A 72,089-nucleotide genomic window follows, 5' to 3' on the forward strand; every position below is an offset into this window, starting at 1 on the left:
TCTTGTTCCTTTTAAGAAGGTCTGTGGTAAAATAGGAATGTCTTATACTATATATATATCTCTTCTTTTACAGTTACTGTGGAGTCAACTGGTATCTTGCTTCCTGATGTCTTGATCACAGAGGCCATCAAAATCCTCATGGCGAAGTGTCAGAGGTTTCTCAATGAGCTGGGTTCCTCTGACATGGAGTGAAATGATGACTGAGCATGCTCTAACCCACTACAGAGGATGTGGTGTTAAAGTGTGCCACTGCACATCAGGGCTTGGAGACTAGATGCCACGCTCTCAGTGGGGTATTCAGATGTGTCTGTTTTGATGAAAGCTGCACTGACTTATTAAAAATCATAATATGGTTAGAAATGCATACCTTTGTCAGTTTTATTATTTTCTGTGCCACAGTTTCCCTTAAACAAACATAAGATAACCTTTAATAATCTCACATTTAATAAGAACATATTCATGTCAAAATATACTTGTATTTCATAAAAACAACAGAAAAGCAAAGGTAGTTTTATAGGATAAGCAGTGTACATTTTTCAGTACATAATAAAGGCCCAGTTTATTCTCTTTATAACTGTTTATCATATATTTAATTAGGCCTGATTAATCTTTTACAGTGATTTAATGTATCTGGCTCCATCTTTGTTGGCTGCAGGGCTGTAGGTATCCTACCAGATGTTCATACATCTCTACTACAGATCATTCATTTTGTCTAATATTCCACAGAATGTTAATGCCATATGTTACACTGATCACCCATGACCACCTGCCTAATAGTATATATACACTCACCGGCCACTTTATTAGGTACACCTTGCTAGTACCGGGTTGGACCCCCTTTTGCCTTCAGAACTGCTTTAATCCTTCGTGGCATAGATTCAACAAGGTACTGGAAACATTCCTCAGAGAGTTTGGTCCATATTGACATGATAGCATCACGCAGTTGCTGCAGATTTGTCGGCTGCACATCCATGATGCGAATCTCCCGTTCCACCACATCCCAAAGGTGCTCTATTGGATTGAGATCTGGTGACTGTGGAGGCCATCTGAGTACAGTGAACTCATTGTCATGTTCAAGAAACCAGTCTGAGATGATTCGCGCTTTATGACATGGCGCGTTATCCTGCTGGAAGTAGCCATCAGAAGATGGGTACACTGTGGTCATAAAGGGATGGACATGGTAAGCAACAATACTCAGGCAGGCTGTGGCGTTGACACGATGCTCAATTGGTACTAATGGGCCCAAAGTGTGCCAAGAAAATATCCCCCACACCATTACACCACCACCACCAGCCTGAACCGTTGATACAAGGCAGGATGGATCCATGCTTTCATGTTGTTGACGCCAGATTCTGACCCTACCATCCGAATGTCGCAGCAGAAATCGAGACTCATCAGACCAGGCAACGTTTTTCCAATCTTCTATTGTCCAATTTTGGTGAGCCTGTGCGAATTGTAGCCTCAGTTTCCTGTTGTTAGCTGACAGGAGTGGCACCCGGTGTGGTCTTCTGCTGCTGTAGCCCATCCGCCTCAAGGTTCGACGTGTTGTGTGTTCAGAGATGCTCTTCTGCATACCTCGGTTGTAACGAGTGGTTATTTGAGTTACTGTTGCCTTTCTATCAGCTCGAACCAGTCTGGCCATTCTCCTCTGACCTCTGGCATCAACAAGGAATTTGCGCCCACAGAACTGCCGCTCACTGGATATTTTCTCTTTTTCGGACCATTCTCTGTAAACCCAAGAGATGGTTGTGCGTGAAAATCCCAGTAGATCAGCAGTTTCTGAAATACTCAGACCAGCCCGTCTGGCACCAACAACCATGCCACGTTCAAAGTCACTTAAATCACCTTTCTTCCCCATTCTGATGCTCGGTTTGAACTGCAGCAGATCGTCTTGACCATGTCTACATGCCTAAATGCATTGAGTTGCTGCCATGTGATTGGCTGATTAGAAATTTAAGTTAACGAGCAGTTGGACAGATGTACCTAATAAAGTGGCCGGTGAGTGTGTATATATATATATATATATATATATATATATATATATATATATAATGAACTATACAATCACAAAATGATGATAATGAACAACTGGACTTTTCTTAAGAAAAGTAAGTGCAGTTTCTGTTTAGGTCTCAGTACTGTGTTCACAACCCTTAGTAAACTGTGTGAACCCTAGGAATAGCTTTACTATTCATAAGGTTTGCTTTTATTGGAAAAATTACTGTTTCTGTCTTCAATATAATTTATGCACTTTGCAAAATTCGTCCCGCTTCCCAGAGTGGACCCTCTGGCGCCCCCCGGGCCGTATGTTTCACACCCCTGCCATAGACTATAAAGGACATTGCATGAAAACGAGTGCAGCACTATTTAGAACTTAAAGGGGTGGTATTGTCTGTCTGGGGCCGGCTTAGCGTTGGGTCCGAGTTGCGTGTGGGTGCTCGGATCCCTTTAAATTGTCTTTCAATTTTAGTTGCCCGTTGTTTCTGTTCAAAACCACTTTTGAGAAATGGCCTGCGCTTTCCACTAAAACGTCACATCCGCCCTGCTCCTTCGCAAAGAAAGATGGCCGCCGTCGTAGAGCGAGTTGATGGATGTGTCGGGTCCTTGGATTCAGACGCGGTGTCACTGAGACAGTCCACCCCCTCACCGGACCAGCCGCACCAGAACAACCCACTGTTAGGCCTGCCTATTGTGGCTATTGAGACTATTCTCAATTTTTTGTCCTATGATGAAATCAGCCTACTGCGCTCGGTAAGGAGAACAAAACAAGTCGGCTAGATGGTGAACAAAGCTAATTCTAGCCACATACACTGCTTACATTCGGATACAAGTACTGCAAAACCTTCGTAGAAATAATGTATTTAAGGATTGCTTGTGCATACGTCCATCTGCAGCCATGGCCTGCAGTGATATGTTCTAATTAGCAGGACAAACTACCTAAGCACAGGATGTGATACCCGACACAAAACCGAGCCGGACTGAAAATCAGATTGTGGTTATGTTCATTCCCGATCACATATCTTTCGCACATTGTCCATTTTTGTGAAGTTAGCGAGTTTAGCGTGAAATCGTTCCCTCGTCTGGTCTCACATACTCTGCGTTTCACTTAATATCCTCGCTAGCAGCAGCTCCGCTATTCTACATCATTCATTGTGCGTTACATAAACTGTTTTCTGCTATGCAAGAGGCTTTTCCTATGTCTATCATGTGATCCTTTTAGTGCTTAGGCAAAAGAGTCATAGTTCCCTCAGCAGAGACAATGGACCCCTAACTAGTGAAACACATTGTTCTTGTACTTTAATTATTGCCAAGCATTTGTGCAGGCTACCTTAAACACTCAATCCGGTCTGAAACAACTCTGTTTAGACGAGTACAGGCTTTAAATCCAGTCCTGCTACAACCGACCCAAACTGGCTCCCAGGTCCAGGTATAAAACATGCATGTGGTACAAAAAAGACTGGCAATGCAAGGAAAAAATATTGATCTCAAATCAGTCTCAGAAGCAAAACATTTTGGGAGTGGTTGTAATTTTTAAGGGGAAATTGTGAAAATCTGAAAAAATGCCATTGGAAAAACGAACTAAAAAACAGCGAGCACTGGGATTATTTGGCTTTCTGTGGTTCATTTATCAGTGTTTTGTATACAAACAACATACTCAGTTTGTTCAAGCATCGAGGTCACTGGTCCCCAGTTAGCGGCCCAAGGATCACATCTGGCCAAAGGAGTGGTCTGTGTATTGTCAAAATATGTAAAATAATATTGCACAACATGTATAATAAAATTGGCACTGCCGTGGTTTGGCCTTGACCTACACTGTGCACTTGACCATCGACCTACTGACATTATAATACATGACGTACTGCAGCTGTATATGCTTCTTAACTAGTTTAGCTGCCTTTCAACTAATAAATACGTCACATCATCATAAGTGATGTAGTCTGCCAGGAAAACTGTCAGGAAAACTGCTAGTTCAAATAAAAAGTAAATGCAGTACTAAAGTTTAAATAATAAACACTTTTTTTTTTATTTAATACGTTCTTTAATTCTGAGGGTGATTTTTGAATAATCCCTATTGATAATGGGAGGCATAGACAAGACATTGCCGTTGCTGTCATAGATTACTGGGTGCACAGTCTTGTCTTTAATAATGTGAAGAAAATCTCATGAGTCTGGGTGACAGTGTACAACAAACAAACCAAACCCAATTTTTTGACTCACCACAGTAACTTAGAAATGTGAGAAAAGCAAGGTATTTCACATGGCAACAAATCTTAGTGTTTTTAAAAACATGTACACATTCCCTGAAATGTCTTTGCTTTTGCCCTCTATCAACATCAAATATCTGAAATATCTCCACTAAAGTAGAAATGAAGAAATTTAATTTGAAATTCAGTGAGTAGTGCTGGAATAGGGTTAGAGGATAGTGAACTTTTTTTTTTTTAAAAACCATGGAAAGATTTGGTAAATGTAATCATAAACACTACAGATTCACTTCTTATTATATTATGATACAAGAGGCTATGGACATCCAAAAAATTGTTGTAAGAAGAGCTGGTTGAGATGACTTTCTTGGTAGTCTTAAAAAATGATAACTTGCCACAGGATGTTTTGTTTGCTGTAAGCAGAGGCTTTATATATTTACAAAGTACCTGTTCACCTATTTTTCCTGATTGCTCTTGTCCAGGTGTGTAAGCGCATGGACATGATCTGCCAGCGTGTGCTGAATCAGGGCTTCTTGAAGGTCGAGCGTTATCACAGCCTGTGCCAGAGACAAGTAAAAGCCCAGCTACCAAGGTCAGTATCACACTGGCACAAGCTCTGCCCGAAAAATTCTTATTGCTATGTATTTCCACGTTATGAAATAACAACATTATAACATCACACGCTTTTTTTTTTCCATAAACATTGTGGAGAGAACCTTGTGAGACGTCAGTTGAGGTTCCAGCCACTGGAGGTTGACAAAGTTCAGATTTTCCTTTTTGGTTGCTGATGAACCATCCAGTGAGAACAGGGTAGAGGAATTTGTGCAGTGCTGCTAAGAGGATTGGCCAAGAATCGTGTCCAGCTTTGTAACAGTGGCTTTATTTGCGATTGCATTGGGTTTGGGATTCCACGGGACTTGATACAGTTTTTGCAGAACTGGGTGCATTTAACTTTGCTCCGGATGGGAAGAGCTGCTGGTAAAAAACACACAAAAAAAAGATTTCGCGCTAACAAGAAGAAAGGAGTGAATAAATTAAGTTGAAAGTAGGGCTGGGTGATAAAACGATAACGATATCTATCGCGATAGACACAAGATCAATATCAATAGAAAATACGTTTGATAGAATGTTCGATAATTTCACTTGAACTCTGTTAGAGAAAAATAGGAAGAAAACCCCGAGCCAGAACTGCAAGTCATTCTGGGGATGTAGGATGTAGGATGATTCAGCGGTTATGAGTCGGTTAAGTTTTGTTTCTCTGCGTATTGTGTATAAGTAAGTGAGTGGCTGAGTGTCTTAGTTTGCTAGTAGTCAAGTCGGGTGGTATGCTTTGTTTCTCTGCTGAGTGAAATGTAAGATGTTTGAATGGTGCCGTTTATTGGTTATATATCAATCAAATGTGGTAGGACTCAACTGAGCCGGTTAAATAGACGTCAAGATTCATGATTCTTTTCCTCTTTGATGGCTGAATATGAGCCAAATCTTTTTTTCCACCTCTACTGAATATGAATTAAAAATGAATGAAAATTAAATGCTATTGAATATGTCATTGTTATCATTTTAAAAAAAAAATGAAAGCGATGGGTAAAAATGGGTTATGAATGGAGTTTTATGACCCTGCCAGTCAAAATAACAGACAACGAAAAAGTTTAGCGCAACCTCTGATCAAGAGGTACACGGCAGCAGTGCCATATGACAAAACATCAAAGCAATATAAAAAAAATAACGGATGCAGTGGCGTATCATTTAGCGAAGGGCATGCTCCCGCTCAGCACATGCTCCCGCTCAGCACAGTTGAGATGTTTGGGTAGAATAGGTTAAAAAAACGAATACGTTTTTAAACAACCAAAACAAATAATGCATAACAAAAATTATGTGGCTGTAAAATGATCAAGCATTTGCCTTTTATTTCTCAAAAAAACAGAGAACTCCAACTCCAACATTTGGCTCCAAAACTAAGCCCATTTATTGCAATTTAATACATAATTTCTGGGGTGAGCCTATTTGCTATGGTAACCTAGCAACCTGTGTGTTTGTTTGTGAACGCGTCCTGTGCGTGAGGAACAGCACAGCACAGCACGTGCCCCCCCCCCCCCCCCCCCCCTTAATATAATACTATATATACACTATAATAATAATAATATATATGGGAGTATTTGGCCGCTATTCGCGGAGAATTTAGTAACGTCAATGATTCTGATAAGCTCAGGCCGGTCGCGTTCGCCTCGCGGCCGCTCAATTTGTGATCCGCTGCGTAAATCCTTCGGCCGGCCGACCGGGAAAAGTCCCGGTCGTCCCGATTGCCACTCCGCCCCTGGGCTATACTGTCTTGCAATTGAACGTGAATAAGTTTACTTAAAAACATCAAAGCTAAACATCATATCTAGTCAAACCGCATCATCACATCGCTACAAATACAGTATGCAATTAAAATCAGCGAACATCATTTAGGTTACGTTACCATGTTTCAGCGACGCTTGGTGAAACAGCATGTGGATGTTTTCTGTTTAGATGCTGGATCACTGAGCTTGTACTGCTGTGGTACGCCAGGTCTACTTTGCAGTATACACAATGTATCACGCGCTAGTGGTGTGCTTCGCATAGGTGCTTCCAAAACAACGGTCCGTGTGGAACAATCAGATCCCTGCGCGTATAGTGCGCGTCATAGGAATTTAACGAGGCTTCGAGGCAGAGTTTTTGCCTCGAGCAATTTTTGTAATCGAGTTAATCGAGTAACTCGACGAATCGTTTCAGCCCTAGTTCTCAGTCATCCAGGTCATGGTATATCCAAAAAGGTTCAAAAAAGGCAACTGGACTTGTAGATTTTTAGAGAAGACGTTTCACCACTCATCCGAGTAGCTTCTTCAGTTCTAGGGGACTGGTGGGAAGTCTGAGGTGTAAATAGGAACTCCTCCTGAAACAACGTGCTTGCTAGCAAGTGTTAAATGTGTTAAATGCCTTCAGATACGTTTCTGTCGGTGCATTTACACAGCTGGATTTGGCAAGAATATTTCGTTCTTTTGGGCAAAATCCTCTTTTTTTGCTTTTTTGTTTGTTATTATTTTTAACATATCTGAAGAATTATAAAGCAACCAGGATACATTTGACTCTAATGTCAAAGCAAAGGTTATAAATATTTTTGTAAAGAAAACATTTTGATTATTACATTTTCCTAATTTTCTAAAAGCATTCTTTCATTAATTGTCATTTTAAATGTCTATGAACAAATTGCAAAAAGTGAAGGGCTTATACTTCATGATTGTATTCATTTTTGAAGTAAAATGGAATGTATAGTTTTAATAACAAATATCCCTATTAGATTATATAAGAAACCCATTGAGTAACATGCATTTCTCAAGACATATGCAGACAGTAGTTGTGAAGACAGGCCTGAAACACTCCTTGTAAAAGAAGCTTGTCTACTTTGTATTAACATGCAGTTTGTGTCTTGATATTGTACCTGGACATGGGTCAACACACATTAATGTAAGCCAGTGTTTTTCAACCACTGTGCCGCAGCACACTTGTTTGCCGTGAGAGATCGTCAGGTGTGATGTGGGAAATTATCCAATTTCACCTAACTGGTCTAAAAAACATTTTTTGAAAACGAATTAATTACCTGCAAATAATATGCCATTGTCAAGTGTCTGGGTATATCTATCTGGGTATCAGAGGTTGCGCTAGACTTTTTCGTTGTCTGTCATTTTGACTGACAGGGTCATAAAAATCCCGTCATAATCTATTTTTACCCGTCACTTTCAATTTTTAAAATGATAATAAAGACATATTCAATAGCATTTAATTTTCATTAAAGTTTAATTAACTTTCAATACTTTTTTCAGAACAGTATTAACTTTAAATGGTAACAAAAACAACAACAACAAAAGTTTCGGCTGCAGACAGTCAATGCTGCCGACACGTCTTGTCCGTACTCAGAACGGGACTGCTAGCATAAACAGCTCTTAGACGGTACTGTAGGGTTTCGGTGGTATGCAAATTCCATTTTGGTAGCCGTAGCTGCATAGACGTAGACCATAGACTGTATATACTAGACATATATGGGGTGCATCCAAATACCCATACTAACGTACTGTTCAGTAGGCGAGACGCCGTACGTCACAGTAGTAGTACGTCCAAATTCTTAGTAGACATCGACCAGTAGGCGAAAAATACCCGGATGGCCTACTACCTCCACAGTATACAACGGTAGCTCACTACGCTATCCCACAATTCAGCGGGAGCCCGCTAAGCGTAGAAGACGACGAGCCGCCGGGAAAATCAAATCAGACAAAATGGCTGAGACCGTTGTGACAGCTACGGCTACGACAACCGAAGTTTATAAATGTAAGTATATTAGGATAAATGTTGAGTTTAAAATGTTGGTTGTTTCGAAAATACTTCTCCGAGGTGGCTTTAAAATTTCACGGCGTCCGTTGGTGTGCGTCATATGTGTCGGCGTCACATGTAAACATCCGGGGTCAAAGGACAGGCAAGATGGCTGCCCAGTACGTCCGAATTGTATGCCTACTACTCGCTCGCATACATAAATAACGTACTAAATTGACGGTTGAGTAGTACGTTCTAACCGACGTTAGTATGTACTGACTATTCGGATGCACCCATGGTTAGCCGAGCTCTGACGTGTGCATCAGTATAATCGGTGTACCAGGAAATTGTGCACCGACAAAAGTTCCGCGATGTTTAGAACGCAAACTGCGATGAGAGACAAGAGACAAGAGCCAATTAATAAGGTCACTGGCCACCAAGTGGTCAAAATGACTGATGGCCTTCAGATTTTTCCATCACATTGGGGAAAAAAAATAAACGGTCAATGACGAAAGATATTCGGTTAATGCGACCCCTGCTATGTATATATATATGACTTATTTCTCTGTGTTTATTTGATTTCTTTTCAAGACAATTTGACAAGAATGACTTTATATTGTTAATATAGGCTACAGAGTTTCATTTTTTTTAACGTTTTCGGTTGGTGGTGTGCCTTGTGATTTTTTCAATGAAAAAAATGTACCTTGGCTCAAGGAAGGTTGAAAAACACTGATGTAAGCTATAAATGAACAGAGAGCACATTGAGATTGGAATGTGATTGGATCTACCTGACCACATCTGGAGGTGATCAAGCTTGTGTTGAAATTAGACCCTCTTTCCCTCTTTTTATTGGTGGAACACTGACATATCCCATTGTAGTGGAGATATGGGACTGCAGAACCAGAAGTCGAAGAAGAGAATGAAACCATCAGAGACTTTGCCTTCTCCGACACAGCTATCTGTAAATGCTGGAAACCTTCTCTCACAGAAGCTAGCATTGTTAAAATTATTCCAAAAACATCAAACCTTCCTTTGCTAGTCAGCTTAGAGGCTGAGCTGATACGGTTGAAGATTTAGTGAGTCTTGATCATCAGTTTGAAAAAGACCATGTTGGGCCTGGTACTAAGGCACTCAATATTGGGGTTTGGCTATCATGAATAATTAATAATTATCAAAAATAATTATTTATTATTAAATAATTGGATCTGAATTACTAGATCACCTCGGGGCACCACCCTTCTAGGAAGGGAAAAGATAGCTAATTAATCAAAACAGTCTCATAAATTATACTAAATTGTCAATTTGGAGTTCGGATTAATAATTAACTTAATAACTATAACCCAAAATTACCACGTTAACAACTAGTTAAAGTTGAAGGAATTTGGAGTTCTTGGCAGTGTAGAGGTTGGCAATATTCACTCTTGTGCAACATTAAACAGACAGGTACGTTTAAAAGACATTTATTAACAAGAATAAAATTAAACATACAAGCTAACTACAGTGTACTCAATACAGGTGTGTGTGTGTGTGTGTGTGTGTGTGTGTGTGTGTGTGTGTGTGTGTGTGAGCCAAAATGGCCGTTGGTTGTGGGTGTGCCAAGATGGCCGCCGGTTGTGGGCGTGCCAAGATGGCCGCCGGTTGTGGGTGTGTCAAGATGGCCGCTGGGGCCTTGAGGTCTTGAACCCAAAGGAAACAATGGCTGCTGAGTGGGGACACTCAGACCATGTGCTGGCCAGTAGATATGTGGAATGTGATAAGGGTTTTATGAGGTGCCAGGTTAGAGGAAGAGTGGTTAGTTAAGCATGCAAGACCCTGAGTCTATGTGTTGCATAATCTAAACTAACATCAAACCACTATACTATAAACAACTCAATAAACACAAATATCACATTCAATCAAAGTTTAAGTTCTATGCTTTGCTTAGCTTAACTAGGCCCAGGTCATACTACCAGTTGGTGGAAAGTCCATTTCTGGCAGTTCCTGATGGAAGACCAAACTGGGAAAAGTTGTATCCTTGCTGTGTGTTCCTGATGGCAGACGTTGGAGGGAAACTGGCCGCTCCTTGAAGTCCTTTGAAGTGGCTTGTTAGCAGCTCGGTGCTAACTAGCCGTGTGGCTCCTGTTGTTTGGGAGTTTAGCCTGCAAACCTTCTGTTTGTTGGCTAAAAGACCTGGTGTAGATTCCTCAGCAGGATCTCGCTTCGCTGCTGTAAGGAGAACAGGCCTGGCACCCAGCTGCAGCCGAGCGGCTGGGGGTCTCCACGTGGAGGTGTGGAGTTGTAGAGAGTAAGAGGATAAGAGAATAAGAGAGAGAACACTGGCAAAACAGCACATTTTATATGACCTGATGACCTCAGAGGTCACATGCCACTGTCAGCCAGTGAACTGCTTGGTCAGTTTCACACCTGGAGGATTGTGGGAGTTCTGGTGCTTCCCTTTGTTTCCAAGACATGTGGTTAACTTGGTTATGCATGGTGAGCTTCCATAGCTCACCCCCAGGTTCAGATCCCAACAACCATGACCAACAACTTGAATACAATCAGGGAATGGGTGTCGGACATGTTAATGTTCCAAGGAATCTCAACTCTGTGCAACCAGATAAAATCAAACCTTCCGTTTTGTGTTGGGGATACAAAGGAAATCATCCTCCCAGGTTCGAATCCATGGGCCGACTGGGCCTTTCTGTGTGGAGTTTGCATGTTCTCCCCGTGTCTGTGTGGTTTCTCTCCGGGTACTCCGGCTTCTTCCCACTGTCCAAAGACATGCTCATTAGGTTAATTGGTGATTCTAAATTGGCCGTAGGTGTGCATGTGAGTGTGAATGGTTGTCTGTCTCTCTGTGTTAGCCCTGCTATAGACTGGCAACCTGTCCAGGGTGTACCCCGCCTCTCGCCCAATGAATGGGATAGGCTCCAACAGGCCCAGCGACCCTTCACAGGAATAAGCGGTTACAGAAGATGAATGAATTGCTTCTGGAGTTGTTGAGTCTTCCCATTCTGCATGGGCATTTCCTGTAGTTCTTCCTCGAAAGAAAGATGGAGGCCATTGATTTTGTGTCGACTTCTGCAAAGTAGAGCCCGACCGATAAAGGATTTTGAAGGCCGATACCGATACAAATATTTGTTGGTTTTAAAAACCGATATATCGGCCGATATTTTTTTTTTTCAGAAACGCGCAACAAAACATTAACTGATTTCCCTAACATTAGTTATTTGTAGTTATTTATGAGTTAACTAAAATAATATGATAATGCATCCCTTTACCTGCACTTTTTAAATTCTTTCCATCAAGCTACATCAAACCATTTTCAATCATCAGTTGTTGCCTGCCTTCTAAAACCTACTATTTAGCGATCTAAATCCATTATGTGACTCGTTAACGCTGCGGCTGAACGGCAGTCTGCAACGCACACTTGGCGTCATTGGATTTCACACACGTGTAAAAGAAAAGCTAACTTTTATGCACAAGCTACGTTTGATACTTTTTCTCTATGTCTAAATGTTCACTCCTCGCAAGTCTAACTTACATTTTACAATGCAGGGACTGTAACTAGAGATATGCTAGTTATAAATACAGTAATCATTACAGTACTTTATTTAGACAGAATAAGTCCGTTGTGGTTTCCAAGCTCATTAATGTTAACGTTAGCGGTTTTCCACTGATAGTGGCATTAGCTAGCTTTGTGGTTAGCTAGTCTATGATGAGCCATAATTTAGCAATGGATAACGTCATACTGCAAATTGTAAAACATACATTTTCAATATAACAGGCCAAGGAGAGATGATACGTCTCATTGCTATAACTGTCACGCTATTAAAGAAATACTTCAGTCACATTGTCAAAAGTTAAAAGGACAGTCAGTCAACTACACCGTAACAACGCAACGTAATTAGCTAATTCCGCTTCACTCTCGGCTTATTTAACAGCAGCAAAACTGGACATGATAGTCACGAATTTTGTCATGCTTATTTGAGTTAAGAGAAGTGATGGGGATGTTCTTTTAATTGTTATTCAAGCAATGTATGTCTCGTGACCAACTCACCATGAACACACTTCACCGATGATCTTACTCGCGGATAACTGGTTCTCTCCGCCCGACTCTGGCTGGAGTGTTGCCAACAGGGACGGTGTAGAGTGCCCTCTGGTGGACAAACGAAACTATACAACGCCAACACTCATGACATGGTTGAAGGGTGTTTCGTTTTTATTTTATTTTTGAAATATTAATTTATCGGCCATTATAAATGCCGATACCGATAGTTTTGAAAATGCCTAATATCGGCCGATATATCGGTCGGGCTCTACTGCAAAGTCAATGCAGTCACTGAACGGATGTTTATCCTCTCCCAAACATCAGCGAAATCCTGGAATCAAGTGCCCATGTATCCTGATAATAAAACCAAAACAGCCTTTGTTACCCATTCTGGATTGTATCAATTTAATGTCATGCCTTTCGGTCTGAAGAACGCACCAGCCACCTTCCAATGGCTAATGGAGAAAGTTCTGGATGTTCTCAGGGAGAAATCTGTCTGGTCTAGCTGGATGACATAATTGTATACTCATCATCTGTGGCTCAACATTTTGCAAATCTGTGTAATGTAATGGAACTGACTTTGCAAAGCCATTCTGACAATCGGTCTCAACAAGTCTAAATTCTGCCTATTGGAGAGCCGATTTCTTGGACACATTGTTTCAGGTAAAGCAGTTAGCACTGACCCTGATAAAGCTGAGGCAATTCAGTCCTAACCAGTACCAATGAATCTCAAAGAAGTTCAGAGACTCTTGTGGCTTGCTGGTTGGTACTATAAATTTGCACCAGACTTCTTGAAAATTGCTGAGCCATTGAATCATCTGAAGAAAAAAGGAAGACCTTTTATCTGGAGTCAGGCATGGCAGCATACTTTTGATTAGTTGAAATCCCATCTAATATCACCACCTATTTTAGTTCACCCATACCCACACTTACCATACCTTGTCTATACTGATGCTAGTGGCACAGATCTCAGAGCTGTGTTAACCCAGAAACTAGTCGCTGGACTTGGAGTGATCCTTGCTTATGCAAGTCGTACCCTAAACTGAGCTGAGTGTAATTACTCAGTAACCAAAAGAGAATGCCTCACAATCATTGTGCACTAGAGAAATGGCAGCATTTTTAGAAAACCGAAACTCTTTACCATTACAGTCCTCTCATCAACAAAAACCACAAGTTGCTTGATCCGATGGGCACTAATATTGCAGTGGTTTGACTTCATTGTGGAATACAGGAAATGAAAATTAATCTGTGCTCCTGATGCCCTTTCATGGATTTCTTCTCATATAAGATGCTGCCTATACTCTACACAAAAAGATGAAAATATTCTAATATCTCCTGAGTTCAGATTTGCCATCAGTTCTGCTGTACAAGAAACAACCAGTGTAACGCCTGCAGAACTGCAAATTGAAAGGAAGTTGAATAGTCCAATGGAAAAACTTCTGAAAGGGAATATTTACTCCCCTAATGTACCTGCTTATGATGTTGTCCATCAACTAAACCAACTTCAGACAAAAGTTGGGAAAAATATCACATCAAGACGAAGGCAACTAAGGAATTATAACAAAAACTGCTGTACTATCATTTTAAATCCAAAAAAGGTTCAAAAAAGGCAACTGGACTTGTAGAGTTTTTTTGAGAAGCCGTTTCACCACTCATCCAAGTAGCTTCTTCAGTTCTAGGGGACTGGTGGAAAGTTTGAGGTTTAAATAGGAACTCTTACTGAAACCTGCGTGTTGTGTTAACAACCAGAAACCGGTGCAGATAATTTCCATAAACGGTTGGGTACTCGCCCGTTGTTGGGGGGCCCTTCAATTTATTTTTTTTATATAGCGTCAATAACAATACAAATCGTCTCAAGATGCTTTACAAAACCCGGCCTGAAACCCCCAGAGCAAGCCTGAAGGCGGCGGTACCAAGGAAAAACTCCCTTTTAACAGGAAGAAACCTTAAGCAGAACCCAGCTCATATGGCGGGACCCATCTGCCTAAGGTCAGCCGGGTACAGACAGAAAAAAAAAGAGAGAAGAGAACAGCAGGAGAAACCTCAGAGGCTCCAGTGTCAAGGTGTGAATGAGGTTGAAAGTTTTTGGGGAGAGGAGTTAAAACTGTATTGTAAATAGATAGCATATTAAATCTCAGTCCACCTCTGTTCAGATAAGCTAGAATCAATAAGTGGGTGGGAATCAAATAATAAGTGCTTGATTCCCACCACCCCCTGGAACATAAACTAGGGGTCATCAGGACTCTTCAGCACAGAGCACAGACTGTATCCACAAGACTGGATGGTAAGGAGAAGGATCAGAAACACATCAAACGGACACTCAAGACATGTGGATATCCCAACTGGGCCTTTGTCAAAGGCTCAAAAAGATATCCCAAAAAGGACAGAGAGGAGGAGAGCAACAAAAGGAAGAACATCGTCATCCCCTACGTGGCTGGGGTATCCAAAAAACTTTTCAGAAAACACCGCATTCCAGTTTATTTCAAACCAGGGAAATACACTTAGGCAAAGACTGGTCTACTCTAAAGACGAAACACCCAGGCAAATACAGAGTAATGTGGTGTATGCTTTTCAGTGCAGTGAGGAGTGTACAGACTTATACACTGGGGAAACCAAACAACCCATCCATAAATCCATGTGCCAACACAGGAGAGCCAGCTCATCAGGAAACGATTCAGCGGTCCATCTACACCTGAGGGATAAAGGACACTCCTTTGAAGATAACAACATCCAAATCTTAGCCAGACAGAGAGTATGGGTTAGAAATCTTCCTCAGTTGCATGCCAAGGACAAATTCATCGCAAAGCTTTTGGAGGATACAGGTCAGGATGTAAGAACGGGACATGTCTGCAACCTTAAACCTTTCTACCCTAGTGCTGAGGATTTAGAGTGGTTAGAAAAACAGAAAATAATGGATATCTTAAAGGAAAGTTCCCAGGTTTCTTGTCATGTCATAGAACTACAGAGCAACCAATCATTTTCCACTTAGGCGGGAAGGGAGAAGATAAATTGGACACACTTGAGGAAAAAAAATCAATTAAGCGGCATAGAGAAGAACTGGTAATTAACAGAGCATACACATGTTTGTCAGTAAGTGTGTACATGCAGATTACTAAAGTTGGGACTTAATAAAGTTAATTAAAGGTGCAGTAGGCAACTTTTATAAAACTAACTTTCGGTCATATTTGCTGAAACTGACCCTATGTTCAAGTATAATTGCATAAAGCAGGTCATTTAAAAAAAAATTCGGCTCCTCTGGCCCCTCCTAGAGCCTGTAGCGCGATTTGCAAGACATCCACCGCTCCACATTCAGATGCACCAATCAAGTCCAGGGGTGTATCTAACAGAGTGTCAATCACTGCTCATGGACACGCATTTCATAGCGCCCTCCCCTGCCTCCACCACCTCGCACCACTTGTCCGTGGGCGTGTAGAAGGAGCCGGGACATAATCCTCCTCTGAGGCCTGTGCCTCAGCTTCACTCTCAAACGTCTAACCACATCAACAGGTAGCGGTCATATATCTACCACATAGCAAATTGATAAATCTAAACTGTGGAATAAAACGCCACAATGAATGCTTCTAACTGTTATTGATAGCAAACATCACCGATGTAGGCTACTTTCAGAAACATCCTAACCTTGGTTTTGTCCTAAAGTTGACTATTGCTAAATATTTTGACCTAAAATTATTTAGCAATAACGAAGGGTATTATAAAAACTATTTTGTTGTTGTTACGTCGGTGTGTTCCATGCTAGTTTGTTTACTCGCTCTCTCTCGGTTCTCTGCTCGTGCACAGTATTCCAGGGCCAATATGCACGCGCTCTATCGTGCACAGCTCTCCCTTGTGGGGGGAGGGGCTTGGGAGACCGTTTTGGGCTTTAGCGGAAAGTGGGGGACTGAGAAGTTGTCGATGTTCAAATTTTTTGGCTAAGTCCTGGATCTTCGCAATCCTGCCTACTGCACCTTTAAGTCGCAATTGGCTTAGTCACAGAACCTGGTTGATGGTACCGTTAATATCACAGTTGTTCTGACCTAAAGTCTTCATGTCCTGCATGTGGATACATAGAGCATCGAGGCAGAACAAAGCGATAAACATCATTTACACACCTGACAAGTATTCACCCAGACCATGGTATAACAGAAATTAATGGACGACGCGGAAGCTTCGCGTCGGACGGTTCACGCCTCCGCGTCGTCCATTAATTTCTGTTAATGGACACCTCGTCGGGCATTATCCCTTACGTATGTTGCCAATCCCTATTATGTATAACTCCAAAGCCCTTAAAAATTGAATGATACTGTTGATGACTAATTTTTAATGTGGTAATTTTGATTATACGTCATTAATAATTACATTTTACTAAATGGTCTTATATGCAATCAAATTGATCTAAATAACACTGTGCTACAGCATTACACTACGATTAATTGTTGCCAAATGTGTGAGGCTTGTTTTTGTAATTTATAATAAAAGTTCTACCCATCATTGTGTTTATCATGAATTGTTTGCAGGCGAGAGTCAGAGAGGAGAAACCATTCACTGGCACGGCATGCTGACATCCTAGCTGCTGTGGAGACACGGCTGTCACTACTCAACATGACTTTCATGAAATACGTTGACTCCAACCTATGCTGCTTCATCCCCGGAAAGGTTAGTTCAGCTGCCAGTGGCAAACAAAACTGCTGCAGCAAGAGTCTTTGAGAAAAGTGTAAATATTTGTGTCTCCTGTCTGATTTGCAATACCCAGATCATATGCTGTTGTGTGTTATAAGGTGATAGATGAGATTTACCGTGTTCTGCGTTACGTGAACTCCACCCGAGCCCCCCAGCGAGCTCATGAGGTTCTGCAGGAGCTGAGGGATATTTCATCCATGGCCATGGAGTACTTTGATGAAAAGGTTGTCCCCATTCTGAAGAAGAAGCTGCCAGGGGCTGACCTGTCTGGCCGCCTTATTGGCTCTACACCAGGTAATTGATGTGATGTGTTTCACCTGAATTATACGGCCTTCAGATGAAAAATGCAAATATGGATGTTTAAATGTTAACAGACAATAAAAAAATTAATGCAGGGATTTACAAATAATTTAAACCCTGTATATAAATATATATGCTCCTTTTTAAGTTTTTTTTCCCCCCAATGTATGAATATACTAATTTAGCACTGATGAAAGCAACATAAAATCACAATTAGTTTGAGTCTAGTCTGTTTCACTTTACATACAGAATGTCTTGATTTTACATTACTTTATCTTTTAAATTATATTAGAAATTTAGGAGAGTAACAGGGTTGACAGCAATTACAATGACTTGGTTATACTGCAGTAGAGTCATAATAGGACAGTAATAATGCTTTAATTCAAAATGACAAAAATATTTTGGATATTTATTGATATTTTGTCACTAAGGGACTGAAAAATATTAAACCACAGATGTAAATGTAAATCAAGTATTTAATTCATGACATAAGGGATTAAATTACAGTCAGTTTAACCTGTTTGGCCTTAACAGCATAAACAAAATCCTAATTTTTTTTTCCCGCAACAGTGGTGAACTGCTGCGTTCAGCAACAACAGAACGATGAAGGTTTCCCACCCACAGGGAAACAATCACTAAACCTGTGTATCTTATTATTTCTATTTTTAGTGGGATGCAAACCCAGGCTCTAACTGTCACATGTGACTGCACATAGTCAGGTAGTCTAGACTGCCTGTCCAGTGTAGGCAGTAAAAATACTTAAACAGGAATAGTAACAGAAATACTAATAAACTACTGCTATTCTAAAAACCCTGAGCACAGAAAGTGTATAGATCATGGGTCAGTAGCCTCAACACATAGGAGTCTACCCATCATTAGAATAAAAAGAAAGCTGTGATCTTTGGTGATACAATCCTCCAAAAATGTTTGCTAAAATAATTATATTTTCACGTCCAGACATAAGCGTATACTGACCTAAGACTGGTAACAGGGTCTAGTAGAAAGTTACCATACCATCGTCATTTATATTTTGCAGTGTTCCGAAAAGGGCTGTAAATAAAACCTGACAAAAGTATTTTCTGATGAAAATTCAACAGGTTTTTGCAAATTGCTTGCAGCTGCTAAAGATGTGGGTGGGCTATAGATTTAACATGCTGAGAAACCTGGAGTTGGAAGCCTGTTTGTATCCAAAAGCATGCAGCAGGAGAACATGAAGGTTTTTAAGTATAGTAGCTCTGTACCTGGCCATATGGGGTTGTTAATAAAAACATAAGAACAGCATCACTTACAGCCCTTGTCAGTAAAATGAACAGTCGGTCTTAATGGTTTTGCTGGTCCCGAGTTGATTAAAACACCTTCTACAGCTGTACTGCAGTTGTCACGTGTTTTGTTCTACAAATTGGGTAAGGCTACTGCCACAAAATACACTGCCTGGCCAAAAACAAAGTCGCCACCTGGATTTAACTAAGCAAATAGGTACGAGCCTCCTGTTGGATAATTACTACATGGGCAATAATCTTTCAACTGGCAACAAGTTATTTAATCCCAATTGATGTAATGAGTAGCTTCTCATTTCTTAAACAACCATGTCGAGGCAGTGTATATAGCCTATGTAAATCAGCACCATCAAAAGCATTTAATAGTACTCCACAGCGTGTTGAAAGATGTGATAGTATAGCCGGGTTAAAAAATTGTGGTGTTTCTTCGAAGTCTTCTCAGTGTATAGCAGCTAAAGGTCTAGTAACTTTGACAATGAAATTCACCAGCAAATTATTGATTTGCAGCCACACTGCAGGGTGTTTGCTGAAGTTGTTAATTGACTGCTGTTGAGAGGATTTGGACTGTTCATCTGCTAGTGTTGCGCCCCTGAAAACAGGGGAGAAATAATGATGCAATCTTTCTTCAGTAAGACTTTTTACTGGAATGAATTCAGCAAACATACAAAATTAATAAGAGGTAATCTACAGGAATTATCTCAGAATGTGCACACTTGTGTTACAGAAAGAAAATGATAATTTCATTTAGTTTTTAGCTATCACTACAAAACCATGAAATATTCCTAACTGCATAAGCATATTATACAAACACAAAACATATCAAGTACACATCGACATGAACCAAATAGTAGGTACACGGAGGGTCACTAGCCACGTCTTTACGACAAAGTGGAGACTTGCTCTCACGTATCTTTTAACAATGGGCAAACTTAATATGAGATTACGAAAATAACATACACAACTGTTTTTATAACATCTAACATACCTGAAACAGGGGAGAAATAATGATGCGATCTTTCCTCAGTAAGACTTTTTACTGGAATGAGGAAAATATCGCGAGTTCCCCAGGTACGCGGGCACGAGACAAAAACAATCAATCACAGATCGTTCGAGCAAGATTACTGTGTGGATCACAGATAGATTAGGGATCAGATCAATTGAGAAACAATTAAGTATACACTGTAAAATAGCACTTTTAACAGTTTAACCATCTTTTAACCATTTTGATTATTTTAGACGTTTTAATCAATCCCATTAATTACTATTTATTACCTTTTTAACCTTTTAATCCTACAGATTTTTAATATTATCACCCATGAAATTACTTCTCTGTCTTAGAAAGAAATGTTATTCTTTTAATGTGTCACACTAGCATTAGCGGATGTCTTCAGATGAGTGTGCATTGCTGTAGTATTTCACACAATAACACGAGCAGTGTTGTTGCTGATTTATAGTCCAAAAGGCAAATCACTAAAACACTTAAGTCATGAACATTCATTCATATTTAGATTGATTCAGATTGGTGATGCATCCACCATAATTATTAGAAAGTATCGATATCTAGACACTAGATTCTTAAAGCATCGTGGTACAAGACAGAAGTCGACCCCTAATGTATAGGTGGAGAAGCATGTACCACATGCTATTATAGTAACTTAATGAGATCAAAAGAAAAGTGTGCTCATTTATCAATTACAAAGGGCAAGCACACTATGATATTCTGCTTCAGTGTGTCTGCATTTGTCACTGATTTTGGGGAATTAATTTTGTTTACTACGCAACAACTTAATTGAAAAAAATAAATGTCAGAAATTAGGGAATATTCTTGATATAGAACAGGGATTGCCAGGGGTGGGCAAACTGCCTCTAGGGAGTGCGCGAGATGAAAAACGTAATGGCGGAGAAGTTATCTTCTAGCATCATGAAAAGTAATGACAATAAAATAACTTATACTATTTTTCCATTGGTGTGTGATATAAATGCAATTTCTGTATGATTCTCGTCATTTCGATCATTTTTATAGTCAGAATCGCTGAATTTACGTATTTCTTGTGTGAATACAGGGAGCGACCATATAGGGAGCGACGCGAGTTGAGGCAGCAGGGAGCCGAGCCTCACCTCGGATTGCGCAGTCTGTCACAAACTAGGTTGTGCTCGTGTCCTTGGCACGTGCCTGTGGCTAACTCTCTGTATGCCATCAATATATTGGTTGTGCACATTTTTATTATGTGTCCTAATCTTCCATAGCCTGTATTTCATATATGAGTGTGACATATTTAGTCTTGTTTATCTGACATTAAAACACTGAAAAACAAGACGATAAGGCAGCCAGTACTTCTGCCTCATGGAAGAGGGCGCTAGTGAGCCACTGGTTCATGCTGTTGCTTTTCTAGAGTCAACTGTACTGTCACGGTCCGTTTATTGGGATTGTTTTCTCTGTGTGAAAGCCAAAAATAACAGTCTGAATCAGATTCTAAGATTTAACAACTCAATATTATAATTTGATCAAAGTGACGATTTGGTTTTCAATTCAAATCCATATTTCCATTTGTGTTTATTTTTTCTCACTGGCTACTCTCATGTTGAATGAATATGAATGAACTGTGGAGTTGCGAAGGCAAACGCGCTCCCTTTCTTATTCTCTCTCTTAACTGCTATAGATTGACATTGGTCCTTTGACCAAATACGATTCAGATTCAGAAAACGTTATTTGTCCCCGGGGGGGGGGGGGGGGGGCAATTAAGGGCACAAGTGAGTAACGTAACCAGTTAGTGTGAAAGCAGCCAATTGAATGGCGAATTTAAGCTATTCCATTGCGTTTATAATTGTAAATCTGTGCCACTAACCTCACCGCACGTCAATGGTGCGCAGCTAGCTGAGCCACCTGCGCTGCTCTTGAAAATTCTCAGATGGATCCTCTTTTTTTAATATCTGTTCCTGAGCCTATATGCTCTTTGTTATTTATGTTGTGGGTCGTGTGTAACTGCAATTTAATTCAAATTACTGGCGTTCTAATTTCCATAACCGCTGCTTGGATGATGGGTTGTGTTAGCTCCACAGCCTTTTAAAGTTGTTGCAAGTTTTGTTTAACGCGCCTGAAAATATTATCCCTCAACTTACGTTTTTCTGCCTCTGATCCTGAGCCTGTCCTCCATCCACTTTGCCAGAGGCGGTCCTGGCTGGATTTATGCCCTGGGCGAACCATCCCTTGGCTGCCCACCCCGCCCAAAAAAAAAAAAAAGACAACAATATTTTATATTATTTGTATTATTTTATTATATATAATCTTAAATACAAAAAGGTAACAAGAACAGAGAAAAAACAAGATAAATAAATGAAATACAGTATATAAACACCAATGTAAATTCTGCAGAGGTAGATGGCTCCTCATCAGACTCCACAACCATGTCTGTGGCTGCTGTGGAAGTATCTGACTCCTCATTTTGGCCAGTGGGTGATCTAGCTGCAAAATATTTCAGAAGTGCCCCTGAATTTACAATTAAGATACAATATGTAAGTTAGATCACACTTACATCACACATGCATCATTTACCCAATTAAAATGACCATAATGCACATTTTATTAACATTTGTTAACATCCTATAAACTAAGCATAACACACTACAAATTATTTAAAAAGCTATATCACATATAGCTTACAAAATGCCATGTCAGTGTATATTAGAAGTTATTTAAGTTAGCATATAGCATATAGCAATAACAAATTCCACAGTCAGGACTTCTGTGTGAATTTGCACTTGTTGTGTTGCAAACACAAACTAGACTAGGTTGCCTATGGGTGAAATTAGTTGCATGACATGATGCCTCAATTCTAATAGTTGCTAGTTCAGTAAAACTAAACCAAATACAGTCGTCTTCTGTGGCTAATAGCAACATATTACCAAGAGGCTAATAAATAGCCTATAGCCTACTGTCACTCACGTCACGTCTCTGCATACCTTTATCTTTTGCCCATTTCTCCTCCTCTTCTTTTCTTCTTTTTCTGAACTGGGCACCTGATGCTTCTTTGGTCTTTTACTTTGATCCATGATGAAGATGAAGACTTGACATCATTAACTTTTGCATTACCTTTTGCCAACACCGTCAATCAACCGGAGTTACGTGAGTCACGTAGATGACTGCACAGATTTTTTATTTATTTATTTTTCATTTTTCACATAACCCGGTTAATTACATGTAGGTCTATGTTCATTTTAGGAATGAAATACAATTTATTTGAAGCAGTTTGTGTTGTGTGGCCTGGGATCAGTCTGTCCCTCGCCCCCCTCCTCCTTGCCTCTTCTGACACACACACAGCCTGTATGACTCTCAGCAGCAAGTTGACGTGACAATGAGGGTGCCCTGGAGCGGTAGTCTAGAAAACTGGTTTTTTTATTTATTTATTTTTTTTTAGGGCACTCGTGCGCCCTCACATAAATTGCGCCCTGGGCGGTCGCCCACATTGCCCGTAGCAAAAACCGGCCCTGCACTTTGCTCTTAAAAGTGGAAGCTTGTGGTGTTGCATTATACTGAAAATGTTCCAGCGTTTCAGTTTAATTCAAATGTGACAGCGCGTTGTTGTGATCGTGACTATTTTATTATTATATGTGTGTTCTGGTCATTTGAGCATGATTAAACATGCCGCCTTTAATGTGGCTATAAAAAAGCTTGTTGCATTTTTTTTTTTTTTTTTTTTTTTTTTTTTTAAAAGGTGTAGGGGATTGGGGGTGTGTCAACCCGGTTGGGACATAGAAGGGGGTACGCAGCCAAAAAAGTTTGGGAACCGCTGATATACAGTTGAAACCAGATGTTTACATACACTGTGTTAAAAGACACATAAACCTTTTTTCCTCCTCTATGGGATTGAGATCGGGGGTTTGTGATGGCCACTCCAAAACATACATTGATTTTGTTGTCCTTAAGCCACTTTGTAACTACTTTGGCGGTATGCTTAGGGTCATTTGGAAGACCCATTTGCACCCAAGCTTTAACTTCCTGGCTGATGTCTTGAGATGTTGCTTCAATATTTCCACATAATGTTCTTTCCTCATGATGCCGTCTATTTTATGAAGTGCACCAGTTCCTCCTGCGGCAAAACAGCCCCACAACATGATGCTACCACCCCCATACTTCACAGTTGGGATGGTGTTCTCAGGCTTACAAGCTTCCCCCTTTTTCCTCCAGATGTAAAGATGGTCATTATGGCCAAACAGTTCCACTTTAGTTTCATCAGATCACAGGACATGTCTCCAAAAATTAAGGTCTTTGTTCCTGTGTGTATTTCCAAACTGTAATCTGTCTTTTTTATGTTTCTTTTGGAGTAATGGCTTCTTCCTCGCTGAGTGGCCTTTCAGCCCATGTTGGTACAGGACTCGTTTCACTGTGGAGAATGACACTCTCTTACCAGCTTCAGCCATCATCTTGACAAGGTCTTTAGCTTTTGTTCTGGGGATGATTCGCACATTTCGGACCAAAACACATTCATCTCTGGGACATAGAACCCGTCTCCTTCCTGAGCGTTATGATGGCTGGACCATGGTGTATATACTTGTGTATAATTGTTTGAACAGATGAACGTGGCACCTTCAAGCATCTGGAAATTGTACCCAAGGATGAACCAGTCTTGTGGAGCACCACAATTCTCTTCCTGATATCTTGGCTGATTTTCCCATGATGTCAAACAAGGAAGCAGTGTGTTTGAGGTGTAGCCTTAAAATACATCCACAGGTGTGCCTCCAATTAACTCAAATGTTATCTGTTAACCTATCAGAAGCTTCCAAAGCCATGACATAATCATCAGGGCTTTCCTTCATTGTTTAAAGACATAGTAATCTTTGTGTATGTAAACTTCTGACTTTGAAGAAAGTAATAAAAAAATCTCTAAGAAATTCTCTCTCTCATTATTGTGGCATTTAGCAAATAGAAATAATTTTAGTAATCCTGACTGACCTAAAACAGAAGAGGTTTAGTCTGATTTAACTTCAGACAGTGAGGAAAAATGTTTGTCTTTTAACACAGTGTATGTAAACATCTGGTTTCAACTGTAGAAGAGCAACATTAAAACTCTGACCTCACCTCTGAACCTCTGTCTTATTTTTTCAGTGGCAGGACCATCTACCTCCTTGACCACTATGTCCCTGCTAGCCAAGAACACGCCTTCACGCTCTGAGATGACCAAGGTGCAACAGCAGGTGAAGGTGAATGGGGCGTCAATGACAGTACTGCGGAGGGAGATGCAAGAAATCCGTGTCAAGCAGTTAGAGCAGCAGAAGCAGCTACAAGATCAGGAACAGAAGTTGCTGGAACAGACACAGGTGATTGGTGAACAGAATGCCCGCCTTGCTGAGCTGGAACACAAGCTCCGCGAACTGATGGACAGTAGTTCTGCTGCTATGGGAGGACCCAGGCCCACCCCAGCTGCCCCCTCTACATCTAGTAGTTCTGCTGTGTCTTCCAGTATGGGTAGTACATCTGCAACTGTGTTGGCAAGTGGAAGTGTGGCTACAGCCTCACCAAGAGAGGCAGAAGGTGAGGGAGGGTTATCATTCAAACGCACAAGAAAGAGCTCAGACCTTCCACGACAGTCTAAACGGCTTCGCAGCAAGAAATGAGAGACTTTGTTTGTCATTTACTTAAAGTTGTCTTTTTGGTTATAAGGTGTGACTAAACACACAGTACAGCAACTTCCCCTGGTAACTTATGCATATAATAAAATCTTCAGTGTTTTAACACATTCAGTGTTGTGCAAAGTCATCGAAGACTTAGCAGGATAGGGGCCAACATTTTGTCTCTTACAGTTAAACTGTACCACTGGACTGTTAATGCCTGGAGTTACTTTGCATTTTTCTGCTTAACAAATTCGGTGAAAACACGCAAAACTAGTGTAAGTTGAAATGTATTTCATTTATTATTTTATTTTATTTTATTTTTTTTGAAGATTTGGTAATTTCCTAAAGCAGCTTAATATTCTAGTTCCTATCACACGGTTTTGTGTATCTGTTGGAGACATTTGGTGCTCAATGGCTATTTCTGGCAGCAGAACATTTTATATGTTCATGTTAATGAATGAGCATGTCAGAGAGTGCAACAGTGTAACTCGGTGAGATGTTTTAATGTTTCATAATAATGGATCTCTACTGCAGAGGAGTAAGGTGGCTTTGATTGCACAGTTCTTGTTGGAGGGATCAGTTCATGGTTGGCTCTGCACATGGGATTTGTTGACTTGAAGAAAAATATAGCATTTCTTGTTATTGAAAATTACATTATAATGACGGTACAAATGAATATACTTTTCTGTTAGGCTCATCAGAAATTTAGAAAATCAGTCAAGCTAGCTAATAGAAGTCACATTGCACATGTGATAAATTTATGTTCCTGAAATAAAACTGACCAAAATAATTTATTTACATATACACCTACACAAAATCACAGTATGGCAGTCCTTCAATCACATGTTAAAACTGAACTGAACTGAACTGAACTTGCATGTAATCGGAAATAAGGGATCTTGCATTGGATTTTCATATAGGTCTACATACACTACCTGAAGTTTGGACACACCCTCTCATTTAATGTTTTTTCTTTATTTTCATTATTTACATTGTAGATTCTCACTGAAGAGGTCAAAACTGTGAGCGGACACATATGGAATTATGTAGTAAACAAAAAAGTGTGAAAATAGACACCCTTTGCTTTGATTACTGCTTTGCACACTCTTGGCATTGTCTCGATGAGCTCATCCCAAACCATCGTGATTGGGTTTAGGTCAGGTGACTGTGGAGGCCAGGTCATCTGGCGCAGCACTCCATCACTCTCCTTCTTGGTCAAATAGCCCTTACACAGCCTGGAGGTGTGTTTGGGGTCATTGTCCTGTTGAAAAATAAATGGTGGTCCAACTAAGTGCAAACTGGATTCCCATCCCAGCATGTCGCTGCAGGATGCTGTGATAGCAATGCTGGTTCAGTGTGCCTTCAATTTTGAATAAATCCCCAACAGTGTCACCGGCAAAGCACCCCTACGCCATCATACCTCCTCCTCCATGCTTCACAGTTGGAACCATGCATGTAGAGACCATCCATTCACCTTTTCTGCATCGCACAAAGACACGGCGGTTGGAGCCAGAGATCTCAAATTTGGACTCATCAGACCAAAGCACGGATTTACACTGGTCTAATGTCCATTCCTTGTGTTTCTTGGCCCAAACAAATCTCTTCTGCTTGTTGCTTTCTAGCTGCTATTTGACCATAAAGGCCTGATTGGCGCAGTCTCCTCTGAACAGTTGACGTACTGATGTGTCTGCTCGGATGAACTTATCCTCAGCAGGAGAAGTCCCAACCCCATTAAGAAGGCAAGAAATTCCACAAATGAACCCTGACAAGGCACACCTGTGAAGTGAAAACTATTTCAGGTGACTTCATCATGTAGCTCATTGAGAGAAGTCCAAGGGTTTGCAGCGCTGTCAGCAAAGCCAAGGGTTGCTACTTTTAGGACTCAATATGAATCATATTTGGAGTTATTTCACACTTTTTTGGATACATAATTCCATATGTGTTCATTCATAGTTTTGATGTCTTCAGTGAGAATCTACAATGTAAATAGTCATGAAAATAAAGAAAAAACATTAAATGAGAGGGTGTGTCCAAACTTTTGACTGGTAGTGTACATAACCATTATTTCGCTTATGCATAAGTTTGGCAAGTGCAATATAAATAATAAAATCATCTAGTTATCTAATCATTTATATATATATTTTTTTCTGATAGCTTTAGTAGCTCCTAAACTGCTGCTCAATTTTATTAGTTATTGAGTCATCACAAAAAGGACAGGTTCCACTAGAGCAGTGTTCAGGTAGCATTAATCGGAGCGTCAGGTGTTGGCATAAACTGGAGGTTGACGTTTGTAAGTGGTTTTCCTTTTCCACTGTGCCTCAGAAACCCCTGACAGATAGTAGTATCATAGTCCTCTGATCGGTTTAAAATGCCACAATGACAACAGAACCTGTGGCCCTGCTATGTGTGTGGAAAATAATCTTTTCTTTAAAAAGTATCTTGCAAGAGCAGACTACTTTTAGCCCTGGTGTGCCTGAATGTACCTGATGTACATGCTTCACGTTTTTGTAATATTAATGTATATGTTGTGCTCAGGAGGACAAAAGAAAGGGGGAAAAAAGTCACCCTTGATGACAGTGTTCCTTGAGGATCATACCAGTATTTTTGCATAATTAACATATTAATTGTATTAACTACAAGTAATAAACAGCTCAATAATGATAGACATTTTACCAAGTACACTATATAGTATGTTACTGTTTATTTTTTTTCCTATATCTAGACAGCCACTGCTTTGAGTTCATTTGATGATTTGATTTTCAAAAATACTTCAGATGTGTCTTCTTTCTGCTAAAGTTGGATAATAAAGTAAAATGAATGGAATCAGCACTTGCACAGTCATGTTTAACATTTACCTACTATTCCTAGTTGAAAGCCTTCTTCTTGAGGCTGACAAATGATCTATGTTCCACTAACTTTTCCCCAAGCTTTCAGCCATAACCAACATTTTCATTTTACACCTTTCAGAAAATTCACTTTGCCCGATTTCCAAGTCTTTGGTTGCTGCAGTACATACTGTACTGATTGCACTCATACTAAATAATTATAAAATGTGGCAGAATCTATGGTTCTGAAAAGTAAAAGTAGAAATGATTTGAAATAAAAATAAATTGCAAATGAAATTAAATTACATGAAATTACACATTTCTTGCTTTCTTTCAAATGTCATGCGAATTGCTTTAGATTCATGTTTTTGATATCGAGCTGTGAGACTTCACAACATGAAATTTTGAACTGAACAGAGAGAAAATCAGTGCAAAAGTGAGAAAATGTATAATATTTTTGATCCTTGAAGTGGTGTTATTGTTGTCACACCAACTTACTTTGAGACTGAAATTAAAACCATTGAATTTAATGTAAGAGATGTACCAGAATGCATGACTGGTTTAAAGCAGTGCTCAACAGAATGGCTGCAAGTGAGAGTTTAATTACTCCATCTGTTGTTTGCACCAGCTCCCTTCTCCTCTATTGTAACAAACTTGCCTTGTGAATACTACGTTAGCTGTGGGCCCATATTCTAGCTGCAATTTTATTTTATTTCCATTTTAAGCATTTCTACTGAATGTTTGATAAAGAGGTTTTTAAAGGCAGTTCACAAGTAGGTGTACACTAGTGTGTATCATATCTATCTAGCAAAACACAAGATGATGTAATCTAGTGGCTTAATTTGAGACTGCGTCTCAGTTTAGAAAATTGTACTGTAATCTTCATGTATTCAAAAGTGTATATTGTTAATTATTCCATGTATGTATACCAAGACAACTCGAGATGGCCTTCTTGTGGCCAACCGTACGGTTTGTTGCACACAATGCTCTTATAAATGTACAAATCAAATCTATTAAATCTCAACTATTCACGAATCTCTGTATGTTTACATCCATCAAGCTTTATTTCACTTGTAATACATTTTTCATTGTTTCTGTGTAAATTGATGATTAACATAAGTAGTCAATTGGCATTTTTTGGGTTTAAAAGGGTATTAAATAGGTATGATTTAGTTTTTCATATGTGAGGCTGGTAGAGCACATGCAAAATATCACTGTAGCATGTACTACCATGTTAGAGTTACAGTAAATGTCCTTCTGATACAAAGAAGGTACAATGTTAACCACATCGACTGTCTTTGTGTGCTTTCATTCATAGTAAACTACTTAGAACTGAGGAAAAGTCACTTTACAGGTGATTAGTCATAAACCACAGGACTGGATTTTGGTGCTGGTTCAAAAGGATCAGGATCACGATAACTATTATAGTGCAGCCCACATTTTATTATCATTTAACCAGTTATTGGGAAATTTCAGTCTGGACCAAAACTATGGACTGGTATTTCCATCCATACATCATGAGTGCATTAAACAAACAAAACAAAACAAAAACAACAACAAATTGATTTCAAAGTAAACATTTGGACATTTGGAGCTGTTATGATTTGTGGCGTATCACTTTCCAGCTGTTGATGGGAGTTGCTTGTGACTTGTGTGTCTAATTACAGAAAGAACATGAAGGTAAATGTAAACATTTATTAGTTCATACTGGTTTTTCATTCTTTACTAAAACCCATAGTAGCTACTCTAAGCGTCACTGGACACACCACAATATTCTAACAGTCAGACCAAGTTGAACAAACCATTTTTCTTTATACTTTGAGATCACATAGCAGAATACTCCACTACATACTTATTATTGTAACGGGAACAGCAAAAGTGAAACACGTTACTGCATGTGCATGCTGATGTCACAGAGCTTATATTGACTGTCATGCCAGTTTTGCCTTTCTCACAACTTCCTGTTTAACAAAACATAAGATTGTATTGTTTTTTTTTTGTTTTTTTTTTTATGTTATACAGGTGCAGCAGCCCTACTACTTAGATAAGTGGAAGAAGAAAGACAGCATTATTTTATGGAATTACAGCCATGGACACAGCTGTGCACAGGCTTAGATTCAGAGAGCCTTTTGTGGGCTCAGCCCATGAAATAAGGATTTTTTTTAAAAATAACGATGAGAAAGATCATGTAAGGTAATCATATCTGACAGATTTACAACTGAATTAGTAATTTATATTGTATCTGCTCATTTGTTTTTGCCAATTAATTAATTCCACCAGACATCTTGAACCTGTGTGAAAACTAACATCACAACAGCTATTTGTCATCTGTGTGTTTCAATGAAAAAACAGCATCTCAACAAAATGTGGATATGCGACAGGGGGCATTCCTTGAGTTCAGAATATTGTAACTTCTATCCTCACCTATAGTGTAACTACAGATTCACGGCTTATGCCTTTAACAATAAATGTTAATCAAAACTAAATCAATTCTGAGTAATTAACAAGCAATATAAGCACAAAAATTCAGCTGATGGGTAAGAATGTACTTCTCGATGACATGGGCTTGTCTTTTATGCTGGCTAAGCCACTGTAATGGGTGTGATTGGATGAAGTTGTCTGTTAACCCCTCACCCTTTTTTAGTGAAAACAAACCTATTCAGGCTGCTAATTTATAAACTGCAAACAATCATGAAACTGAATTGAATGGAAATTAATTCAGACAGAGACAGGTGGCAGGTATTTTAAATTAAAGCATTATGAGACATTAACATGTATCATTCATGTAGCCTGCCTCCTCAAAGATCAAGAAAAACAGATCATAAAGCAGTTATATCAAAGAATATATAATAACTGATTTCACTCTTGTCATCAATTAAATACCAGTCTGAATCAAACATTAAAAATTAATTATTAAAAAAGAAACATGTCTATACTTGAACATTTTTGATTACCACAGTATGGCATTATCCCCTGCCAGTCTCCATAACTGTCATACAACACAGCAACAATAACAAACAATGCAACACAGCAACAATAACAAAATCACAGCAACAGTCTCAAACAATTTATTGGCTATTTCAGGATGTTAGCTTTGAATGTTGTCTTTTGGCTCCCAGGAGTTTTTCCACTTTGTCCCACTGCAAGACAGACAGCATTAAGTATTACTGTTAAATTCTTTGAAAACTATTGGAAAATGTACAATTTCCAATGACACATTGATTCCTCAGTTATGCAGGCATTTTGTAATCAGAATACCTAGTAAAATGATCCACATTCTGTATATGTATGCAACAGCCTATATTTGAAGATGACGCGATAAATTAGTGTAGCCAAGTTAGATAAAAAAGTGCATTATGTAACACAGTATGCATGTAGTACACAACGTACATACTATGTAGTCAGGCACCTACAAGGTACAAACATGTCATGTTTTCAATTTGCAGTATAACATTACTCATAACGCTTCTAACATCAGAAATATAATGTACTGCAGAAACTTATGTCAGAATTTGGTTTCCCAGCACAAATCATAGAAGTTGTTCCTTAGCGAAATTGAAGGTCTAAGGACAGAGGATGTCACATACTGTATAGATTGTAAACTCCCTGGGACAAATTGAATTGATTTGATTTTGGGCTATATAAATAAAATTAGATTTGACTTTAAGTCCTTTTGATGCTGGATGACATCGGCAAAACTGTCTAATCAAGGGGCTACCTGTCTGTTTAACTTCATGTTTACCCCTTATTTTCCAGTCAGTATCTTACTATTATGTTCCTTAGTAGAAATCATGGCCAATCAAACAGTTGTAGCAGTATAGAGATCTGTGGGTTTTAATTGACATCAATACAGCCAACCACTGGGGGGCGCACAGACCTATAAACGGGGCGATCCCCCCCGCCGCGAGTTCTCGCTCTGCTTCCCGTTTTTTTTTTTTTTTTTTTTTTTTTGCGGCGCCGGTTGAAGCTGGCAGCTGCTTGCAACAGCTCTTACTCTATCTCTATTTTTTCTGAATTTAATTCACTTTTTGCTTCCCTTTTTGTGGACATTACTTTTGTACATACTTTTTTCAGACAGCATTGCACTTTTTTAGTTTTGTTTTTAATTGGGAGTCTCGCCATATTTTTAACAACATCCAGACCGTTACTATGCAGGAAGCCGGCGGCGTAACTATGCGAGAAGCGGCCAGCGTGCGCATTGGTTACAGGAGGGAGCGGCTGATCGCCCTGCGTGGCGCTGTGGTTTTCCCTCGGGACGGACATGGGCTACCATTAACCGATTTATTGGGTCCCCAGATCCCCGTGGTCAACGGCGCGCGGGTGACGTCAGCATCAGCCGACAGGGCCGCGTGACGCTAATCACGTTACACATCGCTCCAAGCTACGGGGGACCGCTGCTGTTTTGCTTTGCTGCTTTGCTATTATTAGCTGTATGCTTCGCTTTATGCGTTGCATTGTTTTCGCTGCTTTTATATTGTCTCTCCGTTGGGCGGCTGGGGCGTAGATCGTTTCGTGCATCAAGGAGATTCACATTTAACGGTTGATTGAGTAGTGGGGTTAACTCCCCTTTATGTTCGATTATTTTGTTTTCTTTCTATAGTTTACTCAGTTTATTCCGCCTGTTTATTGGATTTGTTATTTTTCTTTAATTCTTTGATATTCTGTTTGGTGGATTCCTTTTTATTATTTTTCATTATTCCTTTCTAGACCTGGCAGTTGGCTGTTTGTATTTTTGTTTAGTTTTGTTTGCCAACTGCCTGTTTGGTTAGAGTTTGGGTGTTTTTGTTATGTTTGTGTGTTAGTGCAACCCCACTAAGTTCCCTGTTTTTCTTCTTTCGTTGCTGAGGTCCGGTGGTGGCGCTGGTGGTCTGGTGGTGGAACCCCCCCCCCCCCCCCCCCCCCGTTTGGTGTGCTGTGCTCCCCTTGGTTCTGGGTCTCTTCACCGATTTTGTGTGTGCATGTGTGGGTGACTGGCACGAGTGTCTGGGTGCTTATTGTTTTAGCTGGGTGTCTCCATCCCAGCCCTTAGCTCCAACCAGTATATACAGTCAATGGCTCCAACACACTGGTAAGCCTCAGCATCCATTTTTTCCCATTAGTTTCCCCTGAGTGAATGGTGTTTTTACTGTGTGTTTTAGACCATTTTTGTAATAAAGTATATAAATATTTCCCTCACAAGTAAAATGTGTCTCTTGCCTTGAGCAAGAGACACATGAGGCTATGGTTTAAGAAAAGGCTAGAATGAGACTGTTCTCACTGAAACGGTTTGACAGGTATTCATATAGTGATAATAAAATTACTGATGATACACTTTTAAATGATCCAATGATCACTCTGACCTGTCAAGAGGGCCTCAAGTTCTGAGGGATTTCAGGCATAGGGCAGTTATAAATTAATATATTAACTACTTCAATACACGCTTTCTCTTCAGAACAATAGATACTCTGATTGGTAAATCAAGTATGTAAAGTATGATAATAGCATTTGAAAATCGGCTTACAGACACCAATGGACACCTGTCTTATCTGTCTGTCCTTTTCCATTCCAGGCTTTCACCTGTGCATGTCCTGACGTCTTCTGGAAGTCATATTTACATAGCTGTTATAATGCTAGCTAGCTAGCTAGCTAACTTTTGGCAAGCGTTGTTTTAATGTAACACATTTGCTGTACTTACCTTAATTCGTCCAACTATGACATACCGATGACTTAGACAAACTTTTTTCATCCACAAGGGGTCACAGTAGCTTAGTTGTACATACAAACACTCTTAAGAACCTCAGATAAAAGATTAAATAAAATAGAAATAAGTAAAATAAAATCTAGTAAAATATAAATAGTATAAGCAAAAATGTACAAATTAGCATATTAGTATATGTACAAGAAATAGATACGGAAGAATATATATTATATATACAGTGTAAGGTGCAATAGTGTCCATTAACATTAATAACATGGAGTTATCTGTTACAGAAAGGTGAGTTGTTGTAGAGCTCGACTGAGAATGGTATGAAAGTAGTCCTGTAGCGTTCAGTGTGGGAGCGGAGCTGGATCAGTCTGTTTGAGAATGAGCTCCGCTGCCCCTCTATAGTCTGGTGTAGTGGATGTGACGGATTGTCCATGATGGAGAGCAGTTTGTCCAGTGTCCTCCTGTCCCTCACTGAGACAAATGTCTCCAACTCACTGCCAATCACATGACCAGCCTTTCGGATCAATTTGTCGATCCTACTTATGTCCTTCTTGCTGGTGCTGCTTCCCCAACAAGCCACAGCAAAGTACAGGGCACTCGCAACAACAGTCTGGTAGAAAATCTCCAGCAACTTGCTGCATACGTTAAAAGACCTAAGCTTCCTCAGGAAGTAGAGTCTACTCAGTCCCTTCTTGTACACAGCATCAATGTTGTCCCTCCAGTTCAGTCTGCTGTTCATGTGGACTCCCAGGTACTTATATTGGTCCACAACTTCCACCTCCAGACCCTGGATGGTGATGGGCTCCACTGGTGTCCTCTTCCTCCTGAAGTCAATGACCAACTCCTTGGTCTTGTCCACATTCAGGAGTAGCTGGTTTGCCTGGGACCACTCCACAAAGTCTGCGATCAGTGTCCTGTACTCCACCTCCTGTCCATCTCTAATACACCCAACCACTGCAGAGTCATCAGAGAACTTCTGCAGGTGGCAGGACCCAGAGCTGTATTGGAGCTACTGTGACCTGCTGCCACTCTTTCAGGCGCCCACGTCTGGCTACATATCCATATATGTAGTGGATTAAACCCCGCAATCCGCAATGCTCTCCTGTTACTGGTAGGAGCGCTATTACAAGAAACGCTCATATTGGGTCGTATTCGAGAGCATAGACAAACGACCTATGTGGTCGTATAAGTTGGAGCGCTTTTTGGGTTGTGTAACTGCACCCAATTAACGTTAACGTTGTCGTAGTCCAGAGTCAGTGGGCATTTATTGGGATGTAAATTACATCCTTGCTCAAGGCAAGAACAATTTTATTGAAAAATTAGTTTATTTGATTTGATTCTCTGTGTACAGTTGTTGGCTGCTGTTTAACAATAAATGTTTTTAAATCAAAATGTGTCATGGATCAAAATGTTAGTACACAAACCAGATGTAGCTTAATGTTTATAGATGTTTGAGCACAAGTAGGCCAAATGCATCAGTTCAGGTGTTGAATGAAAGAATCAGTCATCAATATAATCTGAGCTGATTTTAGCTTAAAACCCTACTTATGCTTGGTTATTTATAAATAAATGCCCCAAATTTTTCATTTGTTTTTTATTTTTTTGCTCGCGTACATCGTGCACTGGCATGGATAGGGGCCCACTGACATTAAGAGTGTATAGGGCCAAGAATTTGGTGCTATGCCCCTGCCTAAGGTTCTCGTCAGTTTATTTTTCTGAAATACACATTTTTTTTGTTATGATTAGATTAGATTCAACTTTATTGTCATTACAAATGTACAGGTACAGAGCAACGAAATGCAGTTTAGCATCTAACCATAAGTGCAATAGGCAGTAAGTGCACGTGGCATAAATATTATGGTATATAAGTAGTATGGTTCAGGTTGTTTTTACAGCATATGGACAATATTTACAGATCAAAACCTGTGTACAGGTGAGACCATATATACAAGTGAGGATATACATAATGATTGAATGAGGTACTACGAACATATTATACAGATGGCTTTGTTTGTTAAATGTGAGTAGACTATAAACAGGAACTATAACATAATTTACAATAAAGGAGATGGGCAGATGATAAATTAGGTGACACAAAAACAGATAAAGTGAGCAATTTATAGTGCATAAACGATAAGCAGTAGCTACCTAGTGTTACTAAACTAGTGCAATATTTGGTACATAGTACTGTGCAAACAGATTATTTAAAGTGTGCATGTGCAGAGCAGTCCAATAGTGCAGGGAATGAGGAGTTGACGGGTGTGAGTGAATTGGTGTGTAGGGGTCAGCAGGGGAAAGTGGGTGGCATAAAATACACATATCCACCCAACATGATGGAAATAAATAATAACTGAACTTGTAACAGTTTTGCTGCAAAGCATAATCTTACGGTGAAATTAGATCTGGTGTTTGTTAAGACAAATTACTGTTGTATAAGCATTGCAAGCATCATAGCAAAAAGGCCAACAAATGTATACTACAACAGGTAAATGCATAATATGAGTAAGTGCGCCCTCTACTGGCAACACTTAACACTATATAATATCACATCCAAACGAGCAGATCCATTGTTTTATTCTGTCATGGGCATGGGCGTGGTAGTGGGGGGAAATGGGGACCTGACTACCCATCAGGCTTGTGCACAATTCAGAATTTCAGAATTGGCCGCCATTCAATTCATGAGTTGGAATTTGAATTGAATTGACTCCGCCCCACAGGAAGTTGAATTTGAATTGGAGTTGGAATGACAGGAAGTGGAATTAAATTCATGGCAATTCAAAGAAATTCCACACAGTCATACAACAGAAAGAATGTGTTGAATCTCACATACAATTACATTAATTTTGTAATTTAATAGCATAATGTCATTACACATAACTAGTCACTGCTCAACCCTGCATACATTTTGTTCCAACATATAGATAATGATCAAATTCTTGAAATAAATTACTCCCTCAATGTTTGATTAGTTTTGTTCAAAATGTTATTTTCATTTCAAAGTAATCAAATAACACAAAGTCGTTGTAAATGCAGTTGTCATTTATTCCAATGCAAAACTCATTGAGCAACACTGTTGCATCTAATTCTCAATAGCTCCTCAAATGTTTTATCATTGAGTCTGCACCGTTCTGGTCTGAATATCTTTCCTGCAACACTAAAGATTCTCTCAACAGGTGCAGAGGAAGCTGGTATGGCAAGATATTTACAAATGACCTTTTAGGCCTGCTATTATTTTCCATGTTGCTGTTATTACAGGTGTTAAATCTATAAACGTTTGTAATCTGAAGTTGTAAGGGACGTCTGAAACTTAAAAAGTCCGGTGTTGACCATCAAATTGTGCAGAAAAGAAGCTTTCAAACAAATGTCCACCTCAAATTGTTTGGCAACCATTTTAAATACTTGGTCAAAGCAAAGCATTCTGGGATATGGAGTCACGTTCCATTGTGTTCCACAAAATTACAATTCCAATAAATCAAACTTAATTAAGTGTTCTGTGACTAGAGCTTTTAACATTCATTGCTGGGGGGAAACATTTCCTGTTAATGTAATCTGTACAAGTAGTTCAAACTAATATCATTTATAGAATATGTAATGAAATCATATCTGACATATATTGTAAAGCTTCATTGTTAAACACTTCACTTATGTATATGAATTTCTTTGAATTTGTATTGAATTGCAATTCTGCTTCCTTTAATTCAAATTCGAATTGTAATTCTAGATCCTGTTTTTGACATCAATTCAAATTCAATTCAAATACAAGAATTGAATTGGAATTTAGGAGTCGTTCTCAACTCAATTCTGAATTGTGCACAAGCCTGCTACCCATGGCCCAAGTAAGGAGAGGGCCCATGAAAATCCTGAATTTTTATTATTTATTTATTTTAATGAATTGGGCCCTCCAATTAATTGGTGTCATAATGTATTTCAAATATATTTATAACATCAACTGAGAGAATGAACTTTGTGTCACAGCCCTCCCAACATATTGGACCTTCTGGGGGCCCCCTCTTGGAGACGCAAAATGGTTTAGTCCGTGAGCGCAGATTGAATGACCTGGAGGCTAACTGTCATCATGCCGCCCAAAAAACACAAATCGGGGTACCGATTGATTGTAAACACAAATCGGGGTACCAGATGATTATGGGCCAGCTAACGTTAGTTGTCAACATTAACCAGTTTCAGAAATAAACAGTGGTGCTTAAGGCTTTAGCAAGGCTTTTTCTTTTTCTGCAAGCTGAAGAACAATTTTATTGAAAAATTAGTTTATTTGATTTGATTCTCTGTGTACAATTGTTGGCTCCTGTTCAAGAATAAATGTTTTTAAATCAAAATGTGTCAAGGATCAAAACATTGCTACACAAACCAGATGTAGCCTAATGTTTATAGGTGTTTGGGCACAAGTAGGCCAATGCATCAATTCAGGTAGTGAATGAAAGGACCAGTCATCAATATAATCTTATTTTAGCTTAACACCCTATTTATAAATAAATGACTTTGACCATTTTTTTTTACTTGCCCGCTTCGTGCACTGGCATGGATGTGGCCTACTGACATTAAGAGTGTATAGGGCCCAGAATATGGTGCTACGCCCCTGGTCATGGGATTGGGACCATTGACTGTATAGATTGGGACGAATTGTGCCACCATCTTGGTACAGGGCTAGCAGAGGCAGCGGTGCATGAACCTACGAAGGAAAGAGATACTCCTCAATCTCAAAGTAGAATTATTTGCTGAATTTTGGACCGATTTCCAAACGTATGATTTTATTAAAAAAGTCACACATGTAGCTATGATAAAAAATATAGTTTTACTACCCAAATACAAATTCTACTTAATGTTATCAGTCTGTCAGAAGATTAAGAAAAGATGCCGGACTTCAACTGAGCGATTTATGATCACTTTTATTGTGCAGAAACACCATTCCTCAATAGATGTAATGCACTGTAGGAGCAAGTGGCCCTGTTTCAAGATGGCCGCCCTGTCCCCTGCACTTTTTCAAAAGGCCCTTTGCACTTTTTACCGTCCAGAAACAATGTTACGCTATAGTAAACAGAGACGCGTCAAGCACTGGGACCAAGCGGAAAACGGCCGCTCAGGCTGAACCCTATGCCTGTTTCCCTTAGTTTAGACCGCCCATAAGCTCTTCGATTGGCTCTGCCGTTTCTTGTGTGATTGGCCGTCCCCGCTGTCACTCCACCTTGCTGTCACACCAGTCTGCTAGCCTGCGGTCAGGAGTCCTTGTTAATATAGATATTATAGAACAATTTAGTAAAGCGTCTGGTCTTCGGTTAAATCTCAAAAAATGTGAACTATTAGCTATTAAAGACTGTTGTGTTGAGTCAATCTCTAACATCCCAGTAAAGAACTCTGTGACTTATTTAGGTATCATTATTGATAAAAATGAATCCCAAAGATGTTATAATAACTTCACTCCAATAATTGATAAAACCAAAAAAAGATTTAATCAGTGGCTTTTACGTGACTTGTCTATAAGAGGTCGAATACTCCTTTCAAAAGCTGAGGGTATATCAAGGTTAACATATGCTGCCTTATCATTAGGAGTTGAAAGTCGCGTATGTAAATCTGTTGACAAGATTTTATTTGACTTTGTTTGGAAAAACCGGACTCACTATCTTAGAAAATCTGTATTAATGAATGAATATAGTAAAGGCGGTCTCAATCTCTTGGACTTCACTTCCCTAAATTACACCTTCAAAATTAATTGGATTAAGCGCTACCTCAAGTTTCCAACATCTTTATGGAACTTTATTCCCCATTATGTTTTTTCTTCAGTTGGCGGGCTCCAGTTCTTGTTGCTTTGCACTTACAATGCTGACAAACTTCCCCTCAAACTTTCCTCATTCCACAAACAAATGCTGCTAGCATGGTGTTTAATATACAAGCATAACTTTACTCCGCATAGGTTCTTTATCTGGAATAACAGATATCTCTTGTACAAAAACAAATCTATTTTTCTCCAACAATGGTTTGATAACAATATACTTTTACTGAGTCAGCTGTTTGACCAACATGGGCGTCTTTACAGTTATGCTGAATTTATGCAACGGTATGGAATCCCTGTTACACCTAAGGATTTTTCTATTGTTTTTGATGCTGTGCCCTCGGGTATTATTTCCCTTTTCAAAAATGTTAATGTAAACAACAACTTGCCCATATCTTTAAACATTACTGAAACAGTATTGGGGAAAGCTTGTTTTACGGGTAATAATAAAAGTAAAAACAAGTTTATTCGTCAACTATTTCAACAAGATATTGTAAGTTCACCCTCTGCTTTATCCTACTGGTCCACATTTGTTGGAAATATTAATTGGGAAAGAGTCTGGCAACTACCTAATAAGTTTTTTTTAACCAACAAGGTCAAAGAGATTTCATTTAAAATGCTTCATAGATTTTACCCAACTAATCATTATATACAAAGGCTTAAGAAGGACATTGATGTGAACTGTACCCACTGTGTCTCTGTCAACGAAACCTTGGTTCATTTATTTTGGTCTTGCCCACACACCAGACAACTTTGGAGCAGACTAGCACGCTTTATCAGTGATCATATTCATCCCCAGTTTAATTTATGCTGGAAAAATGTTTTGTTTGGCTACACTGAATATGATAAAAATCTAAATTCTCAGTTTTATTTGATTAATTTGTTAATTATTTTATCAAAATTTTATATACATAAGTCTAAATTTTCTGGTAAGAAGCCAAACTTCTTGGAACTGTCTGCGTATGTTGGTCAATATATCTCCTCCCTCTGTGATTGTGAGAATAAAAAAGCTGTTAAAACATATGATCTTTGTAAGCTTTACAAAATATTTATTTAAGTTTATGTTTTTTCTGTCTTGCTGTTACCCCCTGGCGTATTTATGATGGTTTGATTGTGTATTAATGTTGTATACACGTACTTTATCTAACTGTATTCAGTCCTGTGTATACTCTTGTTGTTAATAAAGCTATATAAAAAAAAAAAAAAAAAAAAAAAAAAAAAGGAGTCCTTGTTAATCTGCTACTGTAAATTAGGCGTTTGTTCTGCCTGGGTCACGTCAGCTCGAAGGATTGTAATATCAGAGGTTTCATTTACATTAACGTTTGAATCGGTGTCCATGTGCGTATGTGCGTTTGGTATATTCCATAAATAAGTGTAAAAATGGTGGTACTGAGTTGGAGTGAAGTTGACTAGCAAGGTCAAACACAGAACTGGGTGATAATGTTTTGCTACATGCTTTACAACCAGTCAAACCAAAAAAGGGACCATTAAACTTAGCGATAGAAAACTAGAAGAACTACTAGAAAACACAGAGAACTGAAAGATTAGAGTTTTGTTAAAAATGCGTTGTGCCCCCCCACCTCTGAAATCAAAATTTCGTCCTTGATTCACAGCATTTGTGATCTCCATAACTTCTAAAACTCACCTGACTGACAAACTTTCCCTCTCGTAGCCTACACCCACCCGTAGTGTTCAGTGTGTCACGTGACGAGGGGCAGAGGGCATCTCGGATGTTGTCAAAATAAAATAACTTCTTGATTACAGAAAAAAAAAAAAGTTTGAATTATATGGCGATTTAATTTGTTTTAACACTTTTATTTTACCAATTGTGGGCTCATTGTATTGATGTAGACACAACAGCACAAAAGGGTACACTTGTCAGGGGTAGGTGGGTGTGTTAAAGTGTGAGAATGAATACAGCAGTTGTTTAAGTGGCCAAGCCTCTGTGTTTTTTCCTTAGGTTATTGCAGTTCCATGCACACAGGTTATCTTATTTTTAAATGCACAGCGTTAGCGTGTGATTTTTCAAGTTGTTTTCGTACATACATAAAAGTTTGGTCACATTAAGATAATTTTAAAGTGACAGTACTTTTCTTCATTTCCCATCTGGCAACACTGAATACAAGCATGTTCCTGTTATGTAACTGCAATTGTAGCTGGTAGGAGGACGCACAGACATGGGAGGAGCTGACTCAACTTCGGGCAGGTCAAGCGGGCGGTCCAACAGACTGAGGCGAGGAAAGAAGGACAATTAGGGAAGTTCGTTTTTGTTTTTTAAAAAACGACATTGTGATTTTTAAATATCAATCTGCCTGATAACTGCTCACCACAGTATTCAAAAAGATGGGGAACCGAGTCGCTCGTGAGGACTACGAATGGGTATACACGGACCAGCCGCATGCCGACAGGAGAAAAGAGATTCTGGGTGAGCTAGCTAATCCATTAGCAAGATTCGGATACACCCACAGCTAACTTAGATTAAAGAATATCAAATTTATTCGATCGTTATTTTGAGGACTGAATTTAGATTAATCTGTAGTGGTAGTAACGAAGATTAGCTAACTTCCGTCGTCTAACGGTTCCACAACGGTCCTCACATTTTCTAGGTTGGGTTTAACATTGGATAATAGTTTACGTTAGTTATTGTATAAGACCTATCATCCTTGGCCGTTACACGAATTAGATGTGGTTTTATATAGAACCTGGCTACAGCTAGTTATCTTAAAATAACCATGTAACATTTACGTTATGCTAGCAATGTGAAACCACATTCAGCTCCTGTAGTCATTTCGCCACTCCCTGAAATGACGTTCTCTTACTGAGTTTCTTTCAGTAGTGTTCCTTTAAAGTGCTGACACTAAATCTAACCGCAGATGGCCTGTTAAAACGGGGGGCTGGGCTTATACAAGTCGCCGACACATGTGAGGTGTTGAATTATCTTCTTTTAAGGGACATTTTATATAGTAAGCCCTAAAGAAATAAATCCTTGTGCATCCCTCAGTTAGTACTAATGTACGCGCACAATTTAAGCTTGTATGAAAGCAAGCTCAGCTAGGTAAATATTGGAATTTTGAAAAAACAAAAATGAAAAATTCAAAAAAGTCATGTCTGTTCATTAAGCATTTTACAATATAAACCAAATAATAATGAATTTAATCAAAAATTAACAAATTATTTAACTTATCGGCATGTGGTTAATTATTGATGTGGTCATGTTGATGTATGAGGAGCCGTATGTGGTTAAGTATTTCCTCATTTACCAGTGTATTTATTTACCTTTGTTACTGGAGATTACCGTACATAAGGAAAGTTCCCGGGTTGGAATTATAATCTGAGTTTTGTACAGGTGTAATTAACGGCAGGGTGGAGATCAATAAGTAAAATCTTAACGTGTGCGCCAAAGTCATGACGCACACACAAAAGCGCTGTCCTCAGTTTTGGAGCAGTGTCAGAGATTAGAGACAGTAGTTGTTACAATATTCTGCTGGGACCCAAATGATGTCAATGTTTCTTTACATTGAAAGCGAGAAACTGAGATTGGATCTGGAGGCGCATTTGGAGACGCATTTTGGTGCTAGGTCTGAACACCCTTGCCTAAAGCTGGTCACTTACATTTGGATTGCCCAGATCAGATCTTAATGCCAGGTCTGAACAGACCCAATGTAGGAGGAAAAACAACAGACACATAAAGACCTGCACATAAAGACCACAGCAGACCAGCAGGTTAGAACCCAGAATAATCATGTTGAGTGTTACGTCTGCACATATAGATAAATATGTGCTGAAACAATCTGCTTACAACTTGGCACTGGCAAGCAGAAACTGCCATGCTAGCGATTAGCATCGCCATCAGCATCTGCTCTTCTTTTCTCAAAACAGCTGATAAAGACACAACGACTCCCAGGCTCTGACTACCAATCAGTAGTTCAAGTATTCAGGGGCTCAGCTGCAGTGGGACGTTGTTTAAATTTTAGTAAGTGCGCTACCACCTCGTTTTGTTCTTTTGGGGTTTTGGCAGTTTTGAGATTTTCTGGTTGTATTACTACCCTTTTCAGGATAAATGTATTTACAACGACAAACATCTCTTAAGTGTTAATGACACATATTGTATGGCTTAAAGATATTTCCTTTATACATGTATAAGAGTTGTAGTGATTATTTGAGTAATTGGCTAGTTAACAGGATCATCATTTATTCTAATTGTGGCCGCTGAAATGATTCTTATTAATTAGATTAGCTGTTTCATCTATAAAATCTTTTAAAAAAATGGCAGGTACCCACAGTCCATTGATGTGACTTGTTTTTCCTGACAGTTCTCATCCCAAAGAAACTCAGTTTACTATTATTACATCTTTTAATGTTTCTAATCAGTGGTTCATTTTCAAACAAACTTGCTAAACAGGTAATAATTCAGCTTGAAAAATGTGCCACTTTTTATGTGGATATCTAATCATTGTTTATGTACATTGTATAGACAGAGAAGTCTTACGTGTTGTCCTGCTTGCACAGCCATTATTACAATGGTCCCTTTGTGGACAGAAGTGTTTCAAACCCGCTGTACCAACTTTCTGTGTACAAAACGTACATTCACTGTTTGACTAGAACACTGGAAAAGTGTAAATTGAATTGCATTTAGATTACATTTGGGTAAGAAGATCCCATGCATATATCGCAATCATTTTGAGAAATCTGCTTGCTCATTGTTGCCACCGATCACCACAATACCGTGTAGCTTTTACTTTGATAATTTCTCACCACAGTTTTCTCTCTTGTTGGAGAGAGACACAGGACCTGGTAGCATTTTTATTGGTGTGTAGGTCATTGATCCAACTGTCAGTCTCACCTAAAGAGTAACCAATTAAGAGCCTTCTGCTTTTTTCTGTATTTCAGAGCCTCAAAATGGTGGCAGACAGTGAAAGAAACCTGTTAAAAATCATGTGATCCAAAAGCTTTTATCTGTATGGTCGAACCTCTAAAAAGTGGGTGTTGTAAATTCAGCTCTGAAAGGAATGCATCAAACAAATATACAGAGGTACTATACATCTGTCAGTTTAACCCTTTTGAAACTCAATTTTCAAAGTTTCTGAACTTTAATACAAACCTTTTTTTTTTTTTTTGGTCACGGTTTTCAGTTTGGTTCAGTTCAGACTGTTATTTTGGTATTCCATTCAGTTTCTTCCCAGTCACAACTCAAACAATAGTTGACTTTAAGCAATGTTCCCACATGTGTCTGGGCATACACAAAAACTCCCTGAGTACACTGTGGACCACTGGAGTTCATAGCAAGTTACGCGGCTTATTAAAAGAATCAAATTACAGCAGTATTTTCGGAGTTACCTGTTATCACTTATATGGATGGTGTCTTCTGACCTGGATGATGTCATCGCTGAGCCCCGTGTGCACCCGCGATGGTCGGCTTGTTTACCTGTAATTTGCTACTACTATGGTTCGTCCACAACCTCAGAATCGGAAAAATATTCAGCCATGTTGCAAAAAACTATGAGTAGAAAATTACAGGTAAACAAGCTGACTGGCGCTGGTGCGCACAGCGCTCGGAAATGACCATTGGTCATTCAGGTCAGAAGTCATCTGGAGTCTGTAGGTCAATCTACAGACCCCGGATAATGATAATAGGTAATTGCAAACTTAACGGGGAATAGCACTAGCGTACGATAACAAAATATTGGTGAAATGAACAAGTTCCACGGCAGATCATATGTTATTTAGAGGCTACATTTCGGTGTCCCAGTCACTCCCACTATATGGATATACGCAGATCTAAATATCTCCCGAACGACTACAAATTACACAAAACTTATATGGGTGAATAAACAATTGTATTTTATGCCAGAAATAAGGTCCAGGTTGTAAAAAAACAGTAGTTCCCCTTTAACATGAAAAGGGCAAAAATTTTGTTGTTCATGAGCTGTGTAGTATGTTATATGTCAGTGTGAGGGTCCTGCTGGGCGCTGGTTAGGGGTGGGCGATATATATCGTCTGCGATAATATCGTGATTGTTGTGTTAACGATGTGCAAATTCACATTATCGAGTATTTAAATTAGTCCGAAAAAGACACTCCAAAACACGCATTAAAACTCAACACATTCAGAGGTGCGTGCAGCAGAAGCCCTTGGCTGCAGCAGGGCGTCACGTGATTGCTGTAGTGGGCCTACACGTCATCATCTCTCTCACAGGCATGGTTACCGCGAATGTGAGTGAGGGGAGTGGAGCGGCAGGGCGCACCGCTGTCTCCCGACTGCTTTTTGTCAGCTGAGCTGTTTGCATCCCGAGGCCCGGCCGTTATCACAGGCCTCTCCCGCATACTCTAGATAATCCATTGTCTCGGCATTGATGTGGGCGCACATACAGACTGATCGCTCCATGTTGTGTCAGCTAGCGCTAGCTTGGAAGCTAACGGGTGTTAGCAGAGAATGTCTAATAAGGGGAGAAGTGCCACTCAGTGAACTTCGGGCTTCTGAACTGGTTGCAGTTCCACTCTGGTTCCATATGAGGGCGCTCTCAGGGCGAGTGCAGAATGAATGGAGGTCTATGGAGCAATACCCCTCAAAATCCACTTTTCTCAGGATATAATTTTTTATGCAGTAATTTGAATATTGTATTTGAAAGGAGATGCAAAGAAATGACACATTGCTGGGTGTTAGATTTTTTAGAGTCACTTATTTGCTTTAAAAAGTATTTTAAAATGTCAATGACGTCATACACATCGTACGACCAGATACTGCTTTACGGCAATCCTTCAGTCACTGCTTTGGTGCTTTCGCGCTCTGCACTTTCTTTTCTCTCGAGGCATGGACAACACAGCTGACACGGGTAAATAATTGTGCTAGAAGAGTTTTTGTTTTGTTGTTTTAAAAGTTGTTACGTTGAAAAAAAAACTTGGGCGAAAAAGTCCACCTTAACATTCTGGTCCCGCTTCGGATGCCACGATGCCGTCAAGCGGGATCTGGTCGTAATCAGTCCTTCACTGACCAATCAGCGTTCATTAGCACAATGCTAGCGTGTTATGGGCAACAACAACTCAACCTGTAAGAAAACGAAAGGACATAAGTTATCGTTCATTCAACTTTTGATCTATAACCCGTGTTGAACTTGCAAAACATACAATCAAATCTGAGATTTCTCAACGACAACCGGGTGAAAGAGACACATTTAGCCGTTTAGCTCCATAGACTCCCATTCATGTTGCACTCATGACGATCGCCCCCAGTGGAAATCTGGTGGAACTGCAACCAAAATTCGTTACAATGGGACTTAATAGAGAGTGGCAAGGCTCTCCGTAGACGGGCTCTGGTGTTAGCTAGCGTGCAGCCGCTACTTTAAAGTGAACGAGGTTATCCACGGTCATGACGGAAATGAAACTTCAAAATAAATGATAGACGTTGATTTTACTCTCTTTAATTGCTATAAGGTCTCATAAAAGTCATGTTTACTCAGAGGTCAATGTTCTTACACTAGTTCAATTGGTATTTTGTATTTTGTCTGAATTGTTTTTACTTGAATACTTACATGTTAAAGAAAATAAATAAGAACTGTTTTCATTCAACATTGTGCCCATTATTATTATCAGTGATTAAGTAACTCAGACTTTTAAAAACACATTTTTAATGGATATCGTCTAATTATCGTTATCGTTAAAATCGCCAAAAATATCAAGATACTATTTTTTGTCCATATCGCCCACCCCAGGTGCTGGTCTGGGTGAGGGAGAGTCCTGCTCTGGAAGAATTGAGACATGTACACCTTTCAGAGATAATGACACGTGTGCTGTAGCACAAGCATGTAATACAGTGTAAATTCCTGTAACTCTTTGTCTGTCAAATATGTAATTACAGTTTTCTTATTAGCATTTCTACTACCCATAAATGATCTAGTAGTAGGGTCGCCAACGCCCTGAAAAATAAATAAGGGATTTTTTTTAAATTTGACTCAAACCTGAATTGAATTAGATTCATATTTTTGAGTGATATGAACACATGGAATGGTTGTCTGTCTCTCTGTGTGATAGACTGGCGCCTCTCGCCCAATGACAGCTGGGATAGGCACCAGCAGACCCCGCGACCCTTAACAGGACTAAGCGGTTACAGAAGATGAATGAATGAATGAATGAACACATGGAAAACAAATTATTATTCAACAATTTATTTTTAATACAAAATGACAAAATAAACAGAATAAAATAAATATCTTCCTTAAACAGAACTGTCCTGCTTAGCGTAAAACTGTAAAAAATAATATAAAACCATAAAAAGCAGAACAGTCCTCTTGTAATAGTGCAGTAAGAAAAGTGCAAACAGAAAGTGTGAGAAAAAGTTGTTGCTTTGTTGTCTTTCGGTATCTTCTTCACAAGCAGCAGTACCGTGAGCAACGAGATGAGCGGGATTCCCGCCGTCAGCTCATTGGTCACAGAGCAGAAGGGGAATAAGTTTACCGTAAATGTTCATATAAAGCGTCCTGTTATTCATCAATTCCATTGACATTTTACAAACTATTTTTGATTAAGTGCGTCCCGTTTCAGCTCAATACAGGACACATACTCAAAAAGAAAAAATCTCACCCAGTTTCACCGCTTGTTCTTCTGTTTGCACACACTCCGACAGCCATTCTATCTTAAAAGAACCACATTTACATTTTACTTTGTCTTGTTGAGTGTATGTGCCACTGCCCTTTCGTTTTGAGACCATAAACAGTCTCTTAACTCTGCACTGTTTCCTGCAAAACACCGGCGCCGCAGCACCTAAGGGCAGGGCATGTACACATAAAGAGCTGTCAGTGACATTGATTGCGTAAGTGAACCACATCATATCATTGGCTGGACACCTGTCACTCACTGAGTTACACTGCAAAATGGTACATATACAAATAATTTATCTGTTTAATTTATTTACAGTTCGTGTTGGATTTTATTTTATGCGCTGTATAGATTTTCTTGGGCGAGATTGCGCAAGCGCGCAGCTCACAGAGAACATTGCCTCCAATCTATTCCTTGAAGACTTGCAGTTGATAAACCACTTAGGTGTATTGTTCAATGGCATTCAAAAGACCAGGGAATTGCATACAGTTAAAATAGGACCCCAAAATGTACACATGGATGGAGTGTGATAAAGGTAAAGGTAAAAAATGGTGTCTTATTATAGTGTAGTTTTAGAATCATGAACAAATTAGTTCTTATGTCTATAACAGAGATCTTCAACACAGCCTGTGACGCCTAGGAGTTCACAGAGGTACTGCAGGAGGTCCTGAAATGTTTGGTTGATTGGTCAATTTTTCCTGTGGACCTCCATGTTAAAATGCCCAACTTTACAGCAATATTAACCCTCAGGCATCATTACTACCCTCTTAAGTCATTAAGGACAAAATGTCCACTTCCAAAAAACTGCTATAAAAGCTGATTAATATTTTTTCTGCATAAATATTTTGAACCACTTCAGCACTTTACAAAACTACCACAAATTCAGTCATTTTGAGGATTTTAACCATTTAAATGCCAGTTTGATTACTTAAAGTCACTGTTGTTTCAAAATCATCCTTGGATATGACCAAGATTACCTAAAATATTGACTTGAATGCACTATTACTTTTTGTGTAACATCAGATTTAAAATTCAATTTCAATTCAATTTTATTTATATAGCGTCAATAACAATACAAATCGTCTCAAGACGCTTTACAAAAACCCGGCCTGAAACCCCCAGAGCAAGCCCGAAGGCAACGGTGGCAAGGAAAAACTCCCTTTTAACAGGAAGAAACCTCGAGCAGAACCCAGCTCATATGGAGGGACCCATCTGCCTAAGGCCAGCCGGGTACAGACAGAAGAAAGAGAGAAGAGAACAGCAAAGAGAGAAGAGAAGAGAACAGCAAGATAAACATACATCTGTCATAGATACACATATCTGACTAAAGTGTACATGTGGAATCTTATGATACAAACTGATGATGTTACATGACAGTTTGAAAATGTAAGAGGAATCACAGGCAGGTTGGAGAATTGTTCATTCAGGTAGGAGTGGATAACTGCAGGATTCCATGAAGACTGGGCAGGCTGATGAGACCACGACAACAGATGTAGTATGGAGCTCTACAGGAAACACACCACTCCAGGCCAGAGATACTCACAAGAAGAGGGGGGAAGAGGGGGGAAGGGGGGTGGGACACACACAGCAGTAAACATTCTACATAGTAATAGCACAGAATTGTATGACTAGTAGTATATAGGAAATTAGAGGGCAAGAGCTCTGTGCCAGAGAAAAGAAAGTGGAGGATGCGAGAGAGGAGAGAGAAGAAAGAAGGAGGACATGTGTTTGGTGCATCGTCCCCCAGCAGCCTAGGCCTATAGCAGCATAACTAAGGGATGGTTTAGTCCAGCCCTAACTATAAGCCTGATCAAAAAGGAAAGTCTTAAGCCTGACCTTAAAAATAGAGTGTCTGCCTCCCGAACCCAAACTGGGAGCTGGTTCCACAGGAGAGGAGCCTGATAGCTGAAAGCTCTACCTCCCATTGTACAAAATGTACTCTTTTTGACACATTAGTGGACAAAAATATCCCATTGACTGCCATTTTAATCACATTTTATCTCACAGCCATGACACAATATAAGTACACAGCCATATATGATATATTTGGGTCCCTTCTCTTACTGCACTTCACTGTGGAGAAAACCCGCGCACAAACAAATCTATGCAGCGCATAAAAAAAAAATCCAACACGAACTGTAAATAAATTAAACAAATAAATTGTTATTTGTTTATGTACCATTTTGCAATGTAACTCAGTGAGTGACAGGTGTCCAGCCAATGATATGATGCGGTTCATACGCGCCGCGGTGCTGGTGTTTTGCAGGTTAGCTAGGTAACAGTGCGGCGGAGTTAAGGCAGTGGCGCATCCACTCACCAAAACTAAGTAAAAATTAAATGTGGTTCTTTTAAGATGGAATGGCTGTCGGAGTGTGTGCAAACAGAGGAACCAGCGGTGAAACTGGGTGAGATTTTTTTTCTTTTTCGAGAGAGAAAGGTCTGCTCTGCAAAACATTCACTACTAGTTGCCGTTGCCAACCGTGCCTTGAAAAACGGAATCGTCTCGTATTTAGATACAAAAGTACGCGTCCCGTATTGAGCTGAAACAGGACGCACTCTGTCCTGTATTACCGTGAGAATCAAAAATAGTGTGTAAAATGTCAATGGAATTAATGAATAACAGGGAGCTTTATATGAACATTTACGGTAAACTTATTACCGTCTCCTGCTCTGTGACCAATGAGCTGACAGCGGGAATCCCGCTCATCTTATTGGTCGAGGCACTGTTCCTTTCTTATTGCACTATTACAAGAGGAATGCTCTGCTTTGTATTGTTTTATATTAATTTATACAGTTTTAAGTTAAGCAGGACAGGTTTCTGCTTAAGAAAGATATTTATTTTAATTTGTTAATTTTAATATTTTTTTAATACAGGGTTTATTTTATCTCTGAAAGGTGTACATGTGTCAATTCTTCCAGAGCAGGACTCTCCCATATAACATACTACACAGCTCATGAACAACAAGATTTTTGTCCTCAAGGCATTACAGTTTCATAAATTAATATTATTGTTTCAAAGAATAAATCAATTACAAAATATTATTTAGCACATTCCAACAATATAAAATAAAATAAAATTCAAAATAAAATGTTTAACTTGACCTTACTCATGACTTGTGTAGATTAAATAATAATGGAGGTCCCACCAGCCAAGGAGTCATCCTTTTGTAGTCTTTCCCTTACTTCTCTTGTGGCTTCTCTGGTGGGGAAATTTCAGGTGGAGTTCCTACTTAAACCGCAGACTTCCCACCAGTCCCCTAGAACTGAAGAAGCTACTCAGATGAGTGGTGAAACGTCTTCTCAAAAAACTCTACAAGTCCAGTTGCCTTTTTTGAACCTTTTTTGGATATACCATGACCTGGATGAGCGAGAACCTTCACAGAGATACTCTGGGATATGAACAACAAGCGTATATTGTTTCCTTACCCAGAATGTGTAACAAAAAAAAAAAAAAAAAACATTTTTCACAAAACGGTCATACTATTATTTTAACAACAGCTTCTAGTTCTTGCTTAGTGTGTGATTTTAGCTGAGGTTAGAGTTTTGTTATTCCATGTAAAGAGCTGTATACAGTCATGTGTCTCAGGCTGAGACACATATTGTAGCGATGACACAGGATGCAGGATGTGGTTTTTGTTGAGACTTGTCTTTCAGCTCTGACATTCCATGTAGTCTGGAGGCATTCTTTGTTTGCTCTTTGCATCTTTTGAGGGACATGGATTAAAAGCCTGTAGAGCTAGAGCCTTGGTTAACTTCTGTTTTTTATCATGATGACAAATACAATTGAGATTTTGTTGTACTTTTCTTAACTTGAATAATTAAACTGATCTGTCACAAGGTGGCACCTCTCTTCTTTTGGTAGTTGGATAGTATATCAACCTGCTGCTAGTCTTTTAACTAGAGCAAGCAAGAACACGTTTCCCCTGTGCTGGCCTCCCCTTACTGACTCCCAGTACGTTATAGGATTATTTGTGATGATTTTAGTGTGTTAAGTGCATACAAATCTTTGAATGGTCTGGCTCCGACATGTCTTTCTGATCTCCTACAACCACACGTCCCATTAAAGTCGCTCAGGTCTGCTGACCACTTGGTTGTGGCTGTCTCTAGAACAAAACTGAATCACAGGGGCTACAGGGATTATATATTTACATGTTATTACAGAGGTAGTATTACCTACAATATATAATATATAGTCCTTGTAACTACTGTTTATACTTACTCTGTCTGCACTCTACCCATTTTATCCACTTTATTTACTTATTTACTTTATTCATATGGAAATGTTTCAAATAAAATAGATAGCATATTTTTTTTTTGTTTCTTTAAAATTGTCTTGTTTTGCATGTCATGCTGCTCACATGTGCCTTAAATTGCTCCCCCCCCCCCCCCCCCCCGCGTACCAAAAAAGCAATTTAGTATTTTTAATCTCTTCTTCTTTGTCTTTCTTTTTGACAAAGTCATGTTGACTTTTTGTTCATGTATGTTTGCATTCATTTTGTGTGTTTTGAGTATACGTTGTATGTGCATGTGTACATTTGTACAGTACTTAGGTAACTGTTGTTTTTAAATGTGCTAAAATAAAACTGGCATTGACAGCTCATCTCTTACGTGCCAGCAGGCCCTGCTAGAATACAAAATATATACTTACAATTCTCCTTATTTATGATTAATCATTGACTTGTTATCCTTGTCCATTTTTCAAACTTCACTCTGTTTGTCTGTGTTGAGCTATAGTCTTTGTTAACATTGCGTGTGGTACATTATTACAGTAGATACAGTTGTCACAAGTCAAACAATAACAGCAACAACTGTTGGAACATTCACCTTGAACTGCAAATTTATGATTTGTCAATCATTCATAAAATATTGTAGAAGAAATGAAGTGCCCTTAAAATGTCAAACTCAGGAGTGTACATGTAAAATTTCCATTAACCTTGTGAAATTAGGTTTGCTGGTATTGGCCATCAGATATAAAGTTACTATTGTCACTGTATGACTCTTCACTCAATTTACCTAGTCTCTTGTATTTCTCCCACAGCTAAATATCCTGAAATCAAATCACTGATGGGTCCTGACGTAAGGCTGAAATGGATTGTGTGCATGATGGTGGCGGTACAGTTTTTAGCTTTGTATCTGGTCAAAGACTTGGACTGGAAATGGGTTTTGTTTTGGACTTATGCATTTGGCAGCTGTATCAACCATTCGATGACCCTTGCTATTCATGAGATATCCCACAATACTGCCTTTGGAAACAACAAGGCTATATGGAACCGCTACTTTGCCATGTTTGCCAACCTGCCAATTGGCCTGCCCTACTCTGCTTCCTTCAAACGCTATCACCTGGACCATCACCGCTACCTAGGTGGAGATGGTATTGATGTAGACATTCCCACTGAATTTGAAGGCTGGTTTTTCTGCACACGCTTCCGCAAGTTTATCTGGATTATTCTGCAACCCCTGTTCTATGCTCTCCGCCCTCTCTGCATCAACCCCAAACCCATCACTCAGCTAGAGGCGGCCAATGTGGTCTTTCAGCTCACATTTGACATTCTGCTGTACTGGATGTGGGGAGCCAAGCCTTTGGTCTACATGCTGGCTGGATCTATGCTGGGAATGGGATTGCACCCCATCTCTGGCCACTTCATAGCTGAGCATTATATGTTCCTCAAGGGTCATGAGACCTACTCCTACTATGGCTCCCTCAACCTGCTGACCTTCAATGTGGGCTACCACAATGAGCACCATGACTTCCCCAGCATTCCTGGACGAAGGCTACCCATGGTCAGTACAGCTGGTTGACTATGAAGATTATAGTTACTCACAGGGTTCACATTTTTCATTGGAAAAGTGAGCTGTTAGAAAATAAATTACAGTATTTGATTAGAGATAAATCTGGGAAAGGCTAGTAGCCTTCATAAGGGTCACCATTAGAGACAAATCTGCCTGGGGATTCTAAACCAAATCCTATGACAAACGCAGTATGTGCAGGCATGTTACTGTGTGAAAATGTCCTGTCCTGAAAACCATTTAGTTATCTCACTGTTTTGTGTTAAATATAGTAGTTACAATATACTATGAGTGTACTTTGTCTCTTTAGGCCTCTTTAGGTAGTTTCATGATACATCCACTACAATATTAATGATATGATAGGATAAGGGCAGACTTCGGAATGTTAGAGCGTCATTGGAACATTTAAGTTTATAAAGCCATCATATTGAGACATCTTCGGGTGTTGGAAATAGTTAAATCAGTATCGTGATAGAATAGTTCTAAGGAAAATATATATGTGCATCACTGTTTTTTTTCCAGATCAGAAGATAGTTTCGTCAAGATGTCATAGTGGGTCCAAGAAGAATTTATGTTTTTTGTCTATTTATATTTAGAAATTAAAACATAAGTGAAAACATATAAAGGCTGGCATATAACGGCTGGCCTTAGGCAGATGGGTCCCTCCATATGAGCAAGGTTCTGCTGAATGTTTCTTCCTGTTAAAGGGCAGTTTTTCCTTGCCACCGTCGCCTTCAGGCTTGCTCTGGGGGTTTCAGGCCGGGTTTTGTAAAGCATCTTGAGATTGTTATTGACGCTATATAAATAAAATTGAATTGAACTGAAAAAAAAAAATAATGAATTAGATGTGGTATTGCAATGTGTTCTGAGTGATCTGATCACAACTGGCTAGCACAATTTGCTATGCTCTGACTAAAACACTCACATGAATTGTGATTAATGTGTCATACATGGAAACATTTACATGCCAACTAAACTGTTGATTGTATGTAAAGGCAGGACTCACCAATGATTTTCCCTTTTTTTTGGTTTCCAGGTGAAGAAAATAGCAGCAGAATATTATGATGACCTTCCTCAGTATACGTCTTGGGTGAAGGTCCTGTTTGATTTCATCATGGATGATACTTTGAGTCCATACTCTCGAATCAAGAGGAAACTGAAAGGAGATGTGAAACAGGAGTAAATAAATACATCCATGAAACAAAGCTGCAGTGTCCACTACCTTTACCCATCATTCTAAAATCATTCTGTGTATTAATACGATCAGTGTGTGTCTGGAGATTTGCTTTTCCATCATTAGAAGAGAAAATATTTTTAGTTATTTTTTACTCAGATCAGAAATTTGATATTTTATTTTTTCAAATACACACCGATCAGGCATAACATTAAAGCCACTAATAAGTGAAGTAAATAACAATGACCATCTTGTTACAATGCAATGTTCTGCTGGGAAACGTTTTGACCTGGCATTCATGTGGATGTTGCTTAGACATATAACACCCACCTAGGCTAGACCAAGCACCTCATAGCAATGACACTCCTTGATGGCAGCAGGCATGACCAGTAGGATGCAGCCTGACACAGGCACACACACAAAAACAGTTTAGGAACAACTCAAAACACATGAAAACAGTACAAGGTGTTGACCTGGCCTTCAAATTTCCTAGATCCCAAACTGATCAAGTATCTGTGGGATGGAACAAGCATTGTACCTGTGAATTCGCTCAAAATTGTACTGTCACGATCATTAAAAGAATGTGGATTGTTGCCAAAAAATATAAGGTGTCGGTTGACTTGCAATACTACTATCCTGTCATTACTAAACTGCAGTGGTAAACCAGAAACTGAGACACTTAATCCCCTGCTTTCCGCCTACCACTTTTCTGCATCTTAAATATTTGACTTGTATCTAACTAGTATGAAACAAGACTTGCCTGACCAATCTAAGAAGTGCAAGACCCAACAAAAAAAACTCCTTATGGTTGGTTTTACAATTTACTCCTATATAGACTTTGAGTCACCATTTCCAGTATGTTGTCTAATGCAGTTGTGTCATAGAGATTAATTATATAACTGAATTATAGTGGACCAAAGTTGAACTCTGTAAGATCCCCTTATATGACATGTTCTTTGCTTTTTAACATGCAATACTTGTACACACAATGTACACACAACATTATATAACCTGTTACTATTGCAGAAAAAAGTTGTGCTGTATGTGAGATTGAAGGTCACCATTAGAGCTGTATTTTCAGTTTTGTAATTGTGGTATTAATTTCATTTTGATGAATTTATTCACTTGAAAAACTGTGTTTAGTTGAACATTAAAATTTCCCAGCTTTATACTTCTATGTCTGCTTACTTTATCCAGGTTTAGGAAGGGATGTAGCTATAACTGAAGTCAGGTCCTCTGTGTTTTATGATTAAAGTCCAGTGCAGCTTAGCTGCCTTGAACCATATGGTTTATGCTTAATTTGCTAAATATATCCCTTATTTTATTCATTGTTAGGAACATGAAATAAAATATAAAATGTGTCTGTAAGAAAATTAAGAAGTTGCCAGTGAGGAAATGAGAGGGGTACACAAACATTTGGAAAATAATTCCAAATAATAATATATTCCATATAATAATAATAACATAATACTGGGCTTTATGTAGGGCTGGATAAGAAGAGTTGTTTTCGATTGCCTACTGTTTAGTTCACTGTTTAGTTTACCACTCTTTAACCTCAGACTGAAGATATAAAAAAGTAGAAGCAGCAATGCAAACTGTCAAATAGCAATTTTTTTAGCTTAAAAAAACAACAACCCAGAATAGTAAGAATCGATCAGAAATTGGTTTCATTGACTAAACTGGCGGACATATTGAAGCAAAGGTCTGCCCAAGTGTCTCACTATGCAGGCGGAGTGACCAGAGGCAGAAACTTGCAACTCCCAGGTGATACCAAGGCCTGGAAATTGGCCGTTTGCAACATTGCAGTTTAAATTCAGCCAACTTATTGCACCTCCACAGAGTAGCCCAGTGGAGGACAAGCAACTCACTGCACAGGCAATAGAGTTATCAGGATAACAACCAATTTTAAAACGTAATTCAAGCTTCACCAATTCAGTTTGTAAAGACTAATGAAGAACCACCTTTAACAACTGTTGTGTTTGTGGAAAGTCAGGTAACTTGTGGTAGATACTGCAGCCTCATTCTCACTACAAATTCCATGAAGTAAATGCCATTAACCTGAACTTCAAAGAAATTAAAACAACCTGTTGGAGTTGGAGGCATTTCAGTGCTTTTACTTGTCTCTGAACTTGCATAGGTATCTGTAGGACATTTTCTGTAAACATTGTCTTTTTTTCACCACGAGGAGCTCTGAGGAAGAAGCTGTCTCTCAGTCTGTTGGTTGTGGTTCTGATGTTTTTCTACCTTTTCCGTGAAAGAAGAGGCACAAACAGTCCATGGCCCGGGTGGGTGGGATCTGCAGGGATCCGGCTGGCCCTCTTTCGGACCCAGTTTGCATGTGACAGAGTATGGGCTCTATTGTGGTCAGTTCCCCCTGTAGGCAAACTGGTGGCTGTCCAGATCAGCAAGGATGACGTCCTTGATGCGCTTTAGGACGATCCTCTCAAAGAACTTCTTGATTACTGGGGTCAGAGCAACCAGGCACAGGTTTTTAGGTACAGGTAAGATGATGGAGGACTTGAGACAAACAGGAACTGTGGCCAGCTGCAGAGACGGGTTGAAAATGTCCAGAAAAAGCTGGTCAGCACATAGTCTGCATCAGGTCCTGCAGCTTTGTTGATGCTGATATGCCTCAGGGTGGAGCTCACTTGGCGAAGCTGCAGGAAAGCAAATACTTGTACATCAGTGTACCTATACATCTTTTTGAAACTGATTGGGTTTGCTAGAAGTTTAGGTGTTAGATTAGTGGTATAACTCAAATATAAATGCAATAGCTTTGTCTTACTGTACCGGCATCTTATTTAATAATAAGTTTGATATACTCTATTGTGTTCTCCATTACCCTTGTTATCATCTTGTGAAGTTATTCTTAAAAGTGTACATCAAGCCATGTCCGTTCAGTCCACTTAAGTAATCTGATTGATAAACTCCTCCGCAACATGCAAATAAGTGTCTGATCCTGTCCAAAGTGATGGCAAGTCTGGCTGGGTAAAACAGGCTGTTCATCAGAGTTTTCTCTTTTCTGGGTTGAAAGTGGTGTGCAGCTAGCTGACCGTCAGTCCATTTAAATTTCATAAGGATTGGGTGAATACTCCAAAAGTTATAGCCTTAAATTCATATGAAATATTTGTGTGTCACATGTAATGCCCCCTGTAGACATAATGTCACACAACTTGATGGGCGTCTACACAATATTTTACAGATTGTGTATGCCAAATTTCATTAAGTTAGCTTTTGAGATACTGAAATGTTGCTTTTGTAGCGCCCCCTAGAGACCAAGGGTCACAAAATTTGGGGTGCTTGTACAGAATCATGTTATTATCAATGAACTTTGATAAGTTTTGGGTATATACACTACCGGTCAAAAGTTTTAGAACACCACATTTTTTCCATTTTTTTACTGAAAATTATTCAGTGTAGTGTCTCATTGCACTCTGAGCAAAGAAACAAATAAGCAATTTGAATTGAAAAAGAAATCATGTAATCAATTTATAGACCAAAATGTATTCTAAACTTTTGACTCATCAAAGTAGCCACCTTTGGCAGATATAACAGCTGAACACACTCATGGCATTCTTTCTACAATAGAAATCAAATATTCTTCAGAAAGTTCTTCCCAAGTCTGTTGCAGAAGTTCCCATAAATGTGTGGCACTTGTAGGTTGCTTGGCTTTCACTCTTCTGTCCAGTTCATCCCAAACCAGCTCGATGGGGTTTAAGTCTGGAGACTGTGCTGGCCACTCCATGTTTTCAAGCTTACCATCTTGTTCTTTTTTCCTGAGGTAGTTCTGGCATAGCTTGGACTTGTGTTTTGGGTCATTATCTTGCTGTAGGATGAACCTCTGACCAACTAGGCGCACACCAGAGGGTATTGCATGGCGCTGCAGAATGCTGTGGTAGTCGTTTTGGTTCGGGTGCCTCGGGTGCCTCACTGTGGAACCATCCTCTCGCCTAGACAGCGTACAAAGATCCTGCGTGATGAACCGAAGATTTGAAATTTTGATTAATCAGTCCATAATACCTTCTACTGAAGACTGGAAGAAGTTCATCCAGAGGTCCTGTTGAACCACACGACAACGCCCGGGCACCCCAAAATAAGGTAAGCAGACACCTGTTTGATCAAAGTTCTGCGATTGGCGAAATCTAAAAAGTTGTCTGTCTGATCAATACGACATCTGTAGTTTGAACCAAAGAAATAAGCTTAACATTTTGCACTTTGGGGTGAAAGGCCCCGGGGGGTTAAAGTCCTCCGAACTCACATTTTGAGACCGTGGGTTAAGAGACCCTGGGGTTACATCCCCTAAAAGGCGGATACGGTCTGGAATTGGTCAGGTGTGCGGGTTTAGAGACCCTCACAATTTAGACATTGCGTAAAAGCTGCGCATGCACACCTGGAGACCTTACGTCTCCACGTAAATTTAGAATTGGGATCAGACATGTGCGGGTTTAGAGACCCTTGGGATTTAGACATCCCATAGAAGCTGCGCATGTACGTGTGGCGCCTTAAGTGTTGTGTAAAACGCTCCGGGTTAGAGGCCCTGGGTTAAAGTCCCTAAAGACCGGGTTAGAGGCCCTACGGTATGGAGCGCCGTAAGAGTGTGTGTCTTTACTCTGTTTAAAGGGTTATATGTGGGATTTGACTCTGTTTTCGGGGTTATATGTGAGGGAGGGTCCCGAGGCAAGGGCTGATTGAAGGATATCTCTGGTTATCCTGCCGGTCTCAGTTCTGTACGGGGAGGTTTGGGTGACACTGTTGACTGGTGAATTAAAATAATTACGGAGGTCGGGAATTAACCCCTGGGTTGTGACCGGACCAAATTAGTTTGGTCTAGAAGCTTGTCATAACGATCTCCTGATTTAGCACAACGGGAAATAGATGTATTATTAACACAAACGCAGGAGCAGGTCCAGCAGGCACATGAAGCAGAAAGGTCCACTCGCCATCTTTTAAACCACGGCAGACCGTCCCGTCGCTCTCCATCACACTCAACACCACATATGAACACACCGGGGAAGGTAGAGGTAAAGGGCAAAGGTATCACAGCACAGCGCTCCCTGTAGTTGTGACAATTGTTGCGCAGACCCGTTCAGATCGCAGAAAGCTAGGAGGAGGATGCCTCACTCAGGCCCCCACCAGCATAGATATTCCACCCGCTCGCGCAGACCAGCCCCGTGTCACCAGCTCCCATTGATTCAAGGTCCCGGGAGAGCTCGTTGTTATGCCCAGCTCGTTGGAGAGCACAACCAAACGGGGAGAACACACAGCGACCACTTAATTTAATCAGAAATGTATTAAACAAAAGAGTCAACAGAACACAACCAAATCAAATAAACAAATCTACGCTGAGGTGCCTGGATGCACCAGCCAGCCGGGGAGGAGAGACCGCCATCTTGGAAGGGCCATGCCCTTCCAAGATGGCCGCAGGTGAGGTGGATCTCCTTAACGAGGTGGGAGGTAGCAGGCAGAGAACCTGGGAAGGGAGGAGCACAGAAGCCAGCAAAACACAAAATGGCCCAGAACTAACAATGGCCTCAGCATTCGGGGCAGTTTCCTCAGAGACATTGACGGGGCCCGGGAACTTCAGAGCCTGTAGTTCCTGTGGTGGGGTTCTCCAGGAAGACTGACAATATGCCATTAACCAAACCTGATGGGCCGTGACATCCTTGTCCGCTGCGGAGCGACCATCAAATGCTCCCCTGATGGCATCCAGGTCCACTTCCCTGACGGTCAGGTCCTGAACTAAATCTTGATCAATACGCAGACATATACGGGGGATTTTCAGAGCCTGACACAACTGCGCAGACCGGCTTATATGCACTGTATCAACAATGGAAGCCATGGCTAATCCAGTGGCGGCTGCTGGTCTTTCAAATAGGGGAAGCCCAGTTTTGTAAAATTGGCCAAATATTACATCATTAAATTTAACAGGGTTACTAATTAATTCTCCTTATATTGTATAGGCCTATGTTTATAGTTATTATTAGTTAATTACAGTGCATGAAAATGCACTCTACTGTTATCAGAAGCGTTCTTCGTATTATTATTATCATTCTTCTGACCAAAATTCATTTAATTAATTCAGCTTGAATCGTTTAACGTAGAAACTTCATTCAACTTTTAAGCTATCAACTTTTAAACTACAGTGGGTGCAGCTAGCTAGCTGGCTGGCTAGTTTACCCCCTACAATTGCAAATAAACGAACTTTTTAAAACTGAAATGAAAACAAGTAGCAAACTCAATAAAGCTATATATTCACGATTTTATTTTGACAGATGGAAATAGTGCGATATATCGCAACAGATAATTAGCAGTAGCTTAGTATTAACCCTATGGTATAGCTGTAACTTCACTCGCCAAATATCCGCATGGGACTGACCTAAAATCCTTCGATGCAGAAGTATTCTGGTATAGGCTTAAAGCGCTGTCAATCACGACGAGTTCCAGCCACGTTAACAGTTCATCCAATCATCATACAGAAGCTCGGTGTCCTGGTACATCCCACTGCCCATTCACTCCCTGAGACGCCCGGCTTCCCTGGAAGTGACGATTTTGGAGCGTTTGTCCAATAAATGTCGAGCTTTTTTGCCCTGAGATCGGCCCATTCTGAAGCCCCATTGAAAGTCCATTGAAGCCGAGCCTCAATGGGTTTTTAAACGGACCGTGATATGAGAAAAAAAAATCACGATAGACGAACGGCTAAAACTTATTAACGATTGTGTTATTATAAGAAGTAGCCATGAAGTCGATCATGTTCTAGCACATTTTAGTTTGAGTAGTAATGTAAATTCGTAGTATTTGACTACTAATTGTGATATTTTAGGGGAGGCTGAGCTTCCCCTGTAGTCTTAGAGCAATCGCCTCTGGGCTAATCCTTCTCCAACCCTATACCGAGCCCGTTGGCCCTCTCCCTGTCACCCTGTATTATGATAGAGATCAAGACTTCCTGTATCAAGAAAGGTTTCATAATGAGATGGAGGGAGTTATGTGGCCCATTGGGTCATTGTATATTGTGGTGGGGGAGGAGGGAGTAGCTGCAATGAGTAACCTTACAGAGGAGCAGTTGGAATGGTATCAGATGGCAGACACAGCCTGTCTGCATATCACCTTAGGCATACATGCTAACCATCAGGCTAAAGATTTAGGCCCCATGGTCAAATAACTTTCCCAGGCAGCCAATATGTGGATGACATACTCATTGCGTCTAAAAGTGCACAGACCTGTTAACTGCAACACATAGAGTTTTGACCACTCTCCATACTGCAGGCTTTAAAGTTTCAAAATCCAAATTGCAGTGCTGCAGACCTGTCGTCTCCTTTTTGAGAAGACTGGTCTCTGCTCAAGGTCATAACATTTCTCCAACACATAAGTTTTCTATCCTGCACCACACTAAACCACTTACAGTGAAGGATATGTTATCATTTCTGGGGCTCACGGGCTATAGCCGTCACTTTGTATCTAATTATGCCGGACTCACCATCCCCTTAGAGCTTTGGTTAACGAACAAGGTGTGTGACATCTCACAGCCTCCCTGCAGTGGACAGCAGATGCAGGGCGTGCATTCATTGAACTGAAATCCACCCTCTCACAGGCGGAAGCCCTTGCAGTTCCTGATTACTCACAGCTATTTTTTTTTCTTGATGTTTCTGAAGATCACACTCGATGTACAGTGTTCTCTTTCAGAAAAAAGGGGGTGGTAGGAAGATACTGACACATGTGGGCATAATATTGGATCCAATTGAAAATAGACAGCCGGCATGTAGTCGATATGCGGCTGGATTGGCAAAACTTTTGCAAAAAACTGCCCACATTGTAATGTGCCATCCACTGACGGTGCTGACGACACACAGGATCATGGCATACATTACATCCACAGCATTTACACTCTCTCCAGTAAGGAGAACTAAGATCGAGCAAGAACTAACTAAACCACACATCACATACACACACGAGGGAATTAACATGGCTAATACCATAGGCGAGGGTGAACCACATGTCTGTGAGGAAGTAGCTAAACAAGAACTGAAGGTGAGGTCAGATTTATCTGCAGTACCATTGGAGGATGCAGAACAAGTGTATTTTACAGATCGATGCTGCTTTAGACATCCTACAGAAGGACTGAAAGCAGGTTTTGCAGCGGCATAGCACAAGGAAGGACAGTTTTAGGTGGCGCAACAAGAACACCTGACAGGACAGGTTTTAGCTCAGAAGGCAGAGCTACCGGTGGTCACTGTGGCAGTGGAAAGGGGGGAAGGAAAGCGAGTGACGGTTTATACTGATTCTGCGTATGTTTGTAATGCGATGCATTATGAAGTGGCAGCCTGGTTGAGAGGATTTTTAACAGCAACAGGAACACCCATTATAAGTGGTATCACTGGACACAGTGTGCAGCAGCTTCTGAGCCAACCAGGACCCTGGAGCATAAGACAAGGGCTGAAACAAGATACATGATACATTTGCCTGAGGTGACCTCAGGAAACTGGACAAGACATCACCAGTTGCTACATCGAGAACATAATTGGCTACAAAGTGCATCCCACTCATCTGTTAGCTGGGTCAGATGGTGGTCAGACAAAGATAACTACCAAAACAAAGTTCCATCCCCATAGCCTCATCCATCACTAGGGGTGGTAAGACAATTTAGTGTTCACAGTGTAAGTAGAATTGGCCCGTTTGAAATACTCCATTATGTGGACACAGTTAGAGTAACATGGAAGAGTTGGGATGGTAACTATTATGGTGCACATTATTGGGTAAAAATTAAATTGAAACAGCTACTTATATATGATGAGACACCTATATATGGGAATTGGGAAACAATTAATTAAGCAATTTGCGGAGTTGAAATATCCATAAAGGAAAAGAGGGTTTAAAGCTCTCTCAGTAAAGCTTTTACTGAGAAACAAGGTGAAGAAAGGCTGGATATTAAAAAGATTGCTTGCTAACATGTTTAACAGCCGCCTACGGGGATGCTTCCAAGGGGGAGTATTGTGTGTGTGTGTTTTAATTTCTTTCCAGGTATTATGTGGGAAATGGAAAACATGGAACCAGGGAGTCCAACCGGTCAGCCACCAGTACAAAATTTAACACTGGAAAAAGGGAACACCACAAGGCTGAGTCCGACGAGAGGTAGTGCCTGCATCGACTGATACGTGTCTGATGCGATACGGAAGTAAGGTAGAAATTCGACATGATATGACCAAAGACATGACCTACCAGTTTGATTTGTGTGATGTTATTAGCTGTGGTTGGCCTCTAGTGATTGGAGGCCAAAAGGGGGAATTGTAGATATAACTGATGAAAATACCTGAGGAGTTAATCATAGTTTAATAACATGGTGTGATAATTACTGTTATAAAATGTATAGTAGTTAAGAGTGTGTTCTGCTTAATGTATCTTACTAACCAGAGAATATTCCAGGCCATGCAGGAACAGAAGAATGTCAGTAACAGATAAAGGAAGGGGATGCAGCAGGTCGAGATGACCCAACGCTAGATTAACCGCACGTCCATATCAGGGAAGAGAATGTGTTCTTTGTTAAGGTTGTTGTGTGCAGGCACTCACTCGAGGAGACGGAGCGAGGATGGAGTCAGATGTTATGGCCGTGAGTGGCAGGTGAAGAGGAGAGACGGAGTCAGATTACGGGCCAACCAGAAGACGACACACCCAAGTTCACCTGCATCCTACACAACTTTCTGTGGTAGTATATTAGAACTGGGCCAGGGAAAGATAGGTAGTCAGACTTCATGAACTGACACGACTTTGTTGTTTGTCAGGGACAAGAAGATTTGGCCCAGAGCTCTGTAAACTTATTTCTTTGTTTTGCTTTTATTAAATTACTCAAACTGAGAATTAGAAGCGTGCAGTGTCGTCCATTAAACGAACGCGCGGAGAAGAGGAACGAGGTCAAAAAGGGATTGTAAACAGTCTTCTCCAACAGGATGTAGCCAGCGGTTCGATGGCTAGATCGAATGAAAATGGTGAGAGGCAACATCCTTGCCGTGTACCTCTATGTAGCCTAAAATAACCTGATCTAATGGAGTTTGTGCGCACTGAGGCTATTGGCGACTTGTATAATATCTTAACCCATGAGGTGAAAGAGGGACCAAATCCAAATTTATCGAGCACCATAAATAAATAATCCCACTCAACCCGGTCAAAGGCCTTCTCTGCATCGAGTGAAAGCACGACCTCCGCCTGCCGGGTTGAGTGGGAAGAATAAAGCACGTTGAACAGGCGCCTCATATTATAAAACGACTGCCTCCCTGGTATAAACCCTGTTTGGTCAGGATCAATAATTTTTGGTATCACTATTTCTAAGTCCCGTGATAGAACTTTTGTGAGAATCTTGTAATCACAGCACAACAGGCTGATTGGGCGATAAGAACCACAGTATAATCCAGTGGTTGAGATCGTCAGGTGTGCCAGGAGATCAGGAGATCGTCAGGTGTGCCGTGGGAAATTATCCAATTTCACCTAATTGGTCTAAAAAACTTTTTTTGAAAATGAATTAATTACCTGCAAATAATATGCCATTGTCAAGTGCCTGTGTATATCTATCTGGGTATCAGAGGTTGCGCTACACTTTTTCGTTGTCTGTCATTTTGACTGACAGGGTCATAAAAATCCCGTCATAATCTATTTTTACCCGTCACTTTAAATTTTTAAAATGATAACAAAGGCATATTCAATAGCATTTAATTTTCATTAAAGTTTAATTAACTTTCAATACTTTTTTCAGAACAGTATTAACTTTAAATGGTAACAAAAACAACAACAACAAAAGTTTCGGCTGCAGACAGTCAATGCTGCCGACACGTCTTGTCCGTACTCAGAACGGGACTGCTAGCATAAACAGCTCTTAGACGGTACTGTAGGGTTTCGGTGGTATGCAAATTTCATTTTGGTAGCCGTAGCTGCATAGACGTAGACCATAGACTGTATATACTAGACGTAGACATATGGTTAGCCGAGCTCTGATGTGTGCATCAGTATAATCGGTGTACCAGGAAATCGTGCACCGACAAAAGTTCTGCGATGTTTAGAACACAAACTGCGATGAGAGACAAGAGACAAGAGCCAATTAATAAGGTCACTCGCCACCAAGTGGTCAGGGTGTGAATTGCAATCTGTCAAAATGACTGATGGCCTTCAGATTTTTCCATCACATTGGAAAAAAAAAAAAACGGTCAATGACGAAAGATATTCGGTTAACGCAACCCCTGCTGTGTATATATATATGACTTATTTCTCTGTGTTTATTTGATTTCTTTTCAAGACAATTTGACAAGAATGACTTTATATTGTTAATATAGGCTACAGAGTTTCATTTTTTTTAACGTTTTCGGTTGGTGGTGTGCCTTGTGATTCTTTCAATGAAAAAAATGTACCTTGGCTCAAGAAAGGTTGAAAAACACTGGTCTAATGGATCCCTACCCTTCTTCAATAAGACCGATATAGTAGCCTGTGTCATGGTGAGAGGTAAATTCCCGTCTGAAGTGATTTCCTGAAACAGTAAGCATAGAAAAGGTGCTAACTTGGATATAAATGCCTTGTAAAATTCTATAGGAAATCCATCAGGACCCGGGGTCTTTCCGGATTGCATAGATCTTATTGCCTGTGTTATCTCCTCTGCCGTTATGGGGGCATCGAGCATGTCTTTGTCCTCTACGGCAACTTGTGGTAAAGTTAGGCCCTCCAAGAAGTCCTGAATGTCCTTAGCATTTGCAGAGGCCTGTGATCTATAAAGTTCAGTATAGTATGCCTTAAAGCAATCATTTATGGTCTGTGGATGTGAGGAAGTCGAGTCTGATGTGACCCGAATTTCAGGGATTGCGTGTTGCGCTGCTGTTTGTCTAAATTGGTGACATAGTAACTTCCCTGCCCTCTCACCATGCTCATAGTACGTCTGTCTCGTTTTAAGCATCATCCGTTCAGTCTGTCTAATGGAAAGATTATCAAATTCTGTTTGCAGCAATAATCGTTCCTTAAAAAGTTCAGGTGTAGAGTTATTGGCCAATTGGTTGTCTGTATTCAGTATTTGTTGGTTCAGCTCCCTGATGCGTTTGTTCCGTTCCCTTTTCTTGTGAAATTTAGCTTATCGGCTGGCTGAGGACAATACCTGTAACTTTCCAATAAATGTCTCTTAATAGCCGCAGCTTCACGGTATCTTCCTGATCATAGCTGTCACTCACTGTGAGAAGCCACTTGTGCGGAGATGTTCCGTGAGATGTAAGCCTGTGCTTCTTCTGGTGTGGAGAAAATCCGCTCCTGGTTATTGTAGGTTATCCTGAGGCGAGCCAGATAGAGGATACCCGTCATATTTTCTCGCACAGAAGTTTGCAGAAATGTCTAACTAAATGTAAATAAATCAAAGAAACAACAGTTTGCTCTGATAAGTGCTATTTTAACGTTTTTTAAGAAAAAGGTTCTGGAGAGCCTCGACACACACGTCTACTCCATAGCCTGCTCACTAGCGCCCCTGGGTAGACATTTTTAGCTACGGAGAACATTAAGGCGAAATATAAGAAGAATAAAAATCGAAAGAAAAACAACAGGGATCATGAAACTTCGTTTGCATGCACCTCTAACTAGATGATCACAAGCAATCATAAATGGGTCCATGCTATGGCAAAGTTGTCCCCGAGCGGGACGCAGAGGCATAAGTCACCAATAGCGCCCCCATAGACCGTATTGCACGAAATTTAACATCAAGCAGTTTACTGTGGTGGTTTGTGAGATATAAACATGTAGTGGTTGTAGCGCCGAAATACAGCCCGAATTTCAAAAACTTGGCATGATTGTACGCAAGCATATTACAAAGATGGTTGCTAAGTTTCGTAAGTACTGGGTGAATACTTGAAAAGTTATAGGCCTTGTCATATGAAATGTTTCTGTGTCACCTGTAGCGCCCCCTGTATACGTAATGTCATGTAACTTGATGGGCGTCCACACCAAGGTTATTATAGTTAACGAACGAAATAACGAAAACTAAAATTGAAAAAACAATTTCGTTAACTGAAAACAAACTGAAATTATAGATAGTTCCCTTCTTTTTCATCTCTGTCAGTTTAATTATAAGCCTCAATTGGTTGGATTCATATGATCGATTTATTCCGCTGCGGCAGTTTTACGCCAGCTGACAGCAGCAGCAGCACCTTACTCAGGGCTTAAAGTATTCCAGCACCGCGCCGGATCTCCGGAGTGAGGCGCTTGACTGCAAATAAAAAAAAAAAACAAAAAAAAAAAACTTGTTGATTTGGGTTATTGTCAGGTTCGAGTCAGTTGAGTTCACTGACCAATGGAATGAGAGGAAACCAGCTTTCGCTCCTAGCCAAACTAATATTACTAGCCAATCATAAGTAGGGTGGGGGCGGGTCCTGGAAAATCTTAATTGAGATCCAGCAGCAGTTGATGCTGCGTTCACGACTTGGGGATAAAACGAGCTCTGAGTCGTGAAAAATTAATTGAGCAGCATCAAACTCGGAAATAACAGGTTGGAAATTACACGCATATCCGTCTACGTCCAAAATAAGCATAAATTGCTGCTGCATATGTTTTTAGTGTTCAGCAAATAGTGACAATATCCCAAAATTATTTTTTCGCCTCCGAGTTAACCTGTAGCTTGAACGCTATGACTTATCGGTTACTTCCAAGTTGTCTTGAACCCAGCAGACACAACGCAGTTTCACCGAAGTCGAAAGATGGAGAATAAATTCATGAAGCCAGGGGAAGACGTCCTAACTGATAAAGGACTTAAAAATAAATGGCGCTGGACGTGGATAGAAGAAAGGGGCAGAGATGGCAAAGGTGGCAGAAATTAGGAGAGCCAGGTGCTTGTTTTTGTGTGTTGTGCTCGAAGAAGCTAATTTGCGCTACTAGCGGCAAAAAAAAAAGTTCTACGGCGTCACAAAGGAGACCCCGGTCACAGAACAGCTGTTCGCGCTCTCTAACACACAAGTCGTTTGCCGGGAGCAGCATCCACAGCTGATGTACCGGCATCAATGACTGATCGTTTTTGTGACTTGAAAATACGTGTGTTCGTTCACTGTAGAACACGATTGATCACTGACGATCACTCAACTGCTTAGATCGGTGTAAAAAGTAGCTGTTGATAAAAATACATTGACAAAACTGCCAGTTATATGAACACCCATAGCATATCACCAGAGTAAGAAACGTCTGTCTGAGAAGTTCAAAACGTGTATGTTTTCTCTTAATGTCGGTGAAGCCACTCCCCAGAGTATGGACAAAGTTCTTAGTAACCATACCGGATAACACAACATCTTGCAAGCAGGAAAGTTAATATCAGCAATGCTTCAGCACTGGAACTCAAAGATGTCCTGCAGTAGTCGTGAGTGGAAACAAGTAACCAGTATTCTACTGGACAGTTGTGCAGTTATCAGAGATCATTGTTTGTTTTGAACAAAAAACTGATGGAAATGTTGCAATTTAGAATCACGGTATTATCTGCAGTTCACTGTTACTCTGTAACTGATTATAAATTGTTATTATATAAATTATCCATTACTGTTTGAAATGGTTACTAATAAAATAAATGAAATGAATAATTCCTCAAATTAATTAGCCTGACAGAGTATCACATGCCCTTATAACATTAGGACCTTTAATTTCTAAAAATCATTTAGATCACTGGTGGCACCGTGTTGCATCTCTGAAAAATCCAGAGAGAGGTGTGAGGTATCCCACTCTGTGTAAGCTGGTTAAAGCTCTTCTCTCCATTTTCACAGACCTTTAATTTCTAAAAATCATATTTTAGATTATAGGTCATCTTGTACCCTGTTTAGCACAACGCCAAAAAGTTGTTTGCAAAATTGCCTAGTGTATGCGTCGGACCCACTGCGCCCCCGCCCCCCGGAAAAAAGTTCAGGCTTAGGATTTTTTTTTTACTTTAAGCCCTGTTTACTGCGCCTCATGGTCCGTGACGTCACCTGGCAGCAACATGGCGGTTGCATATGACGACGAGAAAGATAAAAGCAAGTGTCTTGCAGTGGAAACAGACTGTGACAAAATATGTGGCTTGCTTCTCAAGGGGAAAAACTCTGCGAATCTCAAAGTCCAGAAGCTCACACAAGGCGGCTAATGTCGAGTACTAAAACAAGCTACCCTCTGTGAGTCCGCCGCCGCCGCCCCCCGAAAGAGAAGGATTAAAGCAGGGATGCCCATTACGTCGATCGCGATCGACCGGTAGATCGCGAAGGTAGTGTGAGTAGATCGTGTGCCATTGAAAAAAATGTTTTAGATGTTAGTCTAAAAGATTTATCTGTCACACCTCCAAAACAAACAGCAAGACAAACCTTGATCTTTATTTATTTTTACTTTATATTTGCAGCATGCCCTCAGTTCAGCGGCACACATCCACAGCCAACTTCAACAACAACTCAAGACTACCGTCTTTCTTAAAGAGACAGCGCTATTTTTCTTAAGGTGCAGTGCACCAATTTTTCTTGATAAAAATTAAAACAGAGATGGCTAGAGCTTTTAACACTGTATCAACAATTAATATGACTTAGAATAGGAGACCACTAGGGTCGCGAGATGAGATAGACGTGTTTGAGTGAGGCTCCGCTCCATCATACAAATTAAACAATTTGAAAACTCAATTTGACGAGAAGAACTTTTATAAGCTTGATAGCAACAAGTTGGAGACGCTTAACGAAACGAATATGGAAAACTACAAATACCAAAGGAACTGATAAACAACCCACCGACGGCGCTAACAGCGAGGCTAACGCTAACAGCAACCACATGGAAGCTAGCGGTGAAAACACCAACGCTGCGCCACCGAGTGAAACGCCAACTACCACGGACATAATGTCTGCCATCAACCGGCTGAGCCAGATCGTCGACAGAAGGTTTGACACCCTCCAAATATCTCTCACGGAGCTGAAGCAGACTATGGCAGATGTAGAGGAGAGAGTTACTTCAAACGAGAGCGGTCTGAGCGAACACGAGTCCTGAATCAAAGCATTGGAAGATCGGTGTGCAAGTTGGGAGGATACAGCCCGATCACTTGACGAGAGACTGGATGACCTGGTGTCACGTTCCAGGAGGCAAAATATTCGCATTATTGGAGTCAAAGAGGGAATGGAAAAGGGTAACCCTACAAACCAGTCAAAATTGACCGCGCGCACAGGATCCGCAGCAGGGCAGCTGCAGCTGACGGCCCTCCCCGCCAAATCATTGCACGGATCCATCATGATCCAGTCAAGGAGCACATCCTGAGGCTCTCTTCTCAAAAGTTTCCCCTGCAATACGAAGGCGCACGCCTATACATCTTCCTGGACCTGGGTCCAGCAGTAATGAAGCAGCGGCAACGATTCGACAGTGTCAGAGCCAGATGCAGATCGGCAGAGCTGAGATGCGGCTTCAGATATCCAGCGACGTTCGTGGTGTCGGTCGGCTCAGACAGGCGCTATTGTATTGTTCTTTACAGTTCGGTTTTATTCTTGTTTTTGTCCATGTTCTAATACAGCACCTCAGTATTCCGGTGTTACAATGGCGGAACTTTACAGCACATTTGGGTATAATCTAAGTGTACCATATTAATATATATGATCACTATGTCTTCAGATAATGGTGATATTACAAGAGTTGTGAGCTGGAATGTCAGAGGTCTAAATCATCCAGTCAAAAGAGGGAAAATACTGGCACATTTGAAAAGCTTGAAGGCAGATATCATTTACCTACAGGAGACACACATTAAAAATACAGCCAAACAAAAACTATGCATGGGATGGGGAAATTTGATGTTGCAATCAAATTTTGGGACTAGACCCAGAGGTGTAGCCATTATTATTAAG

At 40.1% G+C, this 72,089-nt stretch overlaps 3 protein-coding genes across 3 annotated transcripts in view; all 3 read left to right on the forward strand.

Annotated features, from left to right (window-relative positions):
- The window catches only part of polr1c (RNA polymerase I and III subunit C), an 11,181-nt gene extending 10,804 nt beyond the window's left edge, over nucleotides 1–377 (forward strand). Inside the window, exon 9 of the mRNA XM_084561259.1 lies at nucleotides 74–377. Coding sequence (XP_084417385.1) covers nucleotides 74–192 — 119 coding nt within the window. The 3' untranslated portion in view covers nucleotides 193–377. The remainder of the gene's footprint in view (nucleotides 1–73) is intronic.
- A 1,677-nt stretch (nucleotides 378–2,054) lies between these two features.
- On the forward strand, nucleotides 2,055–29,904 carry fbxo28 (F-box protein 28). Its single transcript, XM_084561091.1, has 5 exons — nucleotides 2,055–2,751; nucleotides 4,685–4,794; nucleotides 17,073–17,211; nucleotides 17,334–17,529; nucleotides 24,916–29,904. The coding sequence occupies exons 1-5, from the start codon at nucleotides 2,563–2,565 to the stop codon at nucleotides 25,422–25,424; spliced, it is 1,143 nt and encodes a 380-aa protein (XP_084417217.1). The 5' UTR covers nucleotides 2,055–2,562; the 3' UTR covers nucleotides 25,425–29,904.
- An 11,879-nt stretch (nucleotides 29,905–41,783) lies between these two features.
- Nucleotides 41,784–56,638, forward strand: degs1 (delta(4)-desaturase, sphingolipid 1). The gene is made up of 3 exons (XM_084562085.1): nucleotides 41,784–42,142; nucleotides 53,347–54,089; nucleotides 55,132–56,638. The coding sequence occupies exons 1-3, from the start codon at nucleotides 42,061–42,063 to the stop codon at nucleotides 55,276–55,278; spliced, it is 972 nt and encodes a 323-aa protein (XP_084418211.1). The 5' UTR covers nucleotides 41,784–42,060; the 3' UTR covers nucleotides 55,279–56,638.
- Nucleotides 56,639–72,089: the final 15,451 nt, after the last annotated feature.

The sequence above is a fragment of the Chelon labrosus genome (assembly GCF_963514085.1).
Source record: "Chelon labrosus genome assembly, chromosome: 15".
Lineage (NCBI taxonomy): Eukaryota > Metazoa > Chordata > Actinopteri > Mugiliformes > Mugilidae > Chelon > Chelon labrosus.

What these genes read in the sequence shown, in the direction of transcription:
- fbxo28 (XM_084561091.1), top strand. Translation starts at nt 2,563, where the DNA reads ATGGCCGCCGTCGTAGAGCGAGTTGATGGATGTGTCGGGTCCTTGGAT. An exon ending in GCTGCTTCATCCCCGGAAAG is followed by an intron (nt 17,212 to 17,333) that starts GTTAGTTCAGCT and finishes GTGTGTTATAAG; the next exon opens with GTGATAGATGAGATTTACCG. An exon ending in CCTTATTGGCTCTACACCAG is followed by an intron (nt 17,530 to 24,915) that starts GTAATTGATGTG and finishes TTATTTTTTCAG; the next exon opens with TGGCAGGACCATCTACCTCC.
- degs1 (XM_084562085.1), top strand. Translation starts at nt 42,061, where the DNA reads ATGGGGAACCGAGTCGCTCGTGAGGACTACGAATGGGTATACACGGAC. An exon ending in CAGGAGAAAAGAGATTCTGG is followed by an intron (nt 42,143 to 53,346) that starts GTGAGCTAGCTA and finishes TTTCTCCCACAG; the next exon opens with CTAAATATCCTGAAATCAAA. An exon ending in CTGGACGAAGGCTACCCATG is followed by an intron (nt 54,090 to 55,131) that starts GTCAGTACAGCT and finishes TTTGGTTTCCAG; the next exon opens with GTGAAGAAAATAGCAGCAGA.